Genomic DNA, 72,089 nt, shown 5'->3' with positions numbered 1-72,089 from the left:
AGTGGTTTGGTCACCTCAACTACCGCTATCTTTAGCAGCTAAGCACTAAAGACATGGTCATAGGTCTACCTCGAATCATTTTTTCAGAGGGTGTATGTTCAGGTTGTTCCATGGGCAAGCATCCCGAAGAGAAGTTTGATAAGGGGAAAACTTGGAGAGCTTCGGAAGTTCTTCAACTTGTTCACAGTGATGTAGCATGTCCATTTCCAGCACCTTCATTTAGTAAGGCCCGCTATGTTCTTACCTTCATTGATGACTACTCCTGCTTCACTTGGGTCTACTTTCTCATTCATAAGAGTGAAGTATTTGATAGATTTCAGGACTTCAAGACTCGTGTGGAGAAACAATCAGGGAAAGTTGTCAAGATTCTTCGCACAGATAATGGAAGGGAATATGTGAACAAGAGACTTGAGGATTTTTGTAAATTTGAGGGGATTGATCTTTAGCATTCTATAGCATACACTCCACAGCAGAATGGGGTTGTAGAACGCAAGAATAGAACTCTCAAAGAAATGGCTAGCTGTATGATACATGCACGTTCTCTTGATGCCACCTTTTGGGCAGAGGCTATCAGTTGTGCCACACACATCTAGAATTGGGTTCCTCACAAAGCTTTGCAAGGTATTACTCCTTTTGAAGCTTGGGTTGGTAGGAAACCGATTGTGAGACATTTCAGAGTCTATGGGTGTCCAGCATGGGCTCACATACCTCCACAGAAATGCAAGGCATTGGAACCTTAGAGTCAGCCTTGCATATTTGTTGGATATCCTGAGGGTGTTAAGGCATACAGATTGATGGATCCATAGACACATGAGGTATTCATTGAGAGGAGTGTTCACTTTGAGGAAAGCTCTCCTAGCTTAGCCTCTCTACCTCCTCCACCTTCCTCCATTGTGGATAGTGATGTTAGTGATTCAAATGATGAGACTCCCTCAACTCCAACTCGTAGGGTGACACCTCCGCAGGGTGCACTTGCAGTTGAGGAGCCTCATTCTCCACCTCCACCTAGACCTCGTTGGGCTCGATAGACACTTGAGTCTGTGGGTTCTCTTGTTGGGGATCCTTTAGATACATGGAGAACTCGATCACAACATTAGGATCTTCCACATGCATTCATTGCTACCGCTTCTGATCCACAGACATTTAGGGAAGCATCAAGGGTTCTTGAGTGGGACCAAGCTATGGAGGAAGAGTATAGTTCCTTGATGAGGAACAACACATGGGATCTAGTCCATCTCCCTAAGGGGAGAAAGATGGTTCAATTTAAGTGCATCTATCAGACCAAGTTTTTAGTGGATGGTAATGTGGATAAGTATAAGGCTCGGCTTGTTGTGAAAGGTTTCTCGTAGGTTGCAGGTGTTGACTATACTAAGACCTTTGCACCCGTAGCCAAGATGAACTCCATTCGTTTGACACTTGCTATTGCTACAGCTCATGGTTGGGCTATACATTAGATGGATGTGAAGAGTGCTTTTCTTCATGGTGATCTTGATGAGGAGATTTATATGGAGCAACCATAGGGTTTCATCCAAGACACTTCCTTGGTTTGCCGACTAAGGAAATCTCTCTATGGCCTTAAGCAGGCCCCCGGGGCTTAGTACGCCAAGATGGATTCCTTTCTTCTCTCCGCAGGGTTCACCAGGTGTCATTTCAATCTAAATGTCTACATTTTGTGACAAGATGACTCTCACTTGATACTTGTGCTCTATGTTGATGACTTGATCATTACAGGGAGTACTTCATCCATCATTAGCAGGGTCAAATCTGCTTTGCATGATAGATTTGCTATGACTGACTTGGGTCTTTTGCACTACTTTCTCGGGCTAAAGATTTCACAGTCACCTTCCGGGATTACTCTATCATAGCCCAAGTATGCTCTTGATCTACTTGCATGCTTTAATATGGCTGATTGTAAGCCTGCCCTGACTCCCTTTCTTTCAGGAGTCAAGCTTGAGGCTCATTGTTCTTCTTCACTAATTGATGCCACTTTGTATCGTCAACTTGTGGGTAGTCTCAACTACTTGACTCATACATGCCCTGATATTTCATTTGTAGTTGGCATGGTTTCTCGCTTCATGTAGGAACCACATGAGCTTCATTGGAAAGCCACCAAATGCATCCTTCATTACATCTAGGATACACACCACTATGGGATTCACTATGCAGCAGGCATAGGACTTCGCTTGGTTGGTTACACAGACTCCGATTGGGTTGGCGATCTCGTTGATTGTAAGTCTACTTCTGGTTATAGTTTTCACCTTGGTTTAGGCCCCATTTGTTGGTAGAGCAAGAAGCAACATGCTATTGCTCTCTCTTCGACTGAGGTTAAGTATCAAGGCACTGTTAACGCAATGACTGAGACCATTTGGCTCTAGTAGATTCTCACAGAGTTTGGATTCACCACTCCACGACTGATAGTTCTACATTGCGACAATCATAGTGTTATTGTGATCTCGAAGAACCCAGTCCAGCACCAGTGGACCAAACACATCGAGATTCATATGCACTATATCTGAGAGCTCATCTAGGAGCAGGTCATTGATTTGCAATATTGTCCTACAGCAGAGCAGGTTGCTGACATATTCACCAAACCTTTCACCGAGAGTAAGTTCTAGCAGTTGCGAGCTCTCTTGGGGGTGAGATGTGTGCTAGGGGGGGTTAGCTGACTTCTCCTTCCTCTCTTATGGGGGGGACTTTTTCCTCTTTGAGGTTTTTTCCTTCTTCTTTGAAAGTCTTTTGTACATTCATCTCTCTTTTGGGGGGGAGTTTTTCCCACTGGGTTTTCTCCCTTTCTCCGTTTCTGAGAGATTGCATTGCATAGTTTTGCTTGCATTTGCATATTGTACATGGGTACCTATCATGGCCTAGTAGCCGGGACCCATCTTGCATTGTTGACTTGAGTCTTCATTCCCCTAAGTTGCACTTAAGGGGGGGTGTTGGTGTAAATAAATATTCATTTTGGATATTACACTTACTTAAGTTAACTTAGGATAATGCATCTCTTCGTAGTTTGGATTTGAGACACTTAGGGAAGTGTGCACATAGGGATAGAGCTTGTAGGAGAAATTCCACCTTTTGTGGTCTTATTTTGCTATTACACTCCACATTCGATGGGTCATCCACCTCTTGTGGAATATTATATTATTTCTCCTACCAACCCTTAGTATTTCTTACCTACCCTTGTTTCTCATTGAGCCACATGTCATATTTGTGTGCTCATACATCCATATGGCCTTGCCTATATAAGAAAGCCTCTATTCATTGTATTGGTTAATCCAATTGATCATTTGCATATTGATGAGAATACAGTTTGTTCTTGTCATTCTATTGTCTCTTTTATGCTTTTCATTGGGCCCTTGATCTTGGCAAAATTCTACAAAAAGCAATGTGGCCTAAGCTCATATCTGTGTATGGCAGTGATGAACATGTCCAAAGAGAAAAAGTAGATAGTCTAAGAGGACAACTTGAATCCATGAGAATGAATGAAGGTGAGAACATAACCCAATACATTACAAGGCTAAAGGAGATTGTCAATCAAATTGAAGGAGCAGGAGGAACTATTGAAGAAAAGGATGTAACAAGTAAGTTGTTGAGAACCCTTCTACCTACTTATGCTATTCGAGTCTTTGCAATCAATGAATTGAGGTTTGTACCTAAAATGCCAGTTTCTTTGGATGCTACTATTGGTAAGCTACATGCATTTGAGTTAAGTAATTTTGATAACAATGGGTCTTCAATAAATAAAGTAGAATATGAATTCAGTTCTTTTCATATTGGTGAATCTGATGATTACAATGATAGAATGAGTAAGTACTTGAAGGGAATCACAGTAGAGAAAGTGAAAGATTTCATAGGAACATGGAAGAAGTGCACAAACTTTATGAGGAAATCAAGAAGAAAAAGGAGTTTGAAGCATTATTAGCTAGAAGGTTACCGAGAGGAAAAGGTAAGTATAAAGGAAAGCTACCTTTAAAATGTTTCAATTGTGATAAAATAGGACATATGGCTTCTAACTATCCTAACAAAGAATCTAGTGAAAAGAGAGAATACTAAGATAACAGGCAGAAAGACAACCAATACAGAGGACACCAAGACTTCAGAAGGAGAGATAGAAAGACATGCCTAATAGGTGATGAGGAATCTAACGATGATAACTCTGATGAAACTGATACTAAGGAAGTTGTTTATGTGGCTCTTAAAGATGGATCTGATGAAGAAAGGTATGAAGAAAAAGCCCTAATATATCACATAAATAATAATGATTCTTGGATAATAGACAGTGGATGCTCACATCACATGACAAGTGACAAACACAAGTTTGTTAAATTAGAAGACTATTATGGAGGCTATGTAAGATTTGGGAATGATGCACCATGTCTGATGAAAGGTAAAGGATCTATAACACTTCTTGACAATACAAAATGTGATGATGTATGCTAGGTTGAAGGATTGAGATACAATTTATTGAGTGTAGCATAGCTAAACAATACAGGATACTGAATGGAATTTCTGAAAGGAATTGTCAAAGTTCATGACAAGCATGGAAAGTTAGCTGCTACTGGGACACAAAAAAAAGGAAATACATTTCATCTTGACTCAACTCACAACAAGTGTCTTTATGCTAAGATAGATGATACTTGGTTATGGCATAAAAGGTTTTGTCATGTAAATAAGTAAGAAGCACCGAGTAAGAGGTCTACTAAGTCTAGAAAAACCTAAGAATGTTATGTGTCGAGGATGCCAAATGGGTAAGATGACAAGATCAAGCTTTACAAGTAAGTCCTACACTTCTAAAGGAATTTTAGATCTAGTACACACTAATCTTTGTGGTCCCATGAAAGTTCAAAGTTATTATGGTGATAAGTATTTCATATTATTTATGGATGATTACTCAAGGATGATGTCAGTTATGTTTTTAAAACAAAAATCATAAGCTTTTCAAATGTTTAACTAGTACAAGGCAAGAGTTGAAAATGAAATAGGAAGACAACTGAAATGTCTTAGATCTGATAGAGGAGGAGAGTTCACTTCTGATGAATTTAACTTATTCTGCAATCATCATGGTATAAAAAGGCAAGTGTCTGCACCGAGAACACCTTAGTAAAATGGGATAGCCAAGAGAAGAAATAGATCAATTGTAGATTGTGCTAGAACCCTGATGATAGAAAAGAGGGTACCTCAAACATTTTGGAGAGAAGCAACCAGCACTGCAGTTTACACCCTGAACTGAGTTCAACTGAAGAAAGGAACTATGAAGACACCATATGAGATCTGGTATGACAAGAAACCTAATGTAAGTTATTTTAAAATCTTTGGAAGTAGATTCTATGTTCACAAAGATGACAGAAATGGAAAGTTTGATCAAAAAAGTGAAGAAGGAACATTTCTTGGTTATTCCTCTAGAAGTAAAGCATTCAAATGTCTGATCAAATCATCTAACAAAATAGTGGAAAGTGCAAATGTGAAAATTGATGAATTTGCAGAAACAAATGATGAAGGAAATTCCAAAGAACTAGAAGATTATGAAGAATTTCTTTATGTTCAACCAAGAAGTCCTACCGAGAAAGCTGCTGAAGAAAATGAAGATAATGTCTAGTTACCAGGTGATGAAGAAGATCATACAAAACCTACCGAGCCTATATTAGCCAAATATGTCAGAAGACATCATGCATCAAGTTATATTAGAGGAGAGAAGGATGATCCAGTGATGATAGGGAACAAACTAAGACAGAACACATGTCTGATATCTGAATTTGAACCGAGAATAGTAAAAGAGGCATTTAACAGTGAAGATTGGGTAAATGCTATGATAGAAGAGATTGATCAAGTCAAGAAGAATGACACATGGACACTGATCCCAAGACTGAAGGACAAAAATGTATTCAGTACAAAGTGGATTTTTAGGAACAAGCTAAATGAAAAAGGTGAGGTCATTCAAAACAAAGGAAGACTAGTTTGCAAAGGTTATGCTCAAGAAGAAGGAATAGATTATGGTGAGACTTTTGCACCTGTGGCTAGACTTGAGGGAGTAAGAACATTGTTGGCATATGTTGCTTTCAAAAATTTCAAGGTATACCAAATGGATGTTAAATCTGCATTTTTGAATGGTATACTAGAAGAAGAAGTTTACATTGAACAACCTGAAGGAATTGTTGAAGACAAGAGTAAAGATCAGGTCAGTAAATTAAACAAAGCTTTATATCCTCTGAAACAAGCACCTAGAGCATGGTATGAGAGACTGCACTCTTACTTAATCAAGATTGGTTTTATAAGGACAAGTGAAAACAACAATATGTACATGAAGAATAATGAGGACAATGGAATACTGATCTCAGCCATATTTGTTGATGACATTATATTTTGTGGAAATGACTCCTTATGCAAGAATTTTGGAAATGAAATGTGCAAAGAATTTGAGATGTCACTAATCAGTGAGATAAAGTATTTTATAGGTTTATAGATACTGCAAATGAAAGATGAGATTTTCATTACTCAATCAAATTACATAAAGGAAATCTTGAAGAAATTTGGAATGGAGGATTCTAAACTAGTAAGTACTCCTATGACTACTAACTATAAACTATCAAAGAATGATGAATCTGCATCTGTTGATGAGACACTTTGCCAATCTATGATTTGGAAATTGCAATATGTTGTGCATTGTAGACTGGATATAGCACATGTAGTAGGTATTGTTACAAGATTTTCTACAGATCCCAAGGAAACCCATATGATAGAAATCAAGAGAATTTTCAAATTCCTTAGAGGCACTGAAGATTATGGCTTAGTATATGAAAAGAGGAATGATTTTGATTTAAAAGTTTATACTGATGCTGATTGGGTAGGCAACATAGATGATAGGAAAAGCACAAGTGGTGGAGCTTTCTTTTTGGGAGAAAGACTAGTAAGTTGGCTTAGCAAGAAACAAGGATGTATCTCACAGTCAACAACAAAAGTTGAATATGTTGCTGCAGCATTGAATTGTACCAATATAGCATGGATCAAGCAACTGTTGGAAGGTATAAATGAGAAAGTTACTGAGCCAGTAACTATATTCTGTGATAATACTAGTGCCATTAACATTTCAAAGAATCCAGTAATGCATTCTAAGAAAAAGCATATATCTATAAAGTATCATTATCTCAAAGAAGAAGTTCAAGAGAAGAAAGTTGTGCTGGAATATATCAGTTCAAAGGAGAAATTAACAGACATCTTCACAAAGCCATTTCCAAGGGACACTTTTGAGTATCTCAGAAGCAAGTTAGGGGTCCTACTCCTATCTTCTACTCACTGACAGAGTTCGGTGAAAGCATCAATTTGATGAATCTACAGAATATTATGTGTGGATTGATGCTAATTTATGTACTTTAGTAGGTTTTCTAAATGTGTGTAGGAAATAGTGCATAGAGACAAGTTGCTTTGATTGAGACTCAGATGATACATAGCAAGGCAAATCACTTCATAGGGGAAGAAATCATGATTTAGTTCTTTTACTTTTTGGCATTGTTGTCAAAGGGGGAGAACACTAAATGGTTGACTAAATGGTAAAGCCCTAAATGATGAAGATAATAGAAGACTAATGATAGGGGGAGAAGATTACTAGAAAACGGAGAAGACTAAATGCAAGACATAGGGAGAAGACTTCAGAATATTTTAACAGCTCAAGGATAACAGGAGAAGTCTAACAACAATCTGACTCGTAATCAATTTGAATATCTTGTTGGTATTACCATTTAAAAGTTAGATTTTCCATCAATGCCAAAAGGGGAGATTGTTGGCATTTTCAATACAAGGAGATTGTTGATATTCATTAAGGATATTCAAAAGGTTGTTGAAGATTATTTGATATAACTGAAAAAGGATGATAATTATCTTTATAACATTATTTTGTCATTGATGTCAAGAAATTGATTTTCTGATTCAGTATGATGTTACCATATCTTAAGAAGATTGATTTGAAGAGAATTAAGATGTCGGTAAAAAACACAGAAAGAATGTGATGAATAAGGGGAGAAATAAGATATTTAATGGGCAACTATTACCGAGTTAGAAAATGATGAGATCATGATGTTTAGATTGTTTTGATATCCTACATATGTTGTTGATTGTAAGGTTAATACTATAGTATGTCACCGAGCAAGGAACCTAGTCGGTAAACCCTAAGGAAACTAGTCGATAAACCCTAAATTTATAGATATTGGTTAATGAAGGCAGAATGTCTATCGAGTAAAGTTTAGTATTTAACGATTTGCAACTGAGTTATGATAGAGCATATTGGATGGATAAAAGCATTATTTAATGAAGGAAAATGATTAGCTGGAGATGTATAAATGATTGGTATGTCATGCATGAAGTTTGTTAAGAATCTATGGCAATAGAAGATCGACAAGAAGATCTACAGTGCAGATTGAATCGCAATAACCTTGTGCAAGTTCCAAGAAAGCAATGCATGTCCCAAGGTGAGGTAAAACATTTTTAGATTGAAGGATACATTTAACCTGGTCAAGATTGAAGATCTGGTGGCTAATATTGATCATGGGAAATGTGATCAATGAGATTAAGTGGTTAGTAATTGTTTATAAATAAGAAATTGTTGATAAACAATGGATGCGGGCAAGTGTAAGCAAATGGATGCTACATAGTGATTACCAAGCATAGAAGCTTAAAGACCTATTTGAATAACAAAGTAAGGAGCCCAACAGAGGGACAAGATAAGTCCTTTGACAAGATTGTTTTGAGCAAATAAGAATCTGCTTTAGCATTTTAGATGTGAAGTTGTAGATATATTTTTATTACTGTTATTTTGTAAGTGACAGAAAATCTCTTAACCGAGTGGAATTAACAGTCTTATTTGTAAACCCTCTAGCAAGGTAAAATTCTAAATGAGTGCTTGAAATCCTTTGACAAGGTCACTTCTAACAAAGTGAAGATCCTAACAGATCTGAGGGAAATCCCTTAACCGAGTCACATCTAGCAATGTGTTTGTAATCTTTAACAGGATTTTCTTTTAACCGAGCATACTCTAGAAGAGTATATTTCTTAGTGAGTCCGAAATCCCACAATGGTTTTTCCCTATTTTAGTTTCCATGTTAAATCTAGTGTTATATGTGTTATGATGATTATGTGTTTATGAGTTAGCATGTTTAGCAGTTTTTGGCTATATTGCTGAAGTATAAGTTATCGAGGTTGAATCTGTTGATTTTATTGAAGATTAAGTTTGTATGATTCACCCCCCCCTCTCATCTTGTTAGCTATTGGCATCAGTACTTTACATTTAGTATCAGAACTTATAGTGGCCACATACATGATGCAATATAATTCACTATGTTAATTGTGCTATCAAGTGAGCATACCTATATGCTCATTGAAGAAAATATGGTGAGAGAATGCAAATCAGCCAAAGTAACAAAACTATGCATATAAATCAATGAAAATAAATTGTTCTAGACATAGAATGTGTGGTTCATCTCACTATGACATCTTGACAAATTATAAGATAGATAATGAATTATCTAGTAGACAATCCCTTGCCAACATGCATTAATATAATATATCCCAATGCAAAAATACTTACTAAGTAATCTACCAAGAAAACAATTCTATGTATATAAATAATTCTCTTATCCACTTAATACTAATCCATATAAGAGATGAAGGGTTTAACCTTCTCAATTTCAATCTATAAAAAACTATAACCCTCTTAAAATTGGTGGAGGGATGATACTTAATTAATAAACTCTCTTAATTACATGATAGTACTCATATGCCTATTGATAATAAAAATGTTAATCTGGTGATTTCAATGGAACAATATAGCATTTAAATAATCATAACTTTCAATGCCTCAAGCCAAATCCAAAAGTTCAATATGTTATAGAAAGGTTGGAAGATGAAGAACCAAACCCCCAAAATGTTTTCTCAATAATTTTAACCTAAGAGAAGTTTTGTCTACAATAGAAGTCACTTATTTTTCATCCAAAATAATAGTTGGATATAATAAGTAAGAACAATCATAACTATGTTTACATGAACTTAAGTTTGTATCAATCCTAGAGGATGAGCTATTTGAATAGGAACCAATCGTAAAATCACATATGTCACTTAAAGTCTCCATTAGTGAAATATAAAATGTAGATCATACTTCAAACATCAAGAGAACATATTATATTAAGTGTCACTATATTTTTAATTGCAGTGAAAATATCATGAACTAGAACCTCTTCTAAACTCATATTTAAATTCTATTTGGATCTCTCACTCCCATGTTATACCTCCTACTTTTTCTACTAAATAAAGCTCATAATTTGATACTACATTTATGGTTCTTGACTAAATAAAAAATCAAACACTTCTCTAACTGAGGACCTAATTTTATTATTATTTTCAGGTGACTGCTACAAATCTAGATTAAGAACTAATGAAAATGAAATCATAACTTTGTACTTCTTTGTTTCACAAGAGGTCAAAATATGAGAGTTTATATTTCTACAATCTACAAAAGAGAAATTTTTTAAGCTTGTTCCATTTTCCCATTAGGTATACAAGGAATAATATTACAAGATGGATGTTTTGGAGGTATATTTGTATGATAGAGCATAACCCAAATTAAGAGATGAAAGAAGAGGTTGATTTCATCTCAATCTAAGCTACTTTATAAATTGGCAAGTTGTTTATACCTCAAGAGGAAAGACTTCAACTTACGCGGAAGACATATTTGTATGGTTTTTCATCTTCTTGATTCTAAAAAGACAAGAGAAAAATTGTTGGGCTACAATCCTAGTCAAAGATGCATTAATAAGATTCTAAATTCATTAGAGGTTGAGTCTTTGCATCCCAAGTTTCCACGAAGCTCTAGCTGTTAACTAAGTCAAATTATTACTATTAAAGATTCAAAAGGACTATAAAAAATAATTCATATTGTGACTGGTATAGAGGCCATATTATGGTTGCTATATTAGTCATATGATGAAGTCAAATTCAATCATAGAGTAGCTGACTGAAGGGCCAGATTATTATTTTCTAATGCTTAGCAAAAATGATGATATAAATAATAAAATATAAAAGCATTATAATATTTGCAACCTTGTTATTTCTAGTGTAAATGGCTAAGGCTTCTTGACATATGGATGTGTCATAATAAATTCCAAGTTCAAGTCTAGTTGTCATCAATTTAGTTTTACTTATTGAAGAGAATGCATTACTTTACCACTAATACTAAAATATTTACAAATAAAAAAAACAAAAAAAATGTTTGTCTCAAATACATCAATAGCTCAATTCAAATAGAATAGAGCTTACAAAAAATTAGAGTATAAGAAATATAAAATGAAGAGGATCGATCTAGAGAAAATAAACCAATAAACCAATGTATTCTACCCAATTTCTATAGAAGATTTAGAACCTTATTTGGAATATTTGACTCAAATTACAGGTAGATTTGAATCAATAAGTTCCATTTGGTTGATAAGGTACACATGTAGTGGTTTTCTAGTTGTCACTAGTGCAAGATTGAATGTAATATTCAAAGTATTTCAACCTATAGTTCTCAAATGAGGAAGTATATCTTATGTGTATTGATTCCATCATGACATGTTAACTCCATGGGCTACAATATTTTCCTAGATAATACTCTCTCTAACATAATATAATATCAATGATTCTTATTACACTTGGATATATAGTTGTCAAAACAATCATTATTTAACAATACTTAACAAAACCAAGTTATCTACCTAATTGTTTTCATTTAATCAATTTATACAATAATCTAGTTCTTAAGCTAGGCTAATTTAATGGGATGTGACATAGGAAAACAATGTGTCATAGATTCATGAATACACAAAACCATTGATATCAATGTTTACTTTTTTGTACTAAATTTATTTAATATTAAAGAATTTTCAATGTGTAGCTCCCATATAAAATATCCAATCAATGTCACATATAACTCTACAAATGGATCCAAATAAATATTTAATGTGGCTATACAAATCTCTAAGGATGTCATTACAAATCTCCCTCTCCCTCACATGAAAAACTTAGGGATTCCTCATCTAGAGACATACAACAAATAGGTTCAATCGATGAAGATTCTACCCTATTGAATGTATTTATCTAGAGTGATTCAATCATCAACTTGTTGGACCAAACAAATAAAATGGGAGGCACTAAAAGGTTGACTAAGTAGTGACAAATTTTGTGAGAAATAGCACTTTTTTTGTACTTTGTAATAGTTCATGTAACAAGGTGAAGAATGAAGGTTTGCAAGAATTATAAAAGAATTTAAAAGTTAAAATTCTATCTAATGTTTAATTAGGGGGAATAATACATAGCATATGCAATACACAAGACCTTTTCATGATGCAACTTATAGTTCTAACGCAAATCTATATCTCATGAGCAATGTTAAAAAATGTTTAGCTATGAACATAAAGATTTGAGAGATTAAAATTATTCATGAAGTAGTGAAAAACCTTGTCACGATCAAGTATAATAATAAAATATTAATTTTTAGTAAATAGTTTGTTCTTATCCTTGAAATATTTAACATGACATATTTTGGATAAAGAATTTGTTCTTATCTTGGCTTTAGCTGTGTTTTTGATCCAGTATGATTAGATCTCTGGAATCGGTTTTGGATGCTTATTCTGATGCTTATATTCTTGATATATTCTAGTGGTTTCATGATTTTGGTTATCACTTTTGGTATCTAATGGTACCCAGCTTGTTCTTGGCTTTCCCAGCTTGCTTTTGGCTTTACCAACTTCAGAAGCTCCCAGTTAGCTTTATCGCTATGCACTATTTGGTGACTTCCTCTATGGATTTTGGATCCGACTTATGGATTTAGTTTCTATCATGTTGTTGGTTCTTCTTGAATGTATCCCAAGTATTTAGTGAATTTACATTGGATCGCATGTTGTTATGGTGGTCCTATTTGAATCCAGTTAAACTTTCACGGAGGGTTTCTATTGGCTAGTGAAGCGTGTTGGATTTTGCTCTTAGCAGAATTTTCGATGGATTTAATTATTTGGTTACTTGATTTAGGTCCATTCTATGTAATGTAAATCATAATATTGGTGTGGTGGTATCGTTTGATGTAACTTTTGTAATTATGGGTTGATTGGTTTAGGGTTTAGCCAACCTTGTCAATAAGGTTGATGATCTGTATTTATGGGTGACTTATTCATGTAATTGACATAACAGATGGATCAATGGTTATGATTGGTTAATTCTGCATTATCAAAGATTGGTTCATGAGTGAAAAATTCATATCATTTAGAAGAAGGTTGGAAAGGTTTTGTATCACAGGGTAGACATCAGTGCTTAACCGAAACTTTATCATGCATTTGTAGATCCTACTTTCATAGTTCATTTCTTTCTGGATTATAGTCAGATGATTTTGTAAGTCAGTGAGATTTCCCTTTATTATGAGCAGTGTGCTCTAGGCTATTGGTCTTTCTGCATGTGTAGAGCCCATTGTAATCATGCACAATACTACTGCAAAGTATTGATCTGATTGTGGGTAGGGATTTCCACCGTGGTTTTTCCCTTTCTAGGTTTTCCATGTATCAGAAAATTATAACAATTGGTATCAGAGCAAGGTCCTCTCTACAAAAGCTTAACCATTTGAGGAGATCCAATGGCATCGACATCTAGTTCTACATCCAATCCTTACCTGAAGGAGAGCCCTAGATTTGATGGTACAAATTATGAGATATGGAAGCAACGAATGATGACTCATCTCAGATATCTTGGAATAGAAATTTGCGAGATAGTAGAGAAAGGATATATACCTGATGATCCTAATTCTAGTACATAGACACTTGTTGATGAACAGAAGAGAGGTGAAAATGATGTGAGAGAAAAAGAAGCTTTGTTGAGCACCCTATCTGATGAAAGGCTATTGAATGTCATAGAATTGGAAAATGTTAAGAAGATCTTGTTAAAACTTGAAACTCTTTATGAAGGTGATCAGGCAGTAAAGATTGGTAAAATTGAAGGTTTTTGGGTAAGGTATGAAACTTTGAAGATGGAAGAGGATGAGAAGATAAGTTCTTTAATGGATAGAGTCAATGAGATTGTCATGGGTATCAAATGTTGTGGCGGATTGGTCAGTGAAGATGAAATAGTGTCAAAAGTTCTAAGAGTTCTACCTCCACCTTACAAAATGAATGCTACTACTATTAATGAACTCCAGACAATGTTAAGTACCTATGTGACTAGAGATACATTACTTGAGAAATTCACTACTTTTGAACTTGAAGAATTTGGAGATTAGAATGCTGCTAAAAATGAGACTACATTTAAAGCATCTACCTTTGGTAAATAAAAGATAGATTGGAAAGAGATGTATACTAAGGATATGGAGGAAATTGAGAGAGAAGAAAGAGAGCTTGAGGAGTTGGAAGCACTGATTGCTAGAATAATCCCAAAAGGAACAACTACAAGTAATTATGAAGGAAAGGTCCCTTTTAAATGTTCTTCATGCAATAAGATTGGTCATTTTTCTTCTAGATGTCCTTAAAGAGCTACTAGGAATAATGAAAGATTTGTGAGGAATTATACGCCTAATCCTGAATATTAGAGTAGACCTAGATTCATAAGGAATAAAGATAAATAATTTTATTATGCTGGTGATGGTGATTTTTGGTACTTCTGATGATGATGATGATGATGATGATGAACTTGTGAGTGGATCCAATTATGGAGCTTCCTCAAGTAAAGATTGGGTCTTTATTGCTATCAAGGATGATTCTCTGAAATCTTTCATTGAAGCAACAAATACCGAGGAAAAGGCGTTGGTTGCTAAAATTGAAGAAAAGGATGAATGGGTTATAGGGAGTGGATGCTCACATTACATGATTGGTGACAAGAGGAATTTCCAATCACTGCAAAACTTTGATGGTGGATTGGTTAGATTTGGAGATAACAAGGTATGTAGAATCAAAGGCAAAGGAACAATATCCTTGGATGGTAAGACAACTACTGATAATGTTTACCATGTTGAAGGCTTAAAGCATAATATTACAAGTGTAGGTTAGATGGTGGATAAATGATTTCATTTGTAATTCAAAGATGAAAAATGCAAGATTATTAATAAATCTGCATTGGATAATGCTTCTAAAACTTTGAATATTGGTAATATCTTTCATTTGAACTCTATTGAGAAGGCTTGCTTGATTTCTTAGATTGATGGAAGTTGGTTATGGAATAAAGGGATGTGTCATAAATTTTGATTGCATAGTGAAGATCAGTTCAATACCAGTAGTCAGAGATTTGCATAAAATTGTTACACCTCATAATCATGTATGTAGAGAATGTCAAATGGGTAAGCAAGTTAGAACCTATTTCAGACTTGTATACATGATAAATCTAATGAAGATCTTAATATTATTCATACTAATTTGTGTGGACTGGAAAGGACTAATTTTTTTTGAGGTGATAAATATTTTATGTTACTTATTGATGACTATTCTAGAATGATGTGGGTGACATTTTTGAAAGAAAAATTTGAAGCTTTTGAGAAATTCAAAATCTTTAAGGCTATGGTTGAGACTTAGATAGGACTAAAGATATATAAAATTCTTGAGATCAAAACATGGTGGTGAATTTACACTATGCGAGTTCAATAAATTTTGTGAAAGGAATGGTATTAGGAGACAACATTCTGCACCTAGAACACCATAGTAGAACGGATTGGTGGAAAGGAAGAAAAGAATGATCTTGGATGCAACAAGGACTATGATGACTGAAGCTAAATTACCTGATATCTATTGGAGAGAGGTTTTCAATAGGGGTGTATACACTTTCAATAGAGTACACATTAAAGATGATACCAATAAGAATTCTTATGAATTATAGTTTGGTCATACTCCTACTATCAAAGATTTCAGAATATTTGGAAGAAAATTTTACCTTAGAAGAGATGATGAATTAGGTAAGTTTGATCCTAGAAGTGGTGAAGGAATATTTATGGGTTATTCTACTAAGCACAAAGCATATAGATGTTATAACAAAAGATTGAATAGGATAATGGAAAGCATAAATGTCAAGGTGGATGAGCATGGCAGTAATTAGATCAGAGCTTATGATTATGGACTAGAAGATGAATTTATTAGACCTGAACCAGTAATGCAAGAATCAGTTCAGAATAGTGAACCTATGACTACGGTAACATTAGAAAATTCAACAGTGACAGAGGAACAACAAAATAAGTTAGGAAATCAAAAAAATTCAAAGACTCCCAGGTATGTAAAGCTAAATCATTCTAAAGATCAGATCATTGGAGATTAAAGGAAAGATGTGATGACTAGGAGAAGGTTAGCTATTGAAGATGTATGTTTAATTTTTCATTGAGGCAAGTAAAGATGAAAATTGGATAAAAGAAATGGAAGAAGAATTAGATCAAACTGAAAAGAATATGACATGGGAACTTATACCTAGACCTAAAGACAAGAATATTATTGGAACTAAATGGGTTTTCAGGAATAAATTGATTGAGGAAGATAAAGTGGTAAGGAACAAGGCTAGATTTGTTTTCAAAGGCTATTCTCAAGAAGAAGGTGTTGATTATGGAGAGACTTATGCTCTAGCTGCTAGAATGGAAGCAGTAAGATTTTTTCTTGCTTATGCTGCACACAAAAACTATGAAGTATATCAGATCGATGTTAAATGTGCATTTCTAAATCAATATCTTGAAGAAGAATTTTACATTGAACAACCTAATGGATTTTCTTTATCACAAGACAAGGACATGGTTTGCGGGCTAAAGAAAGCTTTATATGGACTAAAATAGGCCCCTACAACATGGTATGCTAGATTGGATAAGTAACTTTCAAAACTTGGCTTTAGTAAAGGTAATGTTGATAGTAACTTATATTACAAAATTGAGCATGATGACATATTGATTATTGAAGTCTTTGTGGATGATATCATTTTTGGAGTAGAAGAAGGTTTATGCATGAAATTTATTGATGATATGAAGAATGAATTTGAAATGTTTATGATTGGTGAAATGATTTTTTTCTTAGGATTATAGATTACATAGATTCATAAAGGTATTTTCATTTGTCAAACTAAGTATGTGAAGGAGTTACTTAAGAAATTTGGAATTGAGAATTCTAAACCTATCAGTACTCTTGTGATAACCGATTGCAAATTGTCAAAGGATAGTGAATCCCCTAAAGTGAATCCCAGAAAGTACAAATCAATGATTGGTGGATTGTTGTACCTAACTCAGACTATACCTAATATAATGAATGTTTTTTGTATTGCTTCTATATTTTAGTTAGATCCTAGCAAAACTCATGATATTGTTCTCAAGAGAATATTCAAATATTTGGCAAGTACAACAAATGTTGGGTTATGGTATCCTAAGGATGATGACTTCACATTATGTGCATAGGTAGATTCTGATTGGGCAGATGTGGATGACCAGAAGAGAACTACTAGTAGTGCATTCTTTCTTGGGAAGAAGTTGGTGTCATGGCTTAGTAAGAAACAATCATGCATTTCATTGTCTACTACTGAAGTAGAATGTGTTGCAGTTGCTAATTACTGTACTCAATTATTAAAGGACATAAGGGTGAGTTGTGATGAGCCTATTGTTATTCACTATGATAATACTGTTAATATTGATATGTCAAAGAATCTGGTATTTCATTCCAAATCAAAACACTTTTCTATAAGGTATAATTTCTTGAAGGAAAAGGTTGAAGCAAAGGAAGTCAGACTAGTTTATGTGCCTACCAAGGAACAAATTGTAGACATTTTAACTAAACCGGTACTTAAAGACACTTTTGAATATCTCAAAAATCAGTTAGGGGTTACTAGCCCTCTAGAAGAGACTTAAAGATGAAGGGATGCATCAATCCGGTGAGCTTATCAGACATACTTTTCTGATCTGTGTTGATAAATTTGGTGCTACTACTCAAGTGGAGTAGTCAACTGTTTGGTTCAGTATTCTTGGTTTGGTATATGTCCTTTGTCATTGATGTCAAAGGGGGAGAGAGATATCCATGTGAAAAACTATCAAATCTTTTTGGAGAGGGGTATTCATGTTAATCTAAGGGGGAGATATATTTCAGTTTCAGATTTTGGGAGATTGTTGGCATTCCTTGGAACTTGGATATTTTTCACATTCAGTGTTACCATCAATGCCAAAGGGGGAGATTTTTGGCAATATGATAGAATTAGTTAATTATTGTCATTGATGTCAACACTGTATCCCGATTAGTCTTGTCGATCATCCTAGCTTTGGCTATGTTTCTGATTTGGTATGATCAAATCTTTGGAGTTGGTTTTGGATGCTTACTTTGATGGTTATATGCTTGCTATATTCTAGTGGTTTCATGATTTGGTTATCACTTTTGGTATCTAGAGGTACTTGACTTGTTCTTGGCTTTCCTCGCTTGCTTTTGGCTTTATCGGCTTCTAACATTCTCAGTTAGCTTTACCTGTATGCACTGTTTGGAGACTTCATCTATGGATTTTGGGTCCGACTTATGGATTCGGTTTCTATAATTTTGTTGGTGGGTGGGTGCAACTTGGGTCCCAATTCCATGGAAGTCTGTGAGCAAAAAAAGTTTGCCACTAGAACCGAGCATCTATTTTTTAAGAAACGAACACCCATTTAGCTTCTGGGCCCCAACCCATAAAAGTAAAAAATCACACTTTTTGAAAAATGGGTTCCCGTTTAGGATCAGACCACCCTAGAGAAACGGGTGCATAATTTTTAGAAATAGGCACATGTTTCTAAAAACGAACACACATTTCTTAAAATGCTACAAATTTCAAAACATGTGCCTATTTTTTTAATTTTAAATAACGGGCACCCATTTCATAAAAGATGGAGTAGAAAACACACCTATGCCTTGGTTTTGGCTTTGGTTTAGGATTGGTGGGACCAGGACTTTGCTTGGACCTTCAAAAAAATGGCTAAGGCACTTGAATAGCATATTTTTGCCTTTCTGTAATTTTTTGAAGGCGTTCCTGATCATATTTTTTGATGAAACAGAAACCCATTAGAGTTTTCACTGTCCCGATTTCTAAAATGTAAATTTCACAGTGATATGATTATTTTTACTAGTTTTTGCATTATTTATTAATCCAAAGTGGTACCTAAATGTAAAATAGTGAGGTTTAGCAAAAATTTAACAACATTTTTGTTCTTAGGTTTGTTGGGATATATATTATATGACATTAGTCTACATACAATTATTTTGAAGATTAAAAAAAAACAAATACACTAGTACATTTGGGGCTCAGTTTCGATGGTCACTCGTTGGAATTCTAACTATTTTTCATCAGATTGCCGACAAACGTAGCTCTCAAAAACTTGTCATCGCATACTCCAACGATGATCACCAATGTTAGAATTTCAATGGAAACCATCAAGTCTCCATCGATGTATGTCTTGCCGATAGCATCATCGGCTATCGACAAGACCAAATGTTCACTTCACTGCGAGTATAAGTCCTGCCAATGGATTTCATCGGCATGTACTACCCCGATGACACCCAAGACATCAGGTTTTTTATCAGTGTATGTCTTGTCAGTAGCTAATAAGACATACACCGATGGAGACCTGATGTCTCAGGTGTTGTTGGAGTAGTACCTACCGATGAAATCCATCGGTAGGACTTACACTAGTGGCAAAGTGAACATTTGGCCATCCTGATAGCTGATGAGGCTATCGGTAAGACACACGCCGATGGAGGTTTCAAGTCTCCATCATTGTATGTCTTATCGATAACCTAATCAGCTATTGGAAAGACCAAATGTTCTCTTTTTCGCTAGTGTAAGTCCTGCTGATGGATTTCATCGGCATGTGCTACCCCGACCACTCATCTATCAAGAAAGTATCATCGAGCATACAACATCCTCATAAGATGTTTTCTTTGATTTCCATTGGAATGTTGATGTCATCTGACGACAAGCAGGAACTATGTACCGATGAGGATGTTGTATGGTCAATGGTATAGTCATCGGTGCAAATATAGGGGGCATCAGAATTCCAACAATTATTTGAATTTTTTTTTAAAATAATATAAAAAATCATATAATGACTATTAAAAGCCGATAGTTTCACATCAACCTGTTAATTGTTTTACGGTGTGAGATAGGTTTAAGGTCAAAACCCCACACAAAATGTAGCCTATCAACTAATAATGTAGCAATATTTTGATCAATTAAAACAAATCATTAGAACTTGTTAGGGCACTATCCTTCTTAACTATGCCCACTACAGGGATTTGTCTCTAGGTTTCTATCATGGCTTGTGCTCTATCAAATCTCCTCTATTTGAATTACCTTGAATGCATGCCTACCACTATTTGAAACTTTGATAGCCTATATCATCTATGTTGCTAATGTTGAAAGGATCCTTTATCACTATGAATATTGGCTCAGGTGTATGGCTTCTGCAATAAGCATAGGATAGTATTTATATTGATTTGATATAAAAATTCATACTCACAAGTGTCTTTGAAATAGTGAATATCCTTATTGTCACATAGAATGAGTATGATGGCATCCTTGCCATCCTTAAAAAATGATCTCTTATCTAAGTGTTTTCTCATATTGTTTTGATTATCTCACCAATGAAAAACCTTCATCACTATGATTTGCTAACTATCTATAGTCATGGAGAGTTATTTGACTGCTCTTTGTATCATCTATGGATCTAGGGATTTTGGTTTGACTGGCAACTCTTGGTCTCTAACTTTGTATGACTTCTGTTGTTAGTACTCATTCTCTTCAAGTTGGCATCTACATTAGTGTTTCTATATCTTTCCCGTGATTGAAAACTTTGATATCTCAACTATAGTGAGTTTTGACTTTGAATGCGGATAGTTCATGACCCCTTTTGTGATAAGTTTCTTTTATATCAAAAGTTGACCTAGATGATCCTCAAATGAGAACTATTGCCTATCATAATCACTATGCATAACAAGTTTTTGTTAGAGAGATCAAGTATTCTATTAACAAAGTAATGAATTTACAAGGCTATGTTGATGCATTTTATTCCTACCTCTAGGAGGTAACAACTTTTTGATGTGCACTCATCTAATTATATGTTAATTCAGGCTTCTAATAGATTGAGGTTGTCTGACATGTACATAGATGACTCAAGCATCTTAATTATGTCTCTTGGAGGTTGAGACCTACAAATGGGTCATTGTGCATTTCATTGTATCCTCTTTAGCATTAGAAGGAGTTGTTCCTACCCCTATTAATAAATGTTGAAAGGTGCCTATGTGCTCAATGGGTCTCTTAACTTGTAAAAATTGCCAACATTCATGAAGAAAAATGAAAAAAATATCATTAGTGAAATGATTACTCATTGAGATCATCTTAAGATGACTTAAAAAACAACCATCATATCCCACAAAAATAAATACCAGCCAAATACACCTCAGAAGCCCCCTAATTACTTAAAAGTTAATACTATCTATGTGTGTCTGAAAAAGTTAAATAAGTATCTGTAGCTGCAAGCACAACAGTTCAATTAAGTCATTACATGTATGGTTAGACAAATATAAGCATGAATAATAAAACCATAACAAATCGACTAATTGCCTTCTAAAAGATGCGAGTATAAGATTTCTCTCAAATTTTTATAAGCAATACCAGTGACTAGACTACACCACAATGAATGATTTAATCTTTATGAGCATGAGATTAAGCTAAATGGATGCAAGATGGATGAAAGATTCAATCAATAACGAATTCAAGCAATAATGTATTCAAGCAATAATCGATAAACTAAATATGCAAAAAGCTAAACTAAGATGCAATAATATCAAAATGAAAGCACAATATATTCAATGACTTCAGAGTGAAAAATGTATAATAATAAATCTCTAGGGTGTTTTGAATGAGAGCTGAAGGCTGAATTTATAGAAATTCACAAAAGAGATCAAGAAAAAAAACAATTTAGGATTAATTGAAATAATTGAGAAATCAGGTTTAGTTAACCTTGAGATAGATTCCAATTATAGTTTAATTGAAATGCAGTCAGATAAGAAGTTCAAGTTGCATTAGAAATAAGATTTAATTAATTCCATGCATTTGTGATAAAAATAGATAATTCTGTGATTTATTCAAGAAAAGAGTCTTTTCAATGCAATTGAACTTCTTTTTCTCAAAAGCTTTGAGTTCCAATTTTAGAGAATGATTAAATTCCTTTTATTTTCTTTTCTAATTTCAAGTTAATCTCAATTTAGAAAAAGAAATAATATCTCAAGTTTGATTTCTCTCAATTCAATTCTTTTATTTTATTTTCAATTTAACTCTTGCTTTGTGATTAATTCTTCTTTTGTAATAAATTAATTCCATTTTTGCATGATTAAATGATAAATTTATTAATTAATTAAATATGCAAGGATATTTAATGAATTGAAATAAGATAATTGATCGAAAAGATATTCTTGGAATGATTCAATTAATTAAATAAATATTTAATTAATATTGAGTATTTAATTTGCCATGTTACATTTGATGATTAAAGAATTAATTATGTGCTCAAGATTGATTTGATTGCCTTTGGTTAGGACCTTGGTGATGTTGTCGAGATTAGGGGCCCATGGTTTAGATGACCATTTTTGGGGTAGTACATTTGCCCCTCTTTGAACTAATGTGCGAGCAACACATTGGTTCAAAGAATAGTTGATGTGTCTAGGAGATACCAGTTCTAAACTTGATTGATCATGAACCAGATGAAGAGTGAGGTGTTTAGCTTGATTTGAAGCAATGAAGTTGAATGGAGTTGATTAAAGTGACATCAATCCCAAACTTGATTGAACTAGGAAGGATAGAGAGCAAAGATACCAAACTTGAACATGATTGATCAAGAAGCAGATCTTACTGATTTAGGAGTTGATTGAACTAGACACAGTGAGCAAAGATAAAATTGATCTTGAACTTGATGGATCAAGACATGATGAGCCAAGATAAACTGTACAACTTGATTTGAAGTGATGAAACTGAACACCTGCTTAGATTGAGCATGTGATCAAAGATATTCTTTAAAATTTTGATTGAGTTTAAATGAATAATCAGCTTGATGAAAAGTGATGAAACTGATTAATGTTAAGAGATTGATTCAGATGAAGACAAATATCAGCTTGACTTGAAGCAATGAAACTGATATACCCCTAGTGATTGATTTGATTTAGATGATCGAGAGATCTCCACTTGATATGAAGCGATGAAGCTGAGATGCCCCTTAGCAACAAGAATTTGGTTTTCTTTAGTTGAAAAAGATTTTTTCTCGACTTTAGATGAAGATTTGAAAATTTTCTTGAATTTTGAAGATGTGAGGTCATGTGGTCATCAGTATGCCCCCTTGGGAGTAAAATCGAAAGATAGCGAGGGTATATGATTTTAGGCAGTTGTTAGCGATGATAATGATTTGAGCACAAATGATTCAGAGGAATTTTTGAAAATTTTGTGATGATTGATGAGAAATTAAGTGCATAGTTGTTTTGTAGAATAGAATTGAGATTCAACATTGATTACTGAGAAATTGAGCTCAATTCGAAGAAAGAATGAGCTTCTGATGAAAAGCGCTAAGTGGTCCAAATTGTGTGAAATTGACTAGAAAAATGATCTCGAATTTCAATTTTGATCCCAAAAATGTAATCAAGATAGGCAAATTAGCTAAGGGTACAATTTTCACGTCCATCGGAGCAAGTTGAAAAATTAGGGTTTTGGCTATATATGGGGTAAAAGTCTCATTTTCAATTCATTTTAACCCTCCAAGTTTGAAAATTCAAAAAGCCTTCTATGAAGAAAAATGGTGGTTCCCACTCATGAGTATCGATTCTAGTCTAGAGATGACATAATCAACCTTGGAACAATGAGCCAATGGTAAGTGATCAATCTTAAGCCTCTTTGTTGTCTCAATTTTGAATTTTTGGCATGTACAAGTTAGTCATTTTCATTTTGTCATGCGAGAAAGGATCCTGTCTCATATGACAAACTAATTAAGATTGTTTTCTCATTTAAGTCTACTAGTTTTGTTGTACTACAACTACCCTTGTGTCATACAATAACCTTCAAAAGAGTCCATTTTGTCATTCTGGAGCTAGTCCTATGTCGTATGAGAGTCTTTGGTCGTATTAGGCCTATTCCTAACTCATATGAGTTTTTTCCTCTACTGTGTTATGTCGTATGGAAAACAGTAAGCATTTTTGAAGGTGCAAACTTGAAATTTTGATTTTGGAGTTGATGTAGTTGGATTTGTGTGATGTTTTACTTCTCTGATAGGCTTATTTGAAATGTTTCCTGATGTGCTATTGTTTGATTATTTGCAAGTTTGATTGCCCCATGTGTTGTTCAGATGTGTATATCCATCGATGATGACATTAGTGTGTCAGTTATCAGATGTAGACCAGGCACATATTAATTTGTGTAGATTGACTCATCTTCTCAAGTTACTCGGTATCTGTGTGAACCATGGTATGCTCACGACATTAGTTGAGAGGTTTCATTTAGAGCATAACATGTTTCATTTTCCAATTGGAGAGATGAACATCACTCCCGAGGATGTATACAAGATTCTCCTATCCATTTTTCTAGGGATAAGGTTGATTATGATGCAACACAACTTCCTAGGTTGCTAGCTGTTAGACATGTTTTTCAGGCATCCTGATATTCTAACACGTTCTATCAGTTGGGATGTTATGATGACTAGGTACAGTGAGGACTTTCCACTAGCTTGCATCTTGGTAGGTTTCATCAATTGTTTTCTTATGTCGGATAGAGGACAACAGGGATTTTTGTGTGGATGGGACAGGATGTTGGACAGGCTTGTTAAGCACCCCCAGAGGTTAGGATGGGGTTCTTGTATATTAGCACACATGTATAGCGAGATGCATGAGATTGTATATAGGGAGGGGAAGAGTATGGCTGTAGGAGTTTTGATTTTATAGGTATGGGCCTAAGAGCATCTCCCTGTATGTAGACTGATTGTGAATGATGACAGGGATCCTCGTTAGCCCATCGTATATAGATATTCAGGATATGTGACTCAGGCCCATTTGGGCAAGACAAATTATTGGAGATGAAAGTTGGACGACTTGATAGTTGTAATATGGAGACTGTATAGGGGTCTGGAGCCTTGGGATGATTGGACAATTGTGCGCAAAGACCTCTTCATGAAATGACGTCTCATAGGTATATCACAGATAGTGGTCAAGCAATTTGTTGTTACTTGAGTGATGAGGTGGTATGGTAGATCTCAAGGGATCTTATAGGATTTCACTGCATACGTGCATTATGCAGATGAGGAGAGGTGGGGATGGGCACTAAGATTATCATATGCTCTAGGCATGCAGGAGATGACTGGGTTACAATGAATGAGATGGGATTACCTGGATGATATTGCATATGCGAGGGTATTGCCCTAGTACAGGGATTGGTTTCAATAGAATCTTTTCCCAAGATTTACTGATCCAGCAGAGTAGGCACCTCTTATAGAGGAGGTTGAGGATGATGCCCCTACATAGGCATAGGGCTAGGGGTAGAGGTAGGTACTGAGACCCAAGGCTCTGAGGTGCACAAGTGGTGATCCTAGCACTAGCAGCAGCAAGGTGCCAATTGGTGGTAGGTAGCAATAGAGATGAGAGGGTGGATCCCTAGGGATAGTTGGCATGAGACTTAACAGAGTGAGAATGATGGAGGGTGGTGGAGGGAAAGAGAGAGTAGCTCCAAGACAAGTCATACAAAGGAGGGAGGAGCAGGGGGGAAGCTGGAGGTGAAGATGGAGGAGGTGATGGAGGAAGAGATGGAGGCAGAGAGCTTGTGAGGGATCAAGGGGCTGACACAATGTGGTCGATGAGAGCATGCCTAGTGGGTCTATAGTCACAACTAGCAATGGCATAGACTTAGCTGGCAGAGTGAGACCGACAACTAGCAGACCGCATAGCAGAGTGAGATCATCAGTTATCTTAGGTCAAAGCTGAGCGTGATCATTAGCTAGTGGAGTTCAGAGCAGATCGTGATCATTAGGTCACAGAGATCAGAGCAGAGTGAGACACTCTTCAGCAGGAGGTTCTCCATTAGACTAGTCGAGCATCCTATTATGTTGCGTCTTACAATGTAGCAGTTCCAGTAGCGCAGTAGGTTGTATCGTATTCTCATTACATGGCTCGATCATAGGGAGCTTGGGCACCTAGGCAAGATCTAAGTCAGCAAGCTCCACCTCCTCCACCACCTGGTGATCAAGGAGAGGTAGAGAGCTAGATCTTTTTGTGTAGCTCTTAGATTATTTTATAGACACACCCATTTTTTGTAGCCCTTATGATTCTTGCTCCAATAGGAGATTATATATGTCAGCTGTGTTAGGCCCAATATGGAAAGCTAATGTACTAAGAGGGGAGGGGTGAATCAGTACTTCAAATCCTTTTCTTAACAATATATTTACTATTATACATAAACTAAATAGTGCAATAACATAATATAGTGCTAAAAAAAATAAATAACAATCATACATGATTCACTCTATAACACATATATTTTGGTTATGTAGAAACTCTTGGTTAGACAAAAAAACTGCAGTGGGGATGGCACCCACAACTTCACTATTACAATAATAAAGGTTGCTTGGTTAGAGCTACATGTTTAGCTATTTCTGATAGCTTACCATATTAGGAGTATCAAGATCTATTAGATCTACCTTGCTAAAGGATTTTACAACACTTAATCTAAATGTTGTACCTAGTTAGAGGCTTTACAATTTATAGACTTGATTAGATTCTTTTACCCTGTTAAAGGTTTCTCTTACAACTTCAAAATATTACAATAAAATCATTACAAATATTTGCAACTTTACATCTAGAATGTTATAGCAGATTATATGTGCTCAGAATAAGATTACCTTGCTTATAGCATACCTTAGTAACCCATATAGTAACTCAGTAAACCCTTCTATTTACTCTGTTCTTTGATTGTTCTCTGAAATCCTTCTTGGTGACCTCTGTGTCTCTGTAACAATCATAACACTTATTTCTTTCACATGTCTTGCTTCATATATTTCTATATCTTTCATTTTGTCATACTACATGTGTATATCATCTTAATCCATGTTGTATAAATAGATCTCTTATGTTGGTGATCCATTCATTGCTTTAATCTTACAAACTTGTTTTATCGAATGAATAACCATGCAAAATATTTCATTGGTTAGATGACCTCAAAATCATACACAATCTTTAAGTGCAATTTACAATGTGATAACAGTTCTATGTTCCTTAATCTTGTAACACGTTTTCATATGTATGTCCAGGTTCACTGAATCTAGTAACACGTTCCACTTGGTGTATATCAATTTGGTGTGTCATCTTTGCTGCTCGATAGACATGGAATGATACTCGGTAGACAGCTCGGTGCATACTGGGCTCTTGACTACTTTCTTCTATAACTAACTGGACTATGCATACTGACTGAATATTTCAGTAGTAGTGACCGACTAGAGTATATAGAATGACTTTGGATATAAAACTAATGGCAACTTGATAAGTAGTAACAATCTCCCCTTTTGACACTAGTTGAGATGTTTGACAAACTACTTTCAAATTCATAACTCAATAATCTATATACTTTGCAAAATTTGACTAAACTGACAGTATGTACATTAGTCAATGAAATAATATATCCAGATATACTCCCCTTATCAATATACTATACAAAACTCTGATTTTGTATTCTCGGTGATCTGCTCTTGTTCTTTGCTTACTGTTCTGTTCACTGCTCTTGTATACTCTGCTTACTCTGCTCAGTATACTCCCCCTGTATACTACACTCCTTTTGTTTGATACTATACTTTTATGCTTTGAATATTATATCACTTCCCCTTTTTGACAAACATCAAAATTTAGTTACCATTCAGTGGTGGCAACTAGTCAAAAATGGATTTGTACTTTGTCTGTGCTTCGGTGAGAGCGGCAGAGAGGCCATCCTTTACACTATCCATTAAAGAATTATGTGCTTTAATATCAGTCAATAATGATATTAAGCCATCTAAAGTGCTTCCCTCTTATGTAGTAGATAAGTATGTGGCTCAGTTGATCTGTTCTTGGATGGATGAAAGATGAGAAAGGAATAATGTCTGAAGTGTCATTATGTCCATCCTGATCGTGTCTTCTTCATTTCTTAGGTCCAATTGTTGAGCTATGAGCTGTTGTAATTTTGTATAGAAATTCTGAACTGAATTGGGCTCTATGGCCAACTTATTTGAGAGATCGGTGATCTCTTTCTCAATTGCTGCAGTTTTATTTTTGATGTCTTTAATGAATAAAGAAAATGTATATAGTTTCTGAAATAAATAATCAATGTGCTTGAGTTGAGGGGTCAACTAAGCAATAAATTTGACAAGTTTAACTTCTCCAAAAGCTATAGCTTTCTGTACCTCTTCTATCATTTTTGCAGTGAGCTCCTTGTCTTTTAGCTTGCTCAAATATTCGGATGCATCTACTCCAGATGTCTCTATCTTGGTTAGGAGTTCATCCAGTTGAATGTGGATGGCTGCATCTTTGGTTATTGTAGCTTCAGGTAGTATATCTATTAAGAGTTCTTTCACCTTCTGAAGTACTTTATTTTTCTTTTGAATAGCCATTTGCTTCTCTTGTTTGACCTTTGCTTTGCATAGTTCACCGAAATCAATGAGTGCTTGCCCCTTTAATTTGGATATATCAACATTGGGCAACACTATTGGTTTTGACAAATCTACTTTGAAACTATACTTTTTCATCTTCTTTTCTTTTCCTTTCACCGATTGAACTAAGACAATGGCTTGTCAAGCTTGATGACCCTCGGTAGGTTGCTCGGTAGAGGCAACACTTTGGTCAGTTTCTTTAGCCTCTATAGTGTCCTTTGGTGTCTCGGTACTTGGTGTCTTAGTTGCAACATTTTCAGTGCTAGAAGGATCCTGAGACGTCTGTTCTTGAGTAGTACCTTCTCCTACTATAGACTTGTGACCTTCGATGCCTTGATCCGTATCCTGAGGGGCTTCGGTTAAGACTGGTTGATTGACCGATTGATAAGGCTGAACTTGTTCCAAGACTAATTCACTGGAAACAAGTTTTACATATGCATTACCTTCTATCATTTCCCATTCAGGTGCCTCTATATCCATGATATCTTCATCTATTTGAATGGTGTCAGCAAGGTCTTGCTCGGTAACATCAGGATCTTGCTCGGTGACATCAACTATTTCAACTTCAGCTTGCTCACCTGTATCCTTGTTTCTAAAGATTTCCTGCCACTTTTCTTTTGTCTCATTTTCCACTTCAATATACAACCCATTCATCAGTTTCAAGGCTTTTTGTTTGATGATGAACTTTGTTTGGTAGGTTGTCAGATGTTCTTTTATTTCAGCTACCGATATGTCAGGAAAGAGATGTAACAGACTTCTTTCTCTGATCTATTTCTTCGAGTCCAGGGCATATTTCCACCTGTTATCAATATGTGCATATAATTCCTTTGGAAGAGAATTAGAGACTTCTAATGGGACCAATCAGAATTTCAAAAGTGTGCAGATGACAACTTCTTCTATTTGTCTCTTTTCATCTTCATTTCTAGATTCATACTTTACATATCTAAATCCTCCAAATCCATCATATTCCTTCAGATTAGTACAAAAATTTTCAACACTATGTAAATTTACCTTCTTGCTCTTGACAATCTGAAATTTGCGTGCATCCTCAAATTCGGTGTCACTAGACTCTTTTGCCAAAATGAGTCTCTGAGTAGATTTCTTGTAAGTTTTTGTTACCTTGGGAATAGTAACACTCTTTGTTTTCTTACTTGGTGAAGCTACAGATGCTCTAGTGTTAGGTCACTTTGCTGGAGGAGTCGGTGAGGCCTTTGATTTATCCCGTTTCTTTCTTTTCAATACTTTTCCCTTAGGCAATTTGGTGCTCAGTGTTATAGCTTCCTCTTGGGCTCCAGATTCCTCTTCGGTAATGGCTATAGTGCCTTTGATAGGTGTGGAGGAATAATCTTCCTTGAATTTCTCTGATAATGCCTTTATCATCTTTGTTTCCTTTCTTGTAGCTTTGGGTACTACAATGCTCATTTTTACTTTTTCTTTCACTTCTTCATAGGTTCCATACCTCATCTCAGTAGCATGCCTTGGTAATGTAAGAAATGCATCAATTTGCCATTGTGTGATGTCAAAATCAATCTTGTAACCCATAGGTGACAAAGATTGAGTTCTTGGTTCCACAACATTCTCATAACAATAATCAGTGTCTACTTCAAAACATATGTCATCTTTGTATTTCTCCACTAGCTTGGGTGGAATCCGATACTTGTTATGCATTTTCTCTTGAAACTTACTAATGTAATCATCCATAATATCATTAAGATTATCACCTAGCTTCTTGATGAATTCATTGATCTGATGGGTGATTGGTTGGTGTAGTTCCCAAACAACTTCACCGACTGATGGAAAGAATTTTTCAAAATAGAAAAACATGCATACAAGTAGTGATCCAAACTTTAGTGTATTAGCCAAGTTGTTCTTCTTCAGCTTCTTGATGGTGTTCAGATTCTCAAATAGGTTTTTTAGAAACACCTCACATAGATCAATTTTCATTCCCTTTTTCACAATTTTGTATGCTAGGTCTACTGCTGCATAGGGTACACTGTTTTCCCTTGCCGATTGGAAGAAATAGTAACCTATTACTCTAATGGAAAATTTTAGTTCTGCATCAGTGACATTGTTCAATTTTAGTCCTCTGCAATCTAATTCCACTTTGGTTAAACTAATCAATTCCTTCTGTGATATCATCATTTGAGCTCGGGCATGATCATAAATAGGGTAACTGGTAATCAGATGAATGATTTCCTTTGTAATCTTAAATGGTTTCTCTTCTAGCCACATGAAGTCATCATGAACTCTGCTTAGAACAAACTTGACCCACTGGGGTTTGAACACATAGGGATAGGTTAGGGCTTCAGTTAATCCCTTGATCTTAATGTGCTCATACTTGCTATCCAATTTTCCATTGGTGCACAATTCATCATAGGTGTCTTTGATTTCAACATGACTGAGTTCTTCAATACAAAATCTGGTGAAGAATCTCACATCCTTGACTAATAACACTCTATCTAGGATGAGTGAAAATGCGGTTTTGTCATCCGGTTCAGATGCAACTTTGGGAGTTAAAGAGTATTTTAGTGAGGGATTTTCAACATTCTTAACAACGATGGGATCTTGGATCTTAGGTTCCATTTGTAGATTTTAGATAAAAACTAACAAAAGATCCTTAGGGTTTGAGGATTTTCAAATGGCTGATGCTTTACACTTAGCAGATAATAATAACTTGATAAGATCGGTAAACCAACTTGACAATGCATTGAGATTAATGTAAATACCTTGAATTTTTCTTTGTAGGAGGTTTGATCACCTTAGATTCGCTTTGCTCTGCTCTCTTGAAAACTTGGTAAGTAAAAAATGATCACGTAAATACTTTAAGTACACAATATACCTTATCAGGCTCCGTGTAGGTTAGGTCAAAAACATTAAATGCACTTGGTTCCACTAAACTTTCTTTCCCTTTTTTTTGTGCTTTAACCAAGTAACCAAACTTCCTTCATTTACCAACTTGACAGGTTTACTGTATAGTGCTCCAAAAGACTTTGATAGAATTTCAAGCTTACTACTACATCTTAACTATGCAGATTTTGAATTAAGTACATAATAAAATAAGAACTATTAAGATTTAACCTTGAGAGAATGCAGTCCCTTCATACCTTTACTGATTAATTTGGAATAGGAGAACCTAACTCGATAGGTAAGGTACTTTCTTTCATTTGACACAATTTCCTTCTTTTTCCAAATCATCTTTAATTTTTCTTTTATTTCCTCGGTGTCTTTTCTAGGTTGATCTCTGCAATCTCCAGCCAAGTGTCCTACTTTGTGATAATGAAAACATGCCATACCAGGATTTCTCCATGATCTTCGATTGTTCATCCCAAACCTTATAAAGTAGTTGGCACTTATATGTCCATATCTTCCACAACATTCACACCATATCCTTGTATTGTAATCCCATGGTACTATAGCATATTGTTCGATAGCTTCCACTATTTTCTTAGTGTGCATACCACATATAGTTCTTTTGCTTATACCAACACTTCTCGGTACTATGTCCATATCTATTGCAGTTTTTACAAAACCCTTTGAATTTTGCCTTCTAATAATTGTTAATAGACTTTGTCCTACATTGATTAGATGTGTGACCATATTTATTGCAATTGTAACAATAACCATTGGACTTAGTGACATTCGGTTGCTTACCTTTTTTGATTTGGCACATATTGGCAGTGTGACCTTGATTTCCATAGTAGTTGCAAATAGGCTTCTTTCTTTTGATGTTCTTCTTGATTCCAGCTTGCTTTGAGGATTCTCCTCTCTTGGTAGTATGAATTCCCTTCTCAGTAGAGTCTTTTCCTTTGTAACTGCGTCCTACATCTTTGTTGGGTCATCTTGTATTCAGTTGCTCATCCAACTTCTTTGATGCTTCATAACTCTTCTTCAGTGTTTCTTTGGATTCCTTCTCTGTTTCAAGCTCATTGGTCAACCTTGATACTTCAAGTTTCAATGCTTGATTCTTATCATCTTTTAGATTTGCTTCATGATGTGCATGACCTAGTTGATCTGACAGGTTTTGTTGAATTCCTGTCAACCTTGTGATTTCATCATTCTTATCAGATACTAAGGCTTTAAGTTGTTGTTTCTCTCTTTCTAGATCTCTTACCTTATCCTCGGTTGTCCTCAATGCATCAAGATTTTCAGTCATCTATGTGCTGAAATGTTCATTTCCTCATTTCATTGCTTTTAGTTGATCAACTAGTGATTTGTTCTTTTCTTTCAATACTCCAATCATTTCTTCAGTCTCATCAGATATACTGTTCTCAGATGATGTCTCAATTTGTTCCACTCACTCTTGAGAGTCCTGCAAATTATCAGATAATCTTCTTCTCACTTTCAGAGATTTTTGCATTTGCCTTTGCATGTCTGCAATCACTTGATTAGCATGATCCAACTCTTCTTTTAGATACACAACTCTCCAAGATTGTTTATAGCCTTACATTGATAAGATCTTTCTCTTTAGGCAGTTAAACCCTTTTCCAAGATTGAAGCTCTAATACCAATTGTTAGGCCCAATATAGAAAGCTAATGTACTGAGAGGGGAGGGGTGAATCAGCACTTCAAATCCTTTTCTTAACAATTTCTTTATTGTTATGCATAAACTAAATAGTGTAGTAGCATAATATAATACTAAAACAAATAAATAACAATCATACATTATTCACTCCATAACACATATATTTTGGTTATGCAGAAAATCTTGGTTAGAGAGAAAAAATGTGGTGGGGATGGCACCCACAACTTCACTACTACAATAATAAAGGTTGCTCAGTTAGAGCTACATGTTTAGCTATTTCTGATAGCTTACCTTGTTAGGAGTATCAAGATCTATTAGATCTACCTTGCTAAAGGATTTTACAACACTTAATCTAAATGTTGTACCTGGTTAGAGGCTTTACAATTTATAGACTTGATTAGAGTCTTTTACCCTATTAAAGGTTTCTCTTACAACTTCAAAATATTACAATAAAATCATTACAAATATCTACAACTTCACATCTAGAATGTTATAGTAGATTCTATGTGCTCAGAATAAGATTACCTTCCTTATAGCATACCGCGATAACCCATATAGTAACTTGATAAACCCTTCTGTTTACTCTGTTCTTTGACTGTTCTCTGAAATCCTTCTTGGTGACCTTAGTGTCTCTGTAATAGTCATAACACTTATTGCTTTCACATGTCTTGCTTCATATATTTCTATATCTTCCTTTCTGTCATACTACATGTGTATCTGATCTTAATCCATGTTGTATAAATAGATCTCTTATATCGGTGATCCATTCATTGCTTCGATCTTACAAACATGTTTTATCAAATGAATAACCATGCAAAATATTTCATTGGTTAGATGACCTCAAAATCATACACAATCTTTAACTACAATTTCCAATGTGATAATGGTTCTATGTTCCTTGATCTTGTAACACGTTTTCATATGTATGTCCAGTTTCAATGAATCTGGTAACACATTTCACTCAGTGTGTCATCTTTGCTGCTTGGTATACATGGAATGATACTTGGTAGATAGCTCGGTGCATACTAGGCTCTTGACTACTTTCTTCTATAATCGACTGGACTATGCATACCGACTGAATATTTCGGTAGTAGTGACTGACTAGAGTATATAAAATGACTTTGGATATAAAACTAATGGAAACTTGATAAGTAGTAACAATTTGACATCATTATGTACCCTAAGATACTAATGATTATATATGCGAGATCTTGATTTGACTTCATTATACTTGTGTCATTTGATTTATGAGATGTTTTTGTATATGCTTTATTCTATATGTATGTGTATCTGTTCAGTATGGATATATGTAATGCAAATGAATATGGATGTTTGTTTTTGTTTCTTTTTATATGCAAATAAAATGAATGAAAATGAGTAATGAGTAGTGCAAATTTTTTTTTTTCAATTCAATAAGATAAATGTAAATTAGTGCTAATAAATGTATGAATCTATATAAAATGCTTATGTATGCAACTAAACATCTCAATACACAAGTACTTGATCGGAGAAGTGATGAAGAAGAGACCACTTAGCTTAGAAATGATGAAACTTCAAACTCTCATTCAGAAGATAAAGAGATCATTACCATACCGAAATCACTCTAAATTCACAAAATATAGAATGAGATGCAAAATGAAATGCAACCTAAACCTAGTCAGTGGATTTGAAATGCTTAAGTTTCATCACCGAGCATTAACAAACATAGCAAGCAAATTAGAGTTCCTTTCTTTTCATGTGCAATATTAATTATCTTGTCCGCAATGACCCTTTTTTAATTCATATCCTTGGATAGATTTCACAGGGACCCGTATTGCATGATAAAGAAATTCCCTAAAACCATACAAAGAAATGATGTGAACTTCCCTGTAGCATACAAATAAGTAGAGTCAAGGTATGTGTGGTGATCTCACCTTGATGTGAAGGCTCTTATCATAGAAACCCAGCTTATTAGATGTTTCCAGATCATAAGAATCATTCCTACAAGAAGAAAAAAAAGAAAATATTATGCCCCCAATCCTTTCTTCTGTTGGTCAAGATAGAATTCCTTGAGTTACTCAGAGGGATAAAAATCAAAAACCAATATAAAAGACAACACACAAAGAAAATTTCCATGCATAGCTCAAACTGTTTAGTGATTGTTTTTAGTCTTGTTGTTTTTCTTGTGTACTTAGTGATAAAACTCTTCAGTAGTCAGGAGATAGGTGACTAACTCAGAGTGGACGACTGAGTATCACTAATAGAATGATGACTTGGTTGATACTGCTCAGGATGTGTAATATACTCTGTCGATTAACCTAAGACTAGGACATTGATTAGTTTCGAGCCATAAGAGTTCCAGTGAACCAGGATGTTACAAAAGTGAATGAAATATATATACAAGCTAAAGCAAAGATGCATGAAAGCGGGAATGCCAATGTTGCATTGATAGATGGAGCGCTTGAGTACAAGAAGTGCCTATTTGCCAGGTTTTCATCTTCTTGGTAGAGATTCATTCTTTTTTTTTTACCAAGGTGCTTGTTTACCAGGTTTTCACCAGGGCATTTTCTCTCTTTTGTTTTTTTTCTTTTTTTCTTTTGATTTTTTTCAGGACTTTTTCAGTTGTACAGGTTGCTGGAGCAGAGAATACTAAGTAAAAAATTTCTTCAAATGGATGATGTTAATCGGTTCACAAAGTTGTTCTCATTCTAATATTGAGAGCTAATAGGGCCTAGGGCCAAAGACTATAGTAACAATGTAGGGACCTAGCCAGTTGGGTTCAAACTTCCCTTTGTTGTCTCGAAACTATTGATTTTTAGGATTTTCTCACAGAACTAGGTCACCAACTTGAAATTCTCATTGTTGAACCTTCTTGTTATATCCTCTAGACATTCTCTTTTGATACACTCTGAGATGATCAAATGCCACTTGCCAACGTGCATCCAGCAATTCGAGCTCTTGCAATCTAGCTATTTTGTAGTCTTCATCAATAACATGACCTTGCAAAGAAACTCTTAGAGATGGTATTTCCACTTTAATAGGTAATACTTCTTCAGACCCATACACCAAAGAAAAAGGTGTAGCCCCAGTAGGTGTTCTAATACTTGTTATGTAAGACCATAATGCAGGATTGAACTGTAGGTGCTAATCCCTCCTAGATTTGCTCATTGTTGTGTGTAAGATAGTTAGCACATTTTTGTTGTATGCCTTAGCTTGTCCATTACCTTGAGGGTAATATACAGATGACTAATGTTGTTTAATTTTGAGTTTCTCACAGACCTCGCCTAGATATTTATTCTTGAATTTTCCTCCATTGTTAGTCATGATGGATGAAGGTATCCCATACCTGCAAATGATATGGTTTAGGATAAATAGAGCTACTCATTTACCGGTTGCTTTAATGAGAAGAACCGCTTCTACCTGCTTAGTGAAGTACTCAGTGGCAGTTATGATAAACTTGTGTCTGTTGGATGATGTAGGATATATTTGACCAATGACATCAAAGGCCCATTGCTGAAAAGTCCAATGTGTGATGAAGGGTATGAGATCCCTTGCTAGAGCATGTATGAGATTTCCATGTAGCTAACACTTCTCACAAGTTTTAGAAAACTTTATAGCATCGTTCTCCATGTTTGGCTAGTAGTAGCCATCCCTTAGTAGTTTTCAAGCTAAAGTAAGACAATTCAAATGAGATCCACAAATACCTTCATGGACTTCCGATAATGCACATTTAGACTCTTCAGTTTCTAGACACCTAAGCAATGTACTATCCAAACCTCGCCTAAACAAATTGTTAGCAATAATGACATATTGTGAAGCATTTCGGGTTAGGTTCCTTTTCTCATTACAGGTAAGATTTTCTAGGATAATTTGGTCATGCAGATAAGAGTAGATGTGGCTATAGCAGAATGAGTCATGTTTGATAATAGAATAGACTATATGGGACTTAGAAGAATCATAGGCAAGGTAATATAACTCTTCCACCAGGAATTCAAAGCCAAAATTAGACTCTTGTAACTTTGGTATAGATGCCAAGGTGGTCATAGCATCTGTTGCTCTATTTGTTGATATGGGAATCTACTAGAATGATATAAAAGTAAAATACTTCTTGAGGTTATCAACCATTCTCTTATAAGGCATAAGTTTCTCATCTCGATTCTAATATGTATAATTTATTTGATTCATGATTAGCTAATAATCCCCATAGATGTGTGATTCAACAACCTTCCATTCAATAGCTAGCTTGATCTCATTTACCAGAGCTTCATAATCTACAATGTTGTTTGTACAAGGGAAGAGAATCTTATATGCCTTTAGGATTGAATACTTTTGAAGAGTAATAAAAAGTATTCGAGCACTGGAACCATTTAGAGTGAAAGACCCATCAAAGAACATCTTCTAGGATTGTTGAGTAAGGTGCATTATTGATTCATCTGGAAACTCTATATGCAGCAGTTGAGTGTCTTCAAGTGGAGCTTTAGCAAGTTGATCTATAATTACTTCTCCCTTGATGGCTTTGCATTCCACACATTCAATATCAAACTCTATAAGAATCATGACCCATTTTTCCAATCTTCTGGTGAGTGTTGCTTTGTTGAGAAGATACTTGAGTAGATCAATCTTAGCTACTAGCTTGATGGAATATGCCAACATGTAATGTCTTAATTTTTGTGATGCAAAGACCAATTCCAAGCATGCTTTTTCTATTATAGTGTAGTTCCTTTCATAAGACACCAATGTTCTGCTGATGTAATATATAGCTCTCTCTTTTTTATTTTCATCCTATTGTGCTAGAAGTGCCCCCAATGAGGAATCAATGGCTGATATGTATAAGATCAATGGTTTGCCCTAAATTGGCAACATTAATATTGGTGGATTGGATAGGTACTCTTTGATCTATTGAAGGTGTTGTTCACATTCTCGATCCCAGTTGTATATTACTCCTTTCCTCAATACTTTTGTGAAAGGTTGAGCTTTGTCTGCCAGCGAAGAAATAAAGCATCTGATTGATTGGAGACATCCCTGTAAACTTCTCATTTGATTGATGTTCTTTGGAGGTGGCATTTCTATTATAAATTGGACCTTCTCAGGATCAACCTTGATTCCCTTCTTTGAAATGATGTATCCAAGTAGTTTACCAGATGTCACTCTGAATGCACACATTTTTGGATTTATCCCAAGTTTGAATTTTTCCATTCTATCTAGTATAGGGCCTAGCTCTTGAATATGCATGGATCTCTGCATAGTCTTCACTAAAGTGTTGTCAAAATAATATTCCATATTCTTATGCATCATGTCATGAAAGATAGTAGTTACTGCTCTTTGGTAAGTTGGTCCTGCATTCTTTAATCCAAATGGCATGACATTCCAACAAAAGGTTCCCCATGCATAGGTGAAAGTTGTCTTTTCTTGATCCCTGGGAGCTATTTTGATCTTATTATAGCTAGAGAATCCATCCATTAGTGAGTAAATCGCATACCGTGTTGTCATATCAACTATCATATCAATGTTTGGTAATGGAAAGTCATCCTTCGGACAAGCTTTGTTGAGATCTCTGAAGTCTATGCAAACCCTAGTAGATTTATCTGCCTTTGACACAGGTACCATGTTTGAAATCCATTCTGCATAGTCTATAGCTCTGACAAAACCCAGCTTTTAGCAGTTTTTCTAACTCAGCCTTGACTAGTAGTACCATGTGAGGGTGCATCTTATAGAGTTTTTGCTTGACTACTTTAACTCTATGTGATAGAAAGATGGTGCATGATAATATTAGGATCTAGGCCTGGCATATCTGAGTATGTCCATGCAAAATTGATCTTCTTTTCTGAAAAGAGATGAGTGAAATCTTTCAATTCTTCTATTGATAATGATTGAGCTACATGAATGATGTGTGGTGTCTCTTAACTCCCAATGTTCAATGACTGAGTTGGCTCGATCAATATAGAAGACCTTTCCTAAAAATGACTTGGCAGTATATCAAGTATCTCACCTTTAGGCACATCAGAGAGGTTTTCACCCTTAGGTACATCCTTTATTTTCTCTTTTTAAGATTCCGACACCACCACAATGTGGTTTTTGCCATCAGATCTTTTATTTTTATTTTTATTTTTCTGATTTTTGTGACTAAGATACTTGATATATGTTTCAGTCATGTTTTCACTTTGTTTGCTGGTGGAAGAGTACATGGGTTCAACTGCATTTAGGTAATAGGCTAGTGTATAGTCATTGGCAAAAGTAGAGATCTGAAACATCTTGGTCATGACTCTAAACATCATCCCAAATGCTGGTTTTTTTCCCATTCCCTATTATCATTCTTCCATTTTTTTTAATGCAAGCCTTATCTTTTTCCACATTATTATAGATGAAGGACCCAGAGGGTAACTCAAACTGATTTAGGATTTTTTTGTGCCTTTCATTGCTGAAGTATTTGGCTTTCAATATTTCCACCTAGTCCTTTTTACCTTTTGTTAGCTACCAACCAACTTTAGATAACAGTGCCTTGTTGAAAGATTTGATTTTTCTTATCCCAAGTCCCCCTAATTTGATGGAGTAGCAAACCCTATCCCAGGAAACTAAGGATAGTCTATCCTTAGTACCAATGCAAAAATATCTTTTCTGAATCCTCTCAATCTTCTCGACCACCTTCCCTAACATTTTGAAGAGGGAGACATAATATATGGGGATGCTCTAGAGACAAGATTTAACCAACTGAATTTTTCCCAACCGTACTGAGAAACTTACCTTTCCAACCATCCAATTTATTCTAGAACCTCTCAATAATCCCATTCTATAAGGTCAAAGAGGGGAACTTGGAAATGAGAGGTAACCTCAAATAAGAATTAGAAAGATTAGTAGTTTGGCAAGATAGGTTAGTAGTGATTTTAGGATACAATTGGTATTCATAAATAAAATATTACTTTCCTCATAATTAATATGCTTCCCTGAGATCTTAGAATAATTATCCAACATCCTTTTTCGATACCTCACTTCTGAGACATAAGGTTCTTCAAAAATGATGGTTTCATCAGTGAATTATTGATGAGAGATAGGATCAAGCATGGAAGTATCTCTAACCCCTTTTAGCATTCCTCTCCTTCTGAGTTTCTCTACATTTCTACCCAACACTTCAACAACTATGGTAACCCCTCAGTGATCCTTTTAAAAACACTAAAATTTTTGGAGTAGTAACACATTTCTCAATCATGTTTAGAAATTTACCCTTTATGCCAAACTTTTTCAAGACTTCAAAGAGGAAGTTCCAAGAGACCCCCTCATAGGGTTTATAAATGTCTAATTTGAAGGCCATAAAGGGTTTGTTGTTATTTTCCATTCAGTGAACAAGTTGATGAGCAACAATTAAATCATCTAAAATATTTATACTTTTGACAAATCCTAGTTGATTAATAAAAATCATCTTATCTAACATTGGTTCTAACCTATTGACCATAAATTTAGAGAGGATACACAAATGTATACCTAACCTTATTGGCATGAAATCTTTAGTGGAAATAGTATTGTCATTCTTAGGAACCAAGGCAATGAAAGTGGCATTTATTTGATTAAACATTTTACTTGACCTGAATAAGTCTTTCACTGCATGGTAGATGTGTTAGATAGTTCAAATAACCCGTAGACAACTGAGAGAGGGGGGGTGAATAAATTATCACAGATTACCAAAACATTTAGCAATTATAACTTTAATACTGGAAGCCAAAATATTAATACCAGAATGCTTAAACCAAGTACTAGAAGCAGTTAAACTAGTTAAGCATAAACAATAATAAGAGAATAAATACCATCCACATGACACTAGGATTTATATGTGGAAAACCCGGTAAAGGGAAAAACCATGGTGGGAAGCCTACCCACAGTCAGATAATGCTTCTACAGTAAGTATGTGAATTGCAATTGAGGTGCCTACACTTGTGGGAAGGCCAATAGGCTACAGCACACTACTCATCATAAAATGAGTCTCACTAAGTACATATAAATCCATACTACAATCTAGAGAAGTGATTGAACTACAAAGATAACATCTCCTATGCCTGAGTATAGTTCTGGTTAAGCTCAATACCGAAGGACTAAATCCTCTTACATAAACCCAATTTGATCTCTAATGATCAACCAAATCCTTTGCCTAAATGATATTACTTTATGCACACATTCCATATCCATAGCCCATTCCCTTGATATGATCTACAATGAGATCTTACATCTATATATACAAACCCTTGATCATAAAAAATTAGGTCGGCCACCAGAAAATAAACCAATTATATAGTTATAATACATGTCAGCCTTGGATCAAAAAAGTAATGTCCAACACATAAGTCATCCTGAAAATATATCTAGAGGTCCAATCCATGCATTACATTAAACCGATCCATAACCTAGATCAATTGGGACCCAATATAGGTTTACATGCTACAACAATGATCTCCATTCACTAATTCTTGAACATGATCACCATTAGCATCTTAAACCCATACCAGAAGTTGCACCAATGCCACTTATGCATATCATCAAATATCTCCATCAAAATCTCTATTGGGGAAACACTCACCGAAACAGCAAGTCAAGCTTCCAAGAAAATAGGATAGCATCTGATCACCAGAACAAAACCAACTTACTGAATATAAGCATGAGTAACATGAACATGCCAATTCCATAACCAGACTATATCGGAGCATACAGGATCATGCCGGATATAGACCAACAAGAATCTACTCATCCTACTGGGACGAGAAGGGTGCTAGTAAAGAATCCAAAACAACTAGTGTTGACATTAATGATAAAATATCAATGCAACACAATCAATTCCTCCAAATGGCCAACAATCTCACCCTTTGGCATTGATGGCAACACTAGATGTGAAAAACATCTAAGTACAAAGAAATGCCAAACAAGTCTACCCCAATGGAAGACAACCAACAATCTCCTACTGAAAGATATAGCAATGAAGTTCTGAAACAAAGACCAAACTCACCCTATGAATGATATCTCTGTAAATCTTTGAATTACACATATATCTCTCCCCCTAATGTATACAACTCCTTTCTTTTTCTTTTTCACATCAATATCTCTCCTCCTTTGACATCAATGCCATAAATCTAACAAAAATATCAAAGAAAAAACATAAACCTACTGAAACACAAAGATAACTACTCCCCCTAAGTAGTATCATCCCCACATCAGTTTCGAGATGAATAGTATCTCTGATAATTAATACCAAACTACTACCAAACCGCATTAATAAAGTCTCTATCAAAGGGATAAAAACTCTCAATCTATCTCTAAAATACTTAAATGATTCCTTAGGAAAAGGTTTAGTGAAGACATCTGCAATCTACTCTTTAGTATTCACATAAACCAGTTTAACATCATTTGCTTCCACCTTTTCCTTCAAAAAGTTCTACTTGATAGATATGTGCTTTGTTTTAGAATGAAATAATGGATTCTTTGATATATCAATAGTAGTAGAGTTATCACAATGAATAACTACCGATCCATTACAATCCACCTTTATATCCTTCAACATTTGTTTCATCCATAAAACTTGTGTATAGTTAGTAGCAACAACAACATACTTAGCTTCAGTAGTAGATAAAGAAGTACATGATTGTTTCTTGTTTATCCATGAAACAAGTTTCTTTCCAAGCAAGAAAGCTCCCCCAGAAGTAATTTTTCAGTCATCGAAATCTCCATCCTAATCAACATCTGTATATGTAAAGGGTGGGTGCAAGAAGTTGAGTCCCACTTTTGGGCAAAAAGTGGAATTGTTTTCCCTATTTTTCAATTTTTTTGTCGATTGATGTCAAAATTTGAGGCACTTAGATTTTGAATCTGAAAAAACTTTAGTAATAGAAAATGTAATGCTCGGATTATAATTTTCAAATATGTAATTTATTTCAATACACACATGGTAGAAATTGCTTTTTAGTAGGCATATTTAAAAACCACTTTTTCAAAATGCCTATTTTAGGACCATACCACACATGTGTACGACCACCATATTTTGATGTAAATAAAAGAATCTTTGCAAATCCTTCTAGGAAAAGATACCTAATACACCAAATATTGATGAGAATATTTTTTCTTATTTTTTATTGAATATATTTTTTTTAATTAATTTTTAATTGACTATAAAGTACATTTTCAAAACATCTGGTGTATGACCACCATAATTTGATGAAAAATTCATATTTTTTAACTTTATTTTTTTTAATCTTCAAAAGAATTATATGTATATTGATGTCATATAATTTATTTTCAAAAAAACCTAAAAACAAAAATGTTATTAAAGTTTTACTAAACCTCACTATTTTACATTTAGGTGCCACGTTTGATTAATAAATAATGCAAAAATAGTAAAAATAATCATATCACTATGAAATTTACATTTTTGAAATTAGTAAAGTGAGAACTCTAATGGGTTTTTGTTTCATCAAAAAATAGGATCAGCAAGACCTTAAAAAAATTACAACAAGGTAGAAATCTGGTATTCCAGTGCCTTGGCCATTTTTTTGGAGCTCCAAGCATAGGTTTGGTCCCACCAAGCCTAACCTGAAGCCAAATCCAAGGCATAGGTGTGTTTCCCGCTCCATCTTTTATGAAACGGGTGCTCGTTATTTAAAATTCAAAAAACGTGCACCCATTTTGAAATTTATAGTACTTTAAGAAACGTGTGCCCATTTTTAGAAACGGGTACATGTTTTTAGAAATGGGTGCCCATTTTTAGAAACGGGTACCCATTTTTAGAAACGGGTACCCATTTTTAGAAACGTGTACCCATTTCTAAAAACCGTGCACCCGTTTCTCTATGACGTTATGATCCTAAACAAGCACCTATTTTTCAAAATGTGCACCCATTTTATTTTTATGGGTCAGGGCTACGAAGCTAAACGGGTGCTCGTTTCTTAAAAAACGGGCACTCATTTCTAGCGGCAAAATTTTTTGCTCCCAGAATTCCATGAAATTGGGACCCAACTTCTTGCACCCACCCTAAATAAAGTAAATTCATCATCCCTAGGGTACCATAAACCATATTCTGATGTACTTTGTAAGTATCTAAAAATCCTTTTCACCGCACTCTCATGATTTTCTCTAGGATCACTCTGAAATATTGATACAATACAAACAACATTTATTATGTCAGGCCTAGTCTGAGTCAAATAAATCAGACCTTCAATCATAGATTTGTATCTTGTAGGATTTACCAATGTGGAAACATCTTTCCTTGTCAATTTGTCACTTGTAATAATAGGAGTACTTACCGGTTTAGAATCTCCCATACCAAATTTCTTCAACAATTTCCTAGCATACTTAGTTTGATAGATGAAAATACCTTTATCAATCTAAGTAATCTGCAAACCTAAGAAAAAATTCATTTCCCCAATCATAGACATTTCAAATTCATTCTCCATATTTTTAGCAAATTCCTTGCACAACTTATCTTCACCTCCAAAAATAATGTCATAAACCAATACTTCAATAATCAGTATATCATCATCAGTAATTTTATAATATAAATTTATGTCAAGATTACCCTTAGTAAAACAAAGATACAAAAGATATTTATCCAACCTTGCATACCAAGCTCTAGGTGCATGTTTCAATGCATATAAAGCTTTCCTTAACTTGCAAACCATGTTTGTATCATCTGATAGTGAAAATGTTAGGTCCCGGAGACAACTGAGAGGGTGGGGGTGAATCAGTTGTCTAATAAATTCAACCAAAATTAACTTAACCAAAACTTAATGCTTTACCAGTAAACCAAACTTTATGCCGGTAGACAGTCTTAGTAGCTAATTGCAGTACCGATAAAGATTAATGCATGAAACAAAAAGACAATAACATCCACAACACACAACACAAATGTTTGTACGTGGAAACCCTATAAGGGGAAAAACCATGGTGGGAAGCCTTAACCACAATCAAATGATACTACTACAGATAGTATGTGTGTACAATATGGATTATACACATGTAGAAAGACCAGTTGCCTAGAGCTCATAGCTCAATCACAAAATGAGAGTCACACTTACTACAATTGGCTGGTTAAATCCAATGATAATATACTACACAAAATAGAATCTTCATATGTTGGATTCAGTACCGGTTTAGTTATGATTGCCTACAAAAAATCCTTCCTTCAACCTTCAAATAATGTTTGCATGTATAGCTCTACTTATTTTTGCATATACCTTATTGCAATCCTTTTCGCATTCCCTCTACAATCTCACAAAATGAGATCTTACATTTATACCATAACCGAAGACCAATTTGAATAGGTTTTCTCATTAAAAGATATTACAATAAAATCAATTACAAATAAATCAATATCTGATGCATGAGGTCGGCTCAATGCATTTACAATAGTAATAAATCATCTCCATAATGTGATGTGCTGATCTAGAATAGATATGCCTATTGGTGCTTATCCTAGACCTATTTGCCGGTAACAACAAATATGCAAACCAGAAATAAACAATTAACCAAATCAGCAAAACCAAGTGATCAAATAATGTCTTCAACATAATCAAGTAGTCTCCAAGTCATTCCAAGTGTCGGTGAACAATATAATCTGCCAGTGAACCAAATACCGGTGACTGTGCATAAGTCTCTAACTTGCCAGTGAACATAACCAAAATCTCTAAGTGCTGGTAAGTGTTGACAAGTGATGACAAGTGTTGACATCAATGACAAAACCATATCAACATATCCAAAATACCAACAATCTCCCCCTTTGGCATTGATGGCAACACAAGATGGAAAAATCATCAAAGTGCTAGAACAGAAATGCCAAAAACCAAAAACCAACAATCTCCCAAAATACAGATACAAAGAGTAATCAATCTCTCCAACAATCTCTCCCCCAAGGGATAATGTGTTTTTCCATATCAATCTCTCCCCCTTTGACATCAAATGCCAAAGAAATACAAAACCAAATACAAAATACCAACTTATTATACCAATTACTCCCCCTGAGAAGTAGCTCTCCCCATCAAAGCTAGAATAAAATATTTCTCTATTAATTTTGTTCATTGATGAGAAACATCAACTGCCTAAGCCTCTACTAGTGGGGGTAGGACTCCAAGTTTCTCTCTAAGATACTCAAATGTTTCCTTAGGCAAAGACTTTGTAAAAATATCTGCAATATGCTCTTTAGCATTCACATAAACCAATTTCACTTCTTTTGCATCAACATTCTCCTTTAGAAAATTGAATTTGATAGAAACATGTTTAGTCCTAAAGTGAAATACCGGGTTCTTTGATATATCAATTGTTGCCATATTATCACAATAGATAGTTATAGGTTCCTTGCATTCTACCTTTATGTCCTACATTTTCTTGATCCATAATACCTATGTACAATTAGTTACTGCTGCAACATATTCTGATTCTGCTATTGATAGACATGTACAACTCTGTTTCTTGCTCAACCAAGAAATTAGTTTGCTCCCAAAAAAAATTCTCCGCCGGTGGTGCTTTTTCTTTCATCCACATCTCTTGCCCAATTAGCATCTGTGTATGCACATAAGTCAAAATTTTCATCTCTAGGATACCATAAACCAAGATTTGTAGTGCCTTGTAGGTACTGGAAAATCCTTTTCACTGTCAATTCATGATTTTCTTTAGGATTACTCTGAAATCTTCAAACAATACATACTGTATTCATAATATCAGGTATTGTTTGTGTCAAATATAGTAAACCTCCTATCATATACTTGTATCTAGTTGGATTAATAGGTGTAGATTCATCCTTCAAAGATAGTTTATCAGTTGTAGCCATAGGTGTGCTTACCAGTTTACAGTTTTCCATGCCAAATTTCTTTAGTAATTCCTTCAAGTACTTAGATTGACATAGGAATATTATACCTTTATTAGTTTGTGAAATCTGCAATCCTAAAAAGAATTTTATCTCTCCAATTATAGACATTTCAAATTCTCATTGCATTTTGTTAGTAAAGTCTTTACACAAACCATCTTCTCCTCCAAAGATTATATCATCAACAAAAACTTCAATAACCAAGATGTCATCATTAGTCACTTTGTAGTATAGATTGTTGTCTGCATTACCTTTAGTGTAACCAAGCTTCAAAAGATATTTGTCCAATCTAGCATACCAAGCTCTAGGAGCTTGTTTCAATCCATATAATGCTTTCCTTAAACTGCAAACCATGTCTTTGTTATCTGTCAAAGAAAATCCATCAGGTTGTTCAATATAAACTTCTTGTTCAAGATCTCCATTCAGAAATGCACATTTAACATCCATTTGATATACTTTATAGTTCTTGTGTGCTACAAAAGCCAATAAAAGTCTGATTGCCTCAATTCTAGCTACCGGTGCAAAGGTTTCATTGTAATCAATTCCTTCTTTCTATGATTATCCCTTACACACTAATCTTTCTTTGTTTCTAATTACTATGCCATCTTCATTAATTTTATTTCTAAAAACCCATTATTGTTCAAATGAAAGATATTACCTCTAGTCTGATTACCGGTCGCAATTTCCAAACCAGTTCTATTTAAGATTTTGCATTTACCATTCTTGAATTGTAACTGAAATCCTTTCTCAATTAATTGACCAACACTCAAAAGATTATTCTTCAAACCTTCAACATAGTAAACATTATCAATATTGTTCTTACCACCAAAATATATAGTGCCCTTTCCTTTGATCAAACTAGCTTTATCATCTCCAAATATTACTAGACCTCCATTTAAAATTCTAAAAGGTTAATAATTTACTCTTATCACCATTCATATGATGTGAACATCCTGAATCAATAATCCATTCATCCTTATCTTCAACTTTAGCTGTCAGGGCCTACTCTACCGATTGAACAATAGTTGTCGGTTGATCTTTTGTTATAGCAACAAAATCCCATCCATTATCTGTCGGATCCTCATCAGAATTATCAGTAACTCCTTCATCAACATAATAACAAGATTTATCTCTATTCTTCTTAAACTTGTATTTCTGATAGTCAGGGTTAGGCTTATATGTTCTTTTAGCTTCTTCTCTTAATCTTGCATGTCTATCAGGGCATCTAGAAGCCATATGACCAATCTTATTACAGTTACAATATTTAAAGGGTTCTTTACCTTCATACTTACTTCCAATTGGGCCTTTAGGCATTTTACTTGCAAACAGTACTTCAAGTTCTTCAAGTTCTTCATTTTCTCTCCTGCTTTCTTCAATTTCTCTAGCATAGAAGGCTTTCCAATCAGATTTATCTGATGATGATGATGGTGTAGTTGATGATGATGCCTTGAAAGATAAATCTATCTTAATAGTAGTAACATGACCAAATTCCTTAAGTTCAAAAGCTAAAAGTTTTCCAACCAAAGTGTATCTAGATACTGATGCATTAGACATTGTTCTCAATTCATTTATAGAAGTCACTTTCATCTTTTATGTCAGTGGTAGTTCTCTTAAAACTTTAGAAACAATTGCATCTTCACTTAAGGTTCCTCCACAACATTGTATACCCAAAACAATTTCATTTACTCTTTCCATAAAAGCAAAAATCCTTTCATCTTCTTCCATTTTCAGATTTTCATACCTAACCCAGAAACATTCAAGTTTTGCAATTTTGACAATGGTATCACCTTCATTCAATGTTTTAAATTTGTTCCAAATATTTTTAGCAGCAGATCTGTTTGATAATCCCATGATTTGTTGATCTGACAATGCGCTCAAAAGTGCTTCTCTAGCTTTGCAATCATTTTCCTCATCTTTGGCCAAGGTTGGTGGATTAGATTGACCTTGAGTAGGAGCAACATAACCATTCTTTGTAATTTCCCATATGTCCTTTCAAATGCAATTCAAATGTGTCTCCATCCTAATCTTCCATATGCCATAGTTAGTTCCATCAAGTTTAGGACTGTCCTTGCTGAAATAGTTAGAAGACATTGGATCTCCTCAAGATGTTAAACTTCTACAAAAGAGAACTAGGCTCTGATACCAATTATTAGGTCCTAGAGACAACTGAGAGGGGGGGTGAATCAGTTGTCTAATAAATTCAACCAAAATTAACTTAACCAAAACTTAATGCTTAATACCGGTAAACCAAACTTTATGCCGGTAGACAGTCTTAACAGTTAATTGCAGTACCGATAAAGATTAATGCATGAAACAAAAAGAAAATAACATCCACAACACACAACACAAATTTTTGTATGTGGAAACTCTATAAGGAGAAAAACCACGGTGGGAAGCCTTACCCACAATAAAATGATACTACTATAGATAGCATGTGTGTACAATATGGATTTTGCACATGCAGAAAGGCTAGCTGCCTAGAGCTCACTACTCAATCACAAAATGAGAGTCACACTAACTACAATTGGATGGTTAAATTCAATGATAATGTACTGCACAAAATAGCATCTTCATATGCTAGATTTAGTATCGGTTTAGTTCCGATTGCCTTCACAAAATCCTTCCTTCAACCTTCAAATGATGTTTGTGTGTATAGCTCTACTTATTTTTGCATATACCTTATTTCAATCCTTTTCACATTCCCTCTACAGTCTCACAAAATGAGATCTTACATTTATACCATAACCAAAGACCAATTTGAATAGGTCTTCTCATTAAAAGATATTACAATAAAATCAATTACAAATAAATCAATATCTGATGCATGATGTCGGCTCAATGCATGTACAATAGTAATAAATCATCTCCATAACATGTCATGTTGATCTGGATTAGATATGCTTACCAGTGCTTATCCTAGACCTATTTTTTTTATAATAGAAAATATGCAAACCCAAATAAACAATTAACCAAATTGCCAAAACCAAGTGATTGAATAATGTCTTTGACATAACCAAGTAGTCTCCAAGTCATTCCAAGTGCCGGTGAACAATATAATCTATCGGTGAACTAAATACCGGTGACTATGCATAAGTCTCTGACTTGCCGGTGAACATAACCAAAATCTCCAAGTGCTAATAAGTGTTGATAAGCAATGATAGGTGTTGACATTAATGACAAAACCATATCAACATATCCAAAACGCCAACAAAAAAACCCTCAGATTTCTCAATATAAACTTCCTCATCAAGATCCCCATTCAAAAATGCACACTTAACATACATCTGATAAACCTTGTAGTTTTTATGAGCAACATAGGCAAGAAATAATCTTACAACTTCAATCTTAGCTACCAGTGAAAAAGGCTCACCATAATCAATTCCTTCCTTCTGAGAATATCCTTTACAAACCAATCTAGCCTTATTTCTTATAACTTGACCATCCTCATTCAATTTATTCCTAAAAGCCTAAAAACCCATTTAGTTCCAATAACATTTTTATTTTTAGGTTGGGGAACTAAAGTCCATGTGTTATTCTTCCCATTATGATCTAATTCTTCTTCCATAGCTTTCAACCAATATTCATCTTTACATACCTCAATTACTATACTGGTTCAACTTGTAAAATTAAACATACCTCATTAGTTTCTAGTCTTCTTCTTGTCATTACTCCATTGTTTTTATCCCCAATGATTTGAACTTCTAAATGATTCAATCTCACATACCTAGGAGTCCTTTAACTCTATGTTCCTCTTCTCGATTCTTCAGTTACTGTAGAATTTTCTGATACTGCCAGAGTAGCTGGTTCAACACTCTATTCTAGTAAAGGTGCTACCAGTTAATATATAATCATTTCCACTGTAGGTTCCTTCTCATAAACTCTGATTCGACCTAAATTTAGCTCATTGACCTTGACATTATTACTCTCCACAATTATCTGCAATATTTTTTATAACATCTATATGCCTTGCTTTCATTAGAATAACCAAGAAATATTCCTTCATCACACCTAAGATAAAATTTTCCAGTAATATCATCTCCTGATATAAAATTCACTACCAAATATTCTGAAATACTTAACTGTAGGTGTATTGCCAAACCATAATTCACAGGTGTCTTACTAGTTTTTCTTTTAATATGTACTTTGTTGAATGTTTAAACCATTGTGCTCACTGCTTCTCTCTAGTAGATATGAGGTAGAATAGCTTCCATCATCTTTGTTTTAGCAGCATCCTAGATAGTTCCATTCTTCCTTTACAAAACTCCATTCTATTGAGGTGTTCGGGGAGCATAAAATTGTCTCCTTATACCATGCTTCTCACAAAAGTTATTAAACTCACCGGATGTGAATTATCCACCATGATCTGACCTCAAACATTTAATCTTCAATCCTGTCTCAATTTCCACTTTAGCCTTAAAGATTTTAAACTTTTCAAATGCCTCATATTTTTCCCTTAGAAAAGTAACCCACATCATTCTAGAATAATCATAAATGATTAGCATTAAATATCTATCACCTCAAAAAATTTTAATTCTAGCAGGGCCACACAAATCATAATGAATAAGATGAAAAACATCATTAGATTTATCTTGTATACTCCTAAAATAGGTTCTGACCTATTTACCCATTTGGCATTATTTACATACCGCATTATAGGGCTTCACAATCTTAGGTATAGCTCTAACTACCTTAGTTGAACTGATCTTTATAATGCAATCAAAATTCACATGACACAACCTCTTATGCCATAGCCAACTCTCATCAATTTGTGCAAGCAAATATGTCTTCTGACTAGAATTCAAATGAAATATATAACCTTTTGTCTATGTGTCGGTTGCAATCTCCAAACCAGACCTATTAATGATTTTGCATTTTCCTTCATTGAACTGTAATTCAAATCCCTTATCCACCAATTGTCCTACACTCAAAAGATTATGCCTCAAACCTTCAACATAGTAAAAATTCTTAGTATTGTTCATACCATCCAATGATATAATTTATTTTCCTTAGATCATACATGTCTTGTCATCTCCAAATCTAACCAGACTGCCATCATATTCATGCAAAGATAGAAACTTTCCTCTATCTCCAGTCATATGATATGGACATCCACTGTCAATTACCCATTTATTCTTGTCTTCAATTTTATCAGCAAGTGCCTTATCTTTAGGTACAATATCTTCCAGTGCTGGAACATGTTCCTTGATAGCCAGGAACACCCATTCCTTTTCATTTCTGGAACCACTAGCAGAGTCTTCTTTTGGTTCATCATCAAAATTAGTAATTCCTTCCTCATCCGCTATGTAGCATGACTTGTCTTTGTTTTTCCTATGCTTATACTTGTTCTGATATCCACGATTAGGCTGAAAAGATCTTCTAACTCTTTCTTCAAATCTCAAATTCCTTTTAGGATATCAAGATGGAAAATGACCAATCTTATTACATGCAAAACATTTAAAAGGTGCTTTTCCTTCATACTTACTTCCTACCGGTCCTTTATGTACTCTTCTAGCAAATAGTACTTCAAGTTGCTCAAATTCTTCATCTTCTCTCTTCATATAATCTAATTCTTTTGCATATACATCTCTCCAATCTTTCTTACTGGTTGATGATGTAGATGCATGAAAAGCGGATTCACACTTCACAGCTTTAGAAGGTCCAAATTATTCAAGCTCAAAAGTAGATAATTTCCCAACCAAGGTATCTCTGTTGAAAGATGTATTAGTCATTAATCCCAACCCATTAATACTAGTAGCCTTCATCTTATAAGCTGGTGGTAGGGTTCTCAGGACTTTAGAAACAATTTAATCTTGGCTCAAAGTTCCACCACAACATTGAACTCCCATAACAATCTCATTTACCCTTTCCATGAATGCAGTAATCCTTTCATCTTCTTCCATCTTTAGGTTTTCATATCTCACCTAGTAACCATCAAGTTTAGCAATCTTCACTATAGGGTCAACTTCATTAAGAGTCTCCAACTTATCCCATAGCGCGTTTCCAAATGATTTTTCAGTTAATCCCATTATTTGCTGATCAAAAACTCCACACAAGAGGACTTCTCTTTCTCTACAATCCTTCTCAAGCTCCTTATCCAAGTTTTCTAGAGGAGGATAGCTAGATGCCAAATTATAAGGTGTAACACCATTCTATGTGATCTCCCAAATATCCTTACCAAGACATCTCAAATGAGTCTCCATTTGAATCTTTCATACTGTGTAATTTGTTTTGTCAAGCATAGGAATATCTCTCTAAGAGATAGCTCCAGATGAGCTAGATGAACTTGAACTGTTAGTCGCCATAGGATCTTCCTCAAGCAATTAAGGTTTTTGCAGAGAGGACAAAATTTCTAATACCAATTGTTAGATACTTCAAATAACTCGAAGAAAACTAAGAGGGGGGTGAATCAGTTGTCACAGATTACCAGAACATTTAGCAATTATAACTTTAATACCGGAACCCAAAAAATTAATACTGGAATGATTAAACCAAGTACCAGAATTGCAATTAAACCAGTTAAGCATAAACAATAATCAGAGAATAAATACCATCTACATGACATTGGGATTTATACATGGAAAACTTGAAAAAGGGAAAAACCATGGTGGGAAGCCTACCCACAATTAGATAGTACTTTTACAGTAAGTATGTGAATTACAATTGAGGGGCCTTGATTTGTAGGAAGGCCAACAACATAGAGTGCACTTCTCATCATGAAAAGAGTCCCACTGACTACATATAAATCTAGACTACAATCTGGAGAAGTGATTGAACTGCAAAGATAGCATCTCCTATTCCTTAGTATAGTTTTGGTTAAGCTCAATAATACAGGACTAAATCCTCTTACATAAACCCAATTCAATCTCCAATGATCGACCAAATCCTCTACCTAAATGATATTACATTATTCACACATTATATTTCCATATCTCATTTCCTTGATATGATCTACAATAAGATCTTACATCTATATATACAAACCCTCAAACATTAACAATCAGGTCGGCCACCAGACAATAAACCAATTACATAATTACAAAACATGTTGGCCTTAGACCAAACAAATAATATCCAACACATAAGACATCCCAGAAACACATTGAGAGGTCCAATCCACATGTTACATTAAACCAATCCATAATCTAGATCAACCGAGACCTGATATAGGTCCACACACTACAACAATGATCTCCATCCACCAAGTCTTGAACATGATCACCATCAGCATCATGAAACCATACCGAAAGCTACACCAATGCTACTTACACATATCATCAAAGGTCTCTATCAAAAGATCTACTAGTGAAACCCTTAGTGGAACCACAAGCCAAGCTTCCAAGCAAATAGGATAGCATCTAATCACCAGACCAAAACCAACTTACTAGATATAAGCATGAGTATCATGAACAAGCCAATTCCATAACCAAACTATACCAGAGCATACCAGATCATGCTAGATCTAGACCAACTACAAGTTACTCATCCTACCACGACTAGAAGGGTGCCAATAAAGAATCCAAAATAGCTAGTATTGACATCAATGAAAAAACATCAATGCAACACACAATCAATTCCTCCAAATGGCCAATAAGATGTCCTCTCTCACAATTTCCCAGTGATCTTTAAAGAAGGCTGGGGAAAAGCCATCAGGGTCTGGGGCTTTAAAGTCTCCAAATGAAAACATAGCATCCTTTACCTCATGGAAGATTACCTTCTCGATCAAATGAGATAGGTCTTTGTCAGTAATAACTTCTAGGATCACTTCAAGCAGGATATTAGGTTCTTCGAAACTATCTTGGTTATTTGGGTTATTTAGACTTAGGAAATTAATAAACATCCCAGCCATCTCTTCCTCATTCTCAACAGAGGAGTCATCCTCCTTAGTTAGCTTTCTTATTATATTCCTGCTTCTATGTCTCAAGGTTGACTGACAGAAGAATTTGGTGTTTCTATCTCTCTCATTGATCCATTGTATTCTTAATTTTGGTTTCCAAAACACCTCCTCTTTCTTACTCAGCTTGACCCATTGAACTCTTAATTTAGTTTCCTCCCTTTTTTCTTCCTTTGAGACTTTTCTTTCTTCCACCTTTTTCTATAGCTTCTCAATATTTGCAATGATATCCTTTTTTTATTCAAAGATATTGCCAAACAAGTACCAGTTCCATCCTTGGACTTTTTCCTTTATGATTTTGAGGATTTAAGCAACTCAATACATAGGAGTACCACTAATAGGAACATTCCACCATTGTTCAACTATGGATTTTGTTGGATTTTGCCAAGATCAAGAGGTCAATGAAATGTACAAGATAGAGACATAATATGGGATAAGAATAAACTGTATTCTCATCAATAGAAAATGATCAACAATCAACTGGATTATCGTTATATACAATGTAGATGAGCCTGCTTATATAGGCAAGGCTAGGGATATGTATGAGCACACAAATATGACATGTGGCTCAATAAGAAACAAGGGTAGGTAGGAAATAGGTGTGGGTAGGTAGGAGAAATAATATAATATTCCACATGAGGTGGATCACCCACCGAAGGTGGAATTATCACTCCACAATAAGTGGATATGATAGTGTAATAACAAGATCAACACCATAAGAGGTGGAATTTCTCCTACACACACTATCCCAATGTGGCACAAACACCCAAGTGTCTCATATCCAAACTACTATGAAATGCATTATCCTAAGTAAACTTAAGTAAGTGTAATAATATCCATGATGAATAATTATTTACACCAACACCCCCCCTTAAGTGCAACTTAGGGGAATGCACTTAAGTCTACAATGCAACTAAGCAATGCAAGATGGGTCCCGGCTACGAGGCCATGTTAGGTACCCATGCACAAATGCAAATGCATGCAAACCAATGCAATGAAATCTCTCACAAAGTGGGGAAAGAGAGAAAAACCCAATGGGAAAAAACCCTCCCCCAAAAAGAGAGATGAAAGCTATACAAGAGAACTCTCAAGGAAGTATGTGAGGAACAAAACCCCATGTGAGGAAAAAGTCCCCCCCATATGAGAGAAGAAGAGAAGTCAAACTGTGATCCTCCCTCAATGAAGAATCTGCACCAATGATAGAAGCTCGATGTATGAAGAAACTGCTCCACGAACGTCGAACAACATTCCTCCCCTTAGGAAGAAACAAAACCAAAGGTGTATCCATGAAGTCTCCCCAATCATGAAGAGAAGATGTATGAAGAAAACTCATGATGAAAGGAATCTCTGAAAACTGCTCAAGTGTCCCCATGTCGATGCTGAAAGATACCCCTTCCAAAGGTGGTGAACTGCTCCACACTGCTGAAAAAGGAACTCCAACATCTAGTGGAGATGGATGTAGAACAATATCCAAAGACTCATGTGTCTCCTCAAAGAATAAAGAGACCTCCTCCAACTGCTGTACATAAGGATCCACAATCATGTCAACCTCAAAAGAATGATCATGTAGAGAATGAACAAGAGGGTCAGAGTGTGCCCTCGCAACAATCGAAGAAGGATCATCTTCATCAAAGAGAAGATGTATGTCATCAATGATGTCTCCCAAATCTGCAATGTAGGATTCCACAAACAAACCTGCAATATCTGTCATGTAATCATCCCATGAATCTAAAGCTGGAAGACAATGTATATCCTACTGCACTGAATCACATGAAGGCAAAACTGTCGCACTATCTGCATCATCAGGTGCAATAGGTGATGTGATATCAATATGAGAAGATGAAATACAAGACTGAAGAACTGGGTCACATGTGAGAATCCCCAAGTTCAAGTGTCCAAAGTTCTCCTCAAAATCTGAATCATCACAATAAGTGTGATCAACATGTGTAGAATCATCAAATGTGAAATCATCATCATCAACAAAATCTAAAAAGGAGTATAACCGAGATGCATGATCAACCACCCCAGTTGCAATGATAGCTCTAGTCTCCATGTCTCTAATAAAAACTGAGTCAGGTGTGAACTCCACAACTCTCTTAGTTGCACCATGTGTGATTTGATAGATAGAAAGGAGATTGTTTGTCAAGTGGGGTACACACAACACATCATTGAAGGAGTTATCCCCAATGTCAATAGATCCTTTCCCAATCACATCCATGTATGTATGATTGCCCATCAAAATCTGTGGCATGGTGCAAGGCTCAAATGTAGAGAACATAGACTGTGAAGATGCCATATGATGAGAAGCCCCTGAATCTAGAAGCCATCTCTCTGAAGTATGATTTGTTGTAGCACATAGAGCTTTTCCTTTTCTTGTTCCAAAAGAGTGAGTTTTTCCACTTGTAGAAGCCATGAATGCTTGCCCTTTTCCTTTTGAATGTGAGGAAGTGGAAGTTGATGAATCATCCTTCTTGTAGACTTTAGGCAAATCAATGTTATGCTTTTTGATGATATGTGTGAGCTCATCAATCTTCTTAGTATGGCAATGATGTTCCTCATGACCAATCTTTTTACAATAAGCACAAGTAGGTCTCGCTCTCTTTGGTGAATTATCTTTCCTGGAAGAGGATGAATCTCCTTGTTGTGGAGAAGATGGTGCTTTTTCCTTAGGCTTTGATTGACATTTCTTCTTGTTTGAGTTGTCCTTTCCTTGATTTCCTTTGTTTCCTTGATTTGCCACTAATGCTTGAGACTTAGAAGAAGCCTTAAGAATGCCCATGCTTATCAACTTAGTTTTTTCCATCATCAACATTTCATTGAAAGCATCAAATGTAGGCATTTTGTAGCTTGAACCCATTGTCATCCTATGAGTTTGGAAACTAGAAACAAATGCTGCATATTCTTGTGGAAGCTTGCCTATCAAGTTGAATATCAATTGAGTATCCTTCTTATCAATGCCACAATCTTTGAGTTGTGCCCTCAACTCATTTGCCTTAGTGACATAATCTTGTATAGTATCAAAGTTCTTGGGATCTAACATGGTGAGATCACTATCAATTTGATATCCCCTAATCTCATCAACTTGACCATACAAGTCTTGAAACTTTTGCCAAGCATCCTTGATTAGAGTACATTTCTCAATATGAAAAATGAGATCCTTTGATACATACTTTCTTAAGGTACCAATTGCCATGATATTTTTAGTGAGCCAATCTAAGTGACCAACTAGATCAGCCTTAGGATCAGCTGGAGCAACAATAGTTCCATCAATGTAATGAGTGAGTCCTTTTTCCATAAGTTTACTCCATGCATCAATTTTCCAAGTAGCATAGTTATGTGGAGTTAAGAGAGGAAACTTAGAAGAACCCATAGCAGCAAAAAGGAAAGAACACAAGAGCACAAAAGCACAAGAGACACCCCCCCAAATTCAATCAATCAAAGTACCCCCCCCTAAAGTGATGATTTTGGCACTTTATACTTAGTGCGATTACAATGAGCCACTTGCAAAACAAGGCAAAGTGGGCTTATGATGCAAATTTTACAACTTCCCAAATGAGATACAAGAGACTTCAATCAATAGTGCAATGAATCTAACTGAGATTCAAGCAAATATACAAGTACCAAGATAGCCAAAAATGGCCAAGATCTGAAAGTACAATTTCTACTTACAATTACATCAATCTGATAGCATCATGTGAAAGTAGACAAAAAAATACACACTTTCAAAAAAAACGGCACCTAAAAAGGAGGTCGGATGACCCCAAACGAAGCCTCTGAAGTTGCAAAAACTGGGATTACTCAGGGACAGTCACCAAAAACTGCATTTTCTGAAAATCCGTGCATCAAAATCAAAAAATTCTTTCACCACTGCAGAGAGCACGAAATTCTAGCCCATTTCAAAAAAAATTGCACCCAAAAAGGAGCAAAAATGAGCAAGTTATGGCCATTTGAAGTTGAACTGCAAAATCAAAAATGCAAATGAGAGGGGGTCCAAAAAATTTCAAACCCTGCTGATGTGGTGCTGATGTCAGAAATTCACTGGGTTAAATTTGACGGCCGTATGACCGTCGCAAAAACTTTGCCTCTCTGGCTGACTGGGCATCCGTACTGTACGGACAGACTGCGTGGCATGCTGACTGTGTAAGACGTACTGTACGGGATCGCTGACGTGGCAGGCTGATGTGGCGTACGGATTAGCTGACTGGCTGTACAGTTTTCCACCTATCTTGTTTTCATGGCACGGTTCCCGGCAGGGGCGGAGGTGCCGGCGCGGCAGGCAGAGACGAGCGGCGCGGCCCGGGAGGAGGCGGAGCTGGGAGCGTTCTGGGGCGCTGCCGGGAGGAGCCGAAGCTGAGCGCGGGGTGTGCGGTCGGTACAGGCTCTGCGTGCTGCGGGAGGCGGCGAGACCGGGAGCGGAGGGAGCGGCGCTGGAGTCCGGGCTCGGGCTGCGGCGAGGACAGTGCAGACAGGCAGAGCTGCAGGCGCTGACAAGACGGTACTCTGCGCCAGAGGATGCGACGGCGGTGGTGTGGACGAGGCGCCGGCGGGCATGGGACAACGGGTACTGTCTACGCACAAACCTGCAACACGCGGTACCGGGGGTACGGGGGGGGGTCTACGGACCCCCCAAAAACTATATGTTTTTTGGATTTTTTTTGCCTTTTCAAATTTTTCGGAATTTTTTTGATCTTTCAATTTTTCTTTCAATTTTTTTTGATTTTTTGAATTTTTTGAAAAACAAATTTCTGAAAAATGAAATTTTTTTGAAAAATATATATATAATTCAAAAATCCGTACGAATAGGGCAAAAATGGAGAAAAATTTTTTCTCACCAAAATAGGCCAACTTTATAACCAAAATTCATGGAAACGGCCTTCCGGACGCAATGGAGAGGTCGGATCTGGTCTAGGACGCCTCCAAATGATAATGCTCCTCAGATCTACCTCTTGACATCACAATAATGTCTCTTCAAGACGAATCAATGAAGCTCCAATAGCTCTGATACCATGTTGGATTTTGCCAAGATCAAGAGGTCAATGAAATGTACAAGATAGAGACATAATATGGGATAAGAATAAACTGTATTCTCATCAATAGAAAATGATCAACAATCAACTGGATTATCGTTATATACAATGTAGATGAGCCTGCTTATATAGGCAAGGCTAGGGATATGTATGAGCACACAAATATGACATGTGGCTCAATAAGAAACAAGGGTAGGTAGGAAATAGGTGTGGGTAGGTAGGAGAAATAATATAATATTCCACATGAGGTGGATCACCCACCGAAGGTGGAATTATCACTCCACAATAAGTGGATATGATAGTGTAATAACAAGATCAACACCATAAGAGGTGGAATTTCTCCTACACACACTATCCCAATGTGGCACAAACACCCAAGTGTCTCATATCCAAACTACTATGAAATGCATTATCCTAAGTAAACTTAAGTAAGTGTAATAATATCCATGATGAATAATTATTTACACCAACAAATTTGAAGTCAGGGTGATGTGACCACATAATCTCATATATGAAGGGGTAACATTTTTTATCCCTGGAGTCTTCGATGGGAAAAATAATTGCATTGTGATTAGATCCATATCTCGAGATGGAGCAAAGTAAGAAGGAATCAAAGTTTTCCTAGTTACTAGAAACCAAGAACCTATCTAATCTAACTTGGATCAAATTATTCTCTTTCCTTCTATTTGACCATGCGAATCTAGAACCATTGAGGATGATGTCCATAAGACTCATAGTTGAAATGAAATCGGATAAATTAGTCATACTCTCAGAGTAGTCCTCTATGCCTCCCAATTTATCTAAGGGATAAAGTGGTGAGTTGAGATCTCTCACCACCATCTACAGAGAATTCACCTGATTCATAGTGAGGTTGGATATAGGGGACCAAAGGGAAAAACGTGGGGATCTCACATTGGGAGCATAAACATTAATTAGGAACCATTGCAACTAAGTTCTCAAGTCCCGCATCTTAACTATCAAGCAATTTTTTGCTAAATGAATCAGAGTGCCTTCAATGAAGGATGGGTTCCAAAGAGTAGAAATACCTCCTAAAGCACCCTTCGCATTATTGGCAAGGAAAGTAGTAGAGGCCCAAAAGGAGTTAATAGCCTTCTTAAAAATGACCGCTTTCATTTTGGTCTCCTGAAATTAAAGAATATCCACTTTCTGTTTCATCAATCTACATCTAAGCATGCATTTTTAGGGGACTATTCAAGTCCCTCATATCCCAGGATAAACTCTTCATTTGAACATAACACAAACAACTCTACTCATCTAAGTAGAAGTGATATCCTACATCTGGGATAAGTTAAGTTTTATTATTTTTGTTCTCAGAAGGACTACCTAAGGTTCTTTGTTTTCCCTCTGCAACTTCCCTGGCTACATCCTTCCTCTTGGCATCCTTCTAAGAAGGTCTCCTTAATTTACCTTCTCCATCCACATCCACCTTTTTCTTCATTTTATTCTTAGTTGTAACCTAGGTCCATTGTTTGTCATCACTCTCATCATCTAAGAGCTAGAATTTTGACTTGGTAGTTGGAGGGATTGGAGAAAATCCTAAGCTCTGTAAGTTTTCCTTAAGGTTCACAAAACTTCATTTGCTTTTCTTCTTCGGGGTATTCATTTGTTTTTATAAATTTATATTTTCCTTATCATGGGTAGTCCTTTAACTCTCTTTTCTTTGTTGCCTCAGTCTCATCTTCCCTAGTTACAATCCTTTTTTGAGTTGGGTTCTGACTCAGATCAATCACTATCTCCTCTACCTTTGGGGTAGTAATTTGAATTTGGTCTTCAGGATTGTTAATAATGGGAAGTGGAATCTTGCCACCTAGCTTGGCATTATTTGATGAACAGGCTGTGAGGTCATCAACTTGTTTTTCTTCTCTTGAGCCAAGTTTTTCTTGATCTCCATATTAGAGGGGCCTTGACCAGTAGGAAAACACTGCATCTGGTCCCCATTAGGGGTCAAACCTAGCTCATCCTCTGGCTTATCTGTGACTCTAGGGGGTTGTTTCTTCATCCCCATATTTTTCTTACATGTTGTGCTAAGGTACCCATATCTGTTGCAACTTTGACAAAAAGCCTTAGCATTCTCATACTCGATTAGTTGGATACATGAGCCCAATCTATAAAGGAGAGTAACATTGAGTTAATAGCTGAATTCACAAGGATTGTAGAAAACACCAATCGAGACTTGGTTTGAGTGATGCAGTCAACAAAAAGGAATTTACCAAATGAGTTGGCAATTCTCTTAAAAACTCCCAAATTCCAAAACTCCAGGGGAAGACTGGGTAGATGGATCCAAAATTCCCAAATTCCCAAATTCTAATTTCCTTCCATTTTCCATTTAGCTACTACCGACTTTCTTACCTGATCCAAGGAAGGGAAAAATGCAAGGAACTGACCAACTAGAGAAAGGCTCAACTCTCCTATCGCTGAATTTAACAACACATCAAGAATCTCCACTTGGTGTTCTTTGTCCACACATTCCACTTGAGATACAAGAATGTCAAATACTTTCCCCATCTTATTAGGGCTCCCACCATGAAACTTTTTTTTTAATATGTTGTTTTGTTTTATACTTATATCTTTGATCTTTTTTTATTTTTTTGAAAGGAGTTATTTGCATGAATGGGATAGTTTTATCACAAAATGTTGACTTTTAAGTCTACTTAGAGAAAGCTATTGCATAAATTGTATATCCCACAACATTTAAATTAGAGGACTTGGTTCTATGAAAACATAACCCATACTAGAAGAACCAAGAAATATGATTTATAGAAGCATGACTAAAAGATACTACATACACATAACAAACTGATTTTTTCAGCCCCGAAAGAGTGACAAACAAACCTACTTACATAGAAGTCCTTGAACAAGATAGATAGAAATTTATACTACTAAAAATAAGTTGAAATGAGTTATGAAAAGAGAATTGTATCTCACAAATATTTGTTATTACATTATTTCTATATACAAATGATAATTAGATGTGAATATTTTCTTAGAGCAACATATCTCTGCATACATAAATTTTAAAAATTTATTGAAAAAATAAATAGAAATTATGATATGTTTTTAAAATGATCTAAGAAAACCTATGTTATATATTTTTACCACAAAATATAAATGAAAAGAGATTAATTAAAAAAAAAATCTATTAATGTTATTTAAATAAAAATTTCAATAATACGAAAGCATGAAAAGGGGCTTCCCTTCAACTATAAAAGATGCCTTTGAACTTTACTAAAATCAAACAAAAAGATACCTTTGAATTCTACTAAAATCAAACAAAAAAATCCCAAACTATGAAATCAAAACAAACCACAATTTAAAACTACTAAATAAATCTAAAATTCATCTTAGGTTCATAATATCTCCCTATAAAGCTACAATACCTTGCGCTCAGAGAGAATGGGTATTACAATAGTATCATATATGAGAACAACCATATGTAAAGCTATAGATCTAACTCATTAACTTACAGATAACAGACTGATCCTTGGAAAAAAATCAAACTTTATGTTTATAGTGAAAACATTCTTTAACATTTCTCATGAGATATAGATTTACATTAGAACTATAAGTTTCATCATGATGAGGTCTTGTGTATTGCATATGTTATGTATTATTCCACCTAATTAAACATTAGATAGAATTTTAACTTTTAAACCCTTTGTAATTCTCACAAACCTTCAATCTATTGGTATTTGGATATGTTGATATGGTTTTGTCATTGATGTCAACACTTGTTAGGAGTTGGAGATCTTTCATTATGTTCACTGGCATATTCAGTGACTTATGCATAGTCATCAGTATTTGGTTCACCCACAGGTTATATTGTTCACCGACACTTGGAATGACTTGGAGATTATTTGGTTATGTCGAAGATATTGTTTGGACACTTGGTTTTGGTGATCTATTCATTGGTTTGATTGGGTTTTCATATTTGTTTTTATTGGCAAATAGGTCCAGGTTATGCACCGATAAGCATATCTATTCCAGATCAGCATGACACATCATGGAGATGATTTGTTATTATTGTAAATGCATTGAGCCAACATCATGCATCACATATTGAATCATTTGTAATTAATTTTATTGTAATATCCTCAGTGAGCCGACCTACTCATTTGATCTTAGGTTATGGTATAAATGTAAGATCTCATTTGTCAGATTGATATAGGATTGGGAAAAGGATTATAATAAGGTATATGCGAATATAAGCAGAGCTATACATGCAGACATCATTCAAGATTGAAGGAAGGTTTGAAGAAGGCATATCAGAGCTAAACCGATACTGAATCCAACATATGAAGATGCTATTTTTGAGCAGTACATTATCATTGGATTTAATCATCCAATTGTAGTCACTGTGACTCCCATTTTGTGTTTGAGCATTGAGCTCTAGGTAGTTGGCCTTTCTGCATGTGCAGACTCCATATTGTACACACATACTATCTGTAGTAGTATCATCTGATTGTGGGTAAGGTTTCCCACCATGGTTTTTCCCCTTACAGGGTTTCCACATACAAATATTGCTGTTATGTGTTGTGGTTATTATTGTCTTTCTATTTCATGCATTAATCTTTACCGGTACTGAAATTAACTAATAAAATTGTCTACCGGCATAAATTTTGGTTTATCGGTATTAAGCATTTAGTTTTGGTTAAGTTAGTTTTGGTTTGAATTTATTGGATAACTGATTCATCCCCCCTCTCAGTTGTCTCTGGGACCTAAAAATTGGTATCAAACCATATTCCTCCTTTTTTAAGAAGTTTAACAGCTTGAAGAGATCCAATGTCTTCTAACTATTTCAAGAAGGACAGTCCTAAACTTGATGGAACTAACTATGGCATATGGAAGATTAGGATGGAGACACATTTGAATTGCATTTGAAATGACATATGGGAAATTACAAAGAATGGTTATGTTGCTCATACTTAAGGTCAACCTAATCCACCAACCTTGGCCAAAGATGAGGAAAATGATTGCAAAGCTAGAGAAGCACTTTTGAGTGCATTGTCAGATCAACAAATCATGGGATTATCAGACAGATCTACTTCTAAAGATATTTGGGACAAACTGGAAACATTGAATGAAGGTGATACCACAGTCAAAATTTGCAAAACTTGAATGCTTCCAGGTCAGGTATGAAAATTTGAAAATGGAAGAAGATGAAAGGATTTCTTCTTTTATGGAAAGAGTAAATGAAATTGTGTTGGGTATACAATGTTGTGGAGGAACCTTAAGTGAAGATGCAATTGTTTCTAAAGTTTTAAGAGCACTACCATTGACATAAAAGATGAAAGTGATTGCTATAAGTGAATTGAGAACAATGCCTAATGCATCAGTATCTAGAGACACTTTGGTTGGAAAACTTTCAACTTTTGAACTTGAGGAATTTGGTCATGTTGCTACTATTAAGATAGATTTAGCTTTCAAGGCATCATTATCATCTGCATCATCATCATCATCATAATCATTTGATAAATTTGATTGGAAAGCCTTTTATGCAACAGAACTTGAAGAAAGCAGGAAGGAGAATGAAGAACTGGAAGAAATTGAAGCACTATTTGCAAGGAAATGCCTAAAGGTCCAGTTGGAAGTAAGTATGAAGGTAAAGGACCCTTTAAATGTTTTAACTGCAATAAGATTGGTCACATGGCATCTAGGTGTCCTGATAGACATGCAATATTGAAAGAAGAAGCTAAAAGAACATATAAGCCTAACCCTGAATATCAAAGATACAGATTTAAGAAGAATAGAGACAAATCTTGTTACCTTGTTGATGAAGGAGTTACTGATGATTCTGATGAGGAATCGGTAGACAATGGATAGGTTTTTGTTTCTATAACAAAGGATCAACCAACACCTACTGTTCAACTAGTAGAGCAGGCCTTGGTAGCTAAAATTGAAAATAAGGATGAATGGATCATTGATTCAAGATGTTCACATCATATGACTAGTGATAAAAGTAAATTCTTAACCTTTCAGGAATACAATGGAGGTCTAGTGAAATTTGGAGATGATAAAGCTTGTTTGATCAAAGGAAAAGGCACTATATCTTTTGATGGTAAGCACAATAATGATAATGTTTACTATGTTGAAGGTTTGAAGCATAATCTTTTGAGTGTTGGTCAATTAGTTTTAAAAGGATTTCAGTTACAATTCAAGAATGGTAAATGCAAAATCATGAACAAAACTAGCTTAGAAATTGCAACCGGTAATCAGACTAGAGGTAAATTTTTTTATTTGAATAACAATGAGAAGACATGCCTGATTGCACATATTGATGAAAGTTGGTTATGGCATAAGAGACTTTGTCATGTAAATTTTGATTGCATTTTGAAAATTAGTACAACTAAGGCAGTAAGAGATTTACCTAAGATTGTTAAACCTCACAATCTGGTGTGTAAGGAAAGTCAATTTGGAAAGAAAGTTAGAGAATCTTTTAAGAGTATACCAAATAAAACCAATAATGCTCTCGACTTAATTCACACTTATTTATGTGGTCCAGCAAGAACTAGAAGTTTACAAGGAGATAGGTATTTTATGCTAATCATTGATGACTATTCTAGAATGTGTTGGCTTACTTTTCTCAGGGAGAAATCAGAAGCTTTTGGGAAATTCAAACTATTCAAGGTAATGGTAGAAAATCAAACCGGTAAGAAAATCAAATGCTTGAGATCAGATCAAGGAGGTGAGTTCACATCTAAGGAATTTAATACATTCTATGAAGTGAATAGAATCAGAAGACAAATATCAGCACCCCAGACACCCCAACACAATGGAGTTGTGGAAACGAAAAACAAAATTATTTTGGAGACAACTAGAAGTATGTTATCAAAAACAAATCTACCTCATGTATATTGGAGAGAAGCAGTGAGTACAACGGTTTACACATTCAACAAAGTTCACATAAAAGGTGAAATCGGTAAGACCCATCATGAACTATGGTTTGGTAATACTCCTACTCTTAAATATTTTAGAATATTTGGAAGTAAATGCTACACTAGAAGAGATGGGTATATTGGCAAATTTGATCCTAGAAGTGATGAAGGAATATTTCTTGGTTATTCATCTAAGAGCAAGGCATGTAGATGTTTTAACAAGAGATTGCACAAAATTGTTGAAAGTACAAATGTGAAGATTGATGAACATTTTAGAGGAAATTCAAGGTACATGGACTCTGGACTGGAAATAGAGATAATATCAATTGAACCTACAATGAATACACCAATACAAATTGTTGATCCTATCAAACAGGCATCATCTAAAAATTCCACAATGACTGAGGAATGGCAACAAGCAAAAACACCCCGGTATGTAAGATTAAACCAATCTAAAAATCAGATAATTGGGAACAAGTATCAAGGTGTTATGACTAGAGAAAGATTGGAAAATGAAGAGGTATGTCTTATTTCTCAAATTGAACTAGCATCACTTAATGAGGCATGCGAAGATAAAGACTGGTTTAAAGTTATGGAAGATGAATTAGAACAAATTGAAAAGAATAATACATGGACATTAGTTCCCCGGCGTAAAGACAAAAATGTAATTGGAACTAAAAGGGTATTCATAAATAAACTTAATGAAGATGGTAAGGTATTTAAAGAAAAAGAAAGATTAGTGTGTAAAGGATATTCACAGAAAGAAGGAATTGATTATAATGAAACCTTTGCACCGGTAGCTAGAATTGAGGCAGTCAGATTATTCTTGGCTTTTGCAGCACACAAGAACTATAAAGTATATCAAATGGATGTTAAATGTGCATTTCTGAATGGTGATCTTGAAGAAGAAGTTTACATTGAACAACCTGATGGATTTCCATTAATAGATGACAAAGATATGGTTTGTAGGTTAAGGAAAGCTTTGTATGGACTAAAGCAAGCTCCTAGAGCTTGGTATTCTAGATTGGACAAATATCTTTTGAAGATTGGTTTCACTAAAGGTAATGCTGATAGAAATCTATATTACAAAGTGACTAATGATGATATCTTGGTTATAGAAGTTTTTGTTGATGATATAATCTTTGGAGGAGAAGATTTATTATGTAAATACTTTTCTAAAAAGATGCATGAAGAATTTGAAATGTCTATGATTGGAGAGATAAAATTCTTTTTAGGATTGCAGATTTCATAGATTGACAAAGGTATATTCTTATGTAAATCTAAATACTTGAAGGAATTACTAAAGAAATTTGGCATGGAAAACTCTAAACCAGTAAGCACACCTATGACTACAACTGATAAACTATCACAAAAAGATGAATCAACACCTATTAATCTGACTAGATACAAGTCTATGATAGGAGGTTTACTGTATTTGACACAAACAAGAGCTGATATTATGAATGCAATATGTATTGTTTCAAGATTCCAGAGTAATACTAAATAAAATCATGAATTCAGTAGTAAAAAGGATTTTCTGATATCTACAAGAAACTACAAATCTTGGATTATGGTATCCTAGAGATGAAAACTTTGATTTATGTGCATATACAGATGCAAATTAGGCAGGAGATGTAGATGACAGAAAAAGTACCACCAGTGGAGCATTTTTTCTTGGTAGCAGATTAATTTCTTGGTTGAGCAAGAAACAAAGTTGTACATCTTTATCAATAGCAAAATCAGAATATGTTGCAGTAGCAACTAACTATACATAGGTATTATGGATAAAGAAAACATTGAAGGATATATAGGTAAAATGAAAGGAACCTATAACAATTTACTGTGATAATATGGACGCAATTGATATATCTAAGAATCTGGTACTTCACTCAAAAACTAAATATGTTTCTACCAAACTAAATTTTCTGAAAGAAAATGTTGAAGCAAAAGAAGTGAAATTGGTTAATGTGAATACTAAAGAGAAGATTACAGATATTTTTACTAAGCCTTTGCCTAAGGAAACATTTGAATATCTCAGAGAGCATCTTGGGGTTATACCCCCACCGGTAGAGACTTAGACAGTTGATGATTATCATCAATTGGCAAAATTAATAGAGAAATCTTTTATTCTGGCTTTGATGAGGAGAGCTAATTCTCAGGGGGAGTAGTTGGTCATATTGACGAGTTGGTATTTTGTAATATGTTTTGAACTAGTTTTTGTATTGCTTTGGCATTTGATGTCAAAGGGGGAGAGATTGTTATTTTGGGGAGAGATTGTTGAAGAGATTATTACTCTCTATATTTTCATTTCTGGTTAATGCTCTCTTTTGGAGATTATTGGTTTTTGGTTTTTGGCATTTCTATTTTGGCACATTGATGGTTTTTCCATCTTGTGTTGCCATCAATGCCAAAGGGGGAGATTGTTGGTATTTTGGATATGTTGATACGGTTTTTTTATTGATGTCAAAACTTGTAAGCACTTGGAGATCTTTCATTATGTTCATCGGCATATTCAGTGACTTATGAACAGTCATCGGTATTTGGTTCACCGACATGTTATATTATTCACCGACACTTGGAATGACTTGTAGATTATTTGGTTATGTCAAAGACATTGTTTGGACACTTGGTTTTGGTGATTTCTTCATTGGTTTGATTGAGTTTGCATATTTGCTCTAACCGGCAAATAGGTCCAGGTTATGCACCGACAAGTATATCTATTCCAGATCACCATGACACATCATGGAGATGATTTGTTATTATTGTAAATGCATTGAACCAACATCATGCATCACATATTGATTCATTTGTAATTAATTTCATTGTAATATCCTTAGTGAGCCAACCTACTCATTTGATCTTAGGTTATGGTATAAATGTAAGATCTCATTTGTCAGATTGATATAGGATTGCGAAAAGGATTGTAATAAGGTATATGCTAATATAAGTAGAGCTATACATGTAGACACCATTCAAGATTGAAGGAAGGTTTGAAGAAGGCATATCAGAGCTAAACTGGTACTAAATCTAGCATATGAAGATGTTATTTTTGAGCAATACATTATCATTGTACACACATACTATCTGTAGTAGTATCATTTGATTGTGGGTAAGGTTTCCCACCGTGGTTTTTCCCCTTACAGGGTTTCCACGTACAAATATTGGTGTTATGTGTTGTATTTGTTATTGTCTTTCTGTTTAATGCATTAATCTTTATCGGTACTAAAATCAATTGATAAAACTATCTACTAGCATAAATTTTGGTTTATTGGTATTAAGCATTTAGTTTTGGTTAAGTTAGTTTTGGTTTGAATTTATTGGACAACTGATTCACCTCCCCCCTCTCAGTTGTCTCTAAGAGCTAACACAATCTTCACCCTCAATCTTCATCTTGTTACAGGAACTATTATAAATTACAAAAAATGTTGTTTCTCACAAAATTTGTCACTACTTAGTCAACCTTTTAGTGCTTCCCATTTCATTTATTTGGTCAAGGAACTACTCTAGGTTATTATATTCAAGAGGGTAGTGTTGGTTCCCAAAATAAATAGGTTTACACTTCCACAAGGCAGAGACCAAGCTGATTCCTCTGAGATACCTATGGAAAACCACTTCCAACTATCAATATCCTTCAAGCTTGGACCAACATCAATAAGGATACACGATCCTTCTACACTTAGGGCTCTACAAAACCCAAGAGGGTAATCCCTTTAGTAAACCACCTGATCTCTACACCACACTTAGGAATTTACTGAAAACAAAGTAGATTATCTCATAAAAAGGCTCAACAGAAAGGGAGAATTATCAAGGATGGAAAATCCTTTAGTGATCCTCAACCTTAAGCTAGAGCATGAGATGGGTGGGATAACTTCAGAAAATACATGAAAACATAACAAAAATATTTTGATATTTAAAATATTGTTTGAGAAGTCACAAACAAAATTGACAAGAAACCGAAAACCTAATGACATTTTCTAGAAAATACCAGTGCCTTATTCATTGGGACTACAGATTCTCTGAAATGTTACTGAAATCTGGTAAAATTTATCTAATAGTTTATTCAGTCTTAACAATATTGCTTTACAATACTGTTCCATCTACAATCCCTTACCTGAACTACTTATCAAATCTTGGTACAAGTCTTATCTCTTTGTAATTTCATTCAAGAATTTTTAATTAACCCCTTGGATTAAAGCATAGAATGGAAAAGTACATACATCATAACAATGCAATAAGTAAATGAAACCCATGATCTAATTGACTCAAAAAAAAATTGTACATGGGAGAGTAAAGATTTGAGAATATATTTGTATTAATCTCATAAGCTATCTTTATCAGATAACAGACAACAATTTCATTTATAGAATAACCCATTTGAAAATGAAACTGGTAACTATTTCATTATTGCTTCTCTGTAGACTAACATTATAGTCCCTTTGGTTTTTCCATGACTCCCTAAAACTATATGGAACCTAAGCTTGCAGACTAGACCTACTTTATAGAGACCCTTCTTAGAAATTTCGGAACCCTAACTTATGGCCTTGACTTCCCTTTTATAGAAAACAAGGGACCAAAAAGCTTTGGGCCTAAAGACACATGTCACCAAAGACCAAGTCCAAGAGGTTGTACACAATTCTATTACAAAATATTCCTTATCCATATGTTGGTGCCCATGATGAAGTGGAACCAAAATATTCAACTGATTATTAGTAGAAAAAAAAACACTTGAGCCGTTCAATATCACGCTGACACTTTCAGATGGATCCTAAGATGCTCAGTCTATTTTACAAATTTCCCTTCTTGAAAAGGAAAACAAATCCTAGCAAGAAGTAAAATCTCCCCCAAACTAGAGGAATATCTCCAACCTTTATGCCCCAGATTAGAGAAAATGGAAAGAGGAGCTCGGGGGTAAACATGATATGTTGAGAAGGCATTGCAACTTCCATGTCTTTGCAGAGATGACTGACTTCCACTCCTTACTCGAACAAATCCTTCTTTCAACCCCCTGCGAGCTCCTTCCTCCCACACTTTGCCAACAATTCATAGAGTAAGAACAAAGGATATGCCATGGGTGGCTTTTTCTAATAAGAAAAGGATTTCATGGCCCCTCTGACAATCCTCTGATCTTTCACATCCCCTCTAATAATGAGCAATCTCATACCAGAGAAAAAACATCTATCCAGTGTCAAAAAACATGCAACAACTCCATGCATAATTTTGTTCAAGCACCATCCTATTACTGATGCAGAACCTTTTTTCAAAAGATGAAGAAGATTTTATCCTTTTCTACCC

Source organism: Cryptomeria japonica, chromosome 9 (genome assembly GCF_030272615.1).
Source record: "Cryptomeria japonica chromosome 9, Sugi_1.0, whole genome shotgun sequence".
NCBI classification, from domain to species: Eukaryota; Viridiplantae; Streptophyta; class Pinopsida; order Cupressales; family Cupressaceae; genus Cryptomeria; species Cryptomeria japonica.
The sequence above is the reverse complement of the archived record's forward strand: the minus strand, read 5'-3'. Positions refer to the sequence as shown.